We start from the raw sequence: 72089 nt of genomic DNA, 5'->3' as shown, positions 1-72089 counted from the left end.
GCTCGGTTAGTCAGGATGCAGCATCGTGTGCAGAGTCACTGAAATAGAACGGCACGTGCCGCATTATGAGGATTAATTCAAGATCATTTGCACCCAAAGCCACGAAGCACTTTCAGTGTCAGTGTGTCAGAAGTGAGACTTCCAAAACACTGAGGTGCTGCAGTCTTAAATGAAGACAGATGATCTTGAAAAGCCTTGGGATTTCTAAATTAAATCAGCCGTTTGCAATAGGCCGGTAATCTTTAACTCGTTCCTGGGAAATCCCACTGAATGCTGACTTCAGTTATGAAGAGAGTTTACAGCTGCAGTCTTTTGTGAAGTGATCATTGCTATGCCTACTCCATGTGAAGGCTATATTCTCCACAAATTTGAACTTGGAAGGGTCCCCAGAGAAGGGTTGGAAGTAGTGGCTATTTGGAGTGCACTTGAAATAGCTAGAGTTATGTGTCTAACAGCTAAAAAGTTGGGTCTATTACATTTTATCAAAAAAAAAAAAAAAAAAAGCCATGCTAAATGCAACGTACTGTACCATATATATACACTTGCCAGATGCAATCATACTTTTTCATTCAGAGTAATAACAGTGCATTATCTCAAAAGTGTCCATTTTTTGGTCTCTTCAATAATTGTTATATGTCTACACTGATTATACCATAGAGCTGCAATATGTATATAGTATTGTGTACACTGTACATATACGATATGTACATGGGCTATATGTATAGTGGGACTTTACATTGTTGCTTGTTGTATATACTGCTCATATGTATATGTGTGTGTGTGTGTGTGTGTGTGTGTGTATATATATATATATATATATATATATATATATATATATATATATATAGAGAGAGAGAGAGAGAGAGAGAGAGAGAGAGAGAGAGAGAGAGAGAGTTTGCACTTATGTCTTTACCTGTTTATAAATCTTGTATATACTCTTTATATAGCCCCGTGTTACTATCTCTTTTTTCTTCACCTGTCTTGCTGCTGCTGTGACATCCTAATTTCTCCATCTGGGGATTAATAAAGTATTATCTTATTTTATCTTGATTATTTAAGTAATACTTTATAATCATTTACTAGAAAAGACATTCAAGTAGTTGGTTTTGTACATTTCAGTTTGGAACAACTGTATAAATGGCTTCTGTGTGTATTCTTTGAGGTGCCCTGTGTAGGCTTTATCACTTCAGAATACACTGCATAAGCTGTTTATAATAAAACGATTATATGAGGATTCACACTAACAGGCTGGGCCTCGTCAATTTTCATGATCAAAATAAAGTTTAACGATAGAAACAGAGATTCTTCCTGGGCCACATAAACACTTCTAACCACAGTGGCATTTGTTCTCTAAATCAAACTGAAAGGTCCGGAGATGTTAAATATTTTAGTGGAAAGTAGCTGCAGGCAGCAATTTGAGATAGGAGTAATTATTACTTACATCTACGCAAGGCAACAAGCAACACAAGGAGCACGCTTTGGGATGGTGAGACACTTTCACTGCTCATTCTGGAGAAATAAATGTGAAGAATCCATCAGAGGTCGGTCGATAACTGACATTATTTTGCAGACAGAGAGAGAAAGAGAGAGGGAGACTAGAATTCACCGAGCAACCACAGCTCAAAAAAGACGAAAACATTTCACTGCAAACCCCTGCCAGCTTTATGGAGTCTACTATTTACAATATTCTGTATTTTCACGATAAAAAATGTTGTATCTGTCATGATTCTATCTCCCAGACTCCCCCTCTACACTGTATAATGCCTTGTTAAAGCCAGCCGTGTGTGAAATGGTGTTTTGAAATAAATGAAACCGACCAGGAAGGCCGGGGAGTGGAGGGGGTGGATATTGCCGTGTCAAACTGACAGGCAGGCAGTGAAAATGTAACAAGTGCCATCATCTTAAGGAAAAACGGGATTAAATAAAAGAGAAAAAAACCCACCCTGCACACATGTGCGTCTCCTGAGCTCATATTGACATGTTGGCGGCAGGCCATTCTTCACTGTCTCATCAAGACAAAGCATTAAGGGAGATCAGGCCGGCTGTGCATCACACAGAGGCCTCCGTTCTGCTTTGTGTGAATCTCCAACATTCCTCGAACCACGGCAAAGCCATTGAGGGGGAGCAAGCTGTCAGCTGGAGTTTGGAAATGGATATTTGGAGAAAGTTTGCAGTGAGAGGCAAGAGATGATCTCTCACCTTCATTGTGAATATGTATGAAACTTCACCAAGATGACTTTGTTGTCAATTCAGGAGACATTTATTGTTCATCAGTAAAATCACTCTTTCAGATTAAATTGTGATTAGTGTTTTAGTGAAGCTATCTGAAAGCAAACACTGGATTTGACACTCCGTTTTAGTTGTTAAATATCACACTGTTCAGAAATGTAACAGTTTCATGAATCTATACTTTCTCACAGCTTTTTCAGTGTCTCTTTGTTGTAAATGTCTCATTTCTATGAACATGCTCTTCAGCTAATATGAATAATACTAATAAAGCATTTTTCTTATGTTCTTCAGTAATACAAAAATGTTTCATATTAACATAATAACAGTATAAACAGCAGACAAGACATAGGCTTAAAAGGTCTTAAAGGAAAACAGGAGTGTTTAAAGGTATGATTTAAAGATAGAGAGTGTTGGACATTCTCTATACTATGCTATTTATACTATTTATTATTTATGCTATGTTATTCATACATATACCGTAGTATAGTATTATTTATAAGTGGAAGATCATTTTAGAGTAAGGAAGGCACAAAGCTATGTGGGACACGGGGAGCCTGGAGACTCAGGGCACAAGGCAGGGGACAAGGAGGGGGACACCCTGGACAGGGTGCCAACCCATCGTAGGACACAATCACACACTACAGACAATTTAGAGATGCCAATCAGCCTACAATGCATGTCTTTGGACTTGGGAGGAAACCAGAGTACTCAGAGGAAACACCCAAACCACGGGGAGAACATGCAAACTCCGCACACACAGGGTAGAAGTGGGAATCGAACCCTCAGCCATGGAGGTGCAAGGCAAACATGCTAACCACTAAGTCACCCAGCTACATTGTTATATTTATTTCAAATGAATTACATATATATTTTTCACATATCACAGTATTGCAAAAATACTTTTGGTACTGGTATGCAATACGGTGAATGGTCTATATTGACACACTATTTTTACAAAAAAGTATGCTGTCACTACCTAATCTGCACACACTACCTATAATATATATAGTAAGTGTTTTTTTTTGCCAGAAGACATGAAACAACGGGAGGACCTTATCAGTCGGTCTTGGCTGGAGCTATTTCAGTGTCAGTTTGGTGTGTCCTGACCCTCAAAGCCATAACCACATGCAGACACACACACACACACACACTTTCACAAATCCACTCAAACCTACACAAACAAAACCCAACATTATTCTTTTCATATACGGGAATGGTGGCCTAGCGGTAATTAGGAAGAGAAAATCATATATCATGCCTCTAACATGGTGAGCTTGTATATATTTAGGGGTCGTTAATTTTAAAAGAGCACCATTAACCTGGGGTGAGGTGGAACAGGCGAGCGAGAGAGGGCAGCTTTTATAAAACAAATGCATGCAGATGTGACCAGAGGGACACAAGGGAATGGGTGAAGGAGGAAGACTGATGTTTGCTTCTCCCGCACCGCTCTCTGACTCTCTGCCCTGATCCCTCGTTAGGTGGGAAAGTAAATCATTAAAAATCCCCCAGCTGTGGGAATCATGCAATGATGTAAACCAGTTGTTCAGACTTGAACTGCAGGGGGTATGAGCTGTAGCAATGTCACATCAAAGGTGTAATTCCTGAATTTAACACCTTAATCAAAGTGTAACATCATTCATAAACCAGATGCATTTTGTAGATCAGGTGTTGATTTTGGATTTGACTGTGATGAGCAGAAACAAGAGGAATTTGAAAGGAAATTGATTTAACATGCCTTTCATACAATAGCATCTTTATAAAAAAAAATCAGTTCTGCCAAAGATGTTCCAATAGCACAATTCGACCTCATAACCTCCCTGTCACTAGAGCAGAACTTTAACTGCTGAGCTACTACTATTAGATGCTGCATGATTTACTTCTTTAGCTCTTAAGTAGGCTACAGTGCAAATTAGTAGCTAAAGAGTAAATAGATGCTTATAGCTTTTATGGTGAGTGTGTTATGATTTACTCTAAACTGGTGGCTATAAGGTTCCTTTACCTGTTAGATACTGTACATTAGTCTTGTAGCACCAATGCAAAACTAAAGCAGCCAACATCAAACACCAAACATATGTTGGCTGATCAGCTACATTTGGGGCACAGGGAAAATTGTGTAAATTTCATCTTTGGCTGAACTTTTTCTTGTAGTCTTATTCTGAAACACAGCCTACTATTGAAAATGACTCTCGAAGTGAGCACTGCTCAGTGCCGTTTCTTGTGGAATATAAATATTTTTTTTCTGTGTCCCCACTTGGCTAGGGCATGGTTTGATTCTTCCCCAGAGCTGGAACCCTATAGCCCCAGAGGGAGGCGGCTGATTGCTGTTTGGCCTTTGCCGTCCTCAACCAGAGCCAGTGTGTCACATCTGAGAGGTTTATTTTCCTACATCAGAGAGTAGCGGAGTCATTCCTCACCCGACAAGCGCACTCAGAGAGACTGCGCTGACCCGACAACTCTAAGCGCCACACAGTCGGACGATAATTTAGGTTCTCTCTCCTACATAAGCGCTCACATCAATCTCACTCCTGCCTGAAAACGTTTCTGAGCTTCTGGAAGATGCTAATCAAATTTAGCAACTGAAGTAATCTTGGCTTTTGCAAGGAAACATTGTTTTTGTTCTGCTTCCTCTATTTCTATAAATCTCAAAAGGCTCCCCATTACACAAATAGTCCATGTGCATAGATTGTAGGAGCCATTATTTCATAACCTTGTATTGCACAAAATGACCAATAGGGATTCATGTGATAGTCATGCTTAATATGAATACAATACCTGGGTAGAGAAAAGAGAGCTCAGTCCCAAATGACTCTCTATTAGACCTACTGTATAAGATACTATATTCAGTACAAGAACCATTATTTCATTCCCTACCTAGTGTTCTTAGATAAGGAGTAGAAAACTAAATCCCAAGTGGCTCCTTATGGAAGAGTTCCCTACCAACTGTGTAGGAGCTATTATTTCAAACTCTCTGTAGTGCCCTTAGGTAGGGCATAGGGAAGTGAATTGCAAACATGACCCATATGGTGCCCTACATTGTGCCAGACTGAAAATATTTTTACACAAATACATTATAAACATTTCACAAAATCTAGTAAACCTTTGGCTAACTAATGCTTTGCTCCTGTTCAATAAGCTAGCTAGGGTTGCAATTAAGGTACAACAGCTAAAATGGCATTCTCTAACATTCTCTAACATAATAATATCATAAAATGGAACCTAAAAAAAACAGCTAGCTAAAAAAGCTAAATAGCTTTCTAGTCTGGTAGTTAGCTTTCACCACTCTCTTAAAAAAAGGTTTAAATGAGAATACGGTAATAAATAAGATGGTGTTACACTGAGAGGCTATTACTGTAGTGGCTAAACATTGCTTACATGACCTAGATAGCTAGCTAGAGAAATCAGAATGGGTCCTCAAGTGGTTTTTTTAGATAACATTAAGGGGCAATCATGCTTAGCGTCCTGTCTTTATTCCTGTCTGTAGTATAAATGTGCACAGGGGCGAGTCATGCTGATTGCTGTGGGCTTTTATGAAAGAGCAGAGTGAGGAGAATGGATGTGCTCGGCTCAAGCAGTGTGTCGTGGTGCTGCATGACCGAGCAGCCCAGAGGAGTTCAGATGGAGCTGTGTGAAGAGTGAACCATACCACCACCAACCACCCACCCCCCTCACCTGCTGTTCTCTCATACAATACACACCCTAACAAAATCATGATACACCATGATACATGCACATACTGAGACTGATAGAAACACAACTGCAAAACCAAGGTCATACACACTCAAAAACCCACAACATATGCACATACTATACACAAACACTTGGAAAACCGCAATACGCCCATATACACAATAATAAACCCTTCATACTGCACATATACACTCACACAACTATGATACACAGACTTACAAAACATTAATACTTGACTCGCTCACAAAATTACAATGCATGCACATACACATTCAAAACCACACAACCCACAATCTCTATTTTCAGCCAACATACATGGAAAGGTACAAAAGAGTATCAATCTACACCACAGCCAACAGCTCCAAACACACACACAGCGAGAGAGAGAGAGAGAGAGAGAAAGAGAAAGAGAAAGTCAATAGCGAGAATCAAGCATCGATATGTCTGCATGCATATCAGTGTTTGGTTCCTTTTTCACATAAAAGCACTGATGATACATTATGTTACTTTATGTTGCTTTATGGTGCATATTATTAATCCAATTTATTCTCACATATCCGGGTCACTGAGAAAATAACATTTTAGTGGTTTGGGACAGTGTAAATACCGGATTACAAAGAATTCTATAAAGTGGGGGGCAGTCGGGGGGGGGGGGGGGGGGGGGGCAGTACATCTCCAACCATTACAAATGTTAAGTAGCCATATATCATAAATGTTATAACAGCACTAAACATCAAATGAAGCAAATTGGAGAGGCACTCAGTTTCAACAGTACAGCATTAAATCATATTTTCAAAAATAGGCCTACATTTACATCTTAAGAGTCAATGGTTAACAGCTTAGGTTTCTTTCCGCCAATAAAATTTTACTGTACCTACTAATGATAATTACCACCCTTTCAGTCTTCTTTGAAAGTCATTTAGTTAAATTACTATTAAGAAAAAAAGGACTTTCCATCCTATTCCAAAAGAAAGAGCTTTACAGAAGGTGGGGTTCAGGTTTCTTATTATCAGTGATTCCCAAACGTCTCACTACTGGACATAAAGTGCACTATGTAGAGCATAGGAGTCATTATCTTAGCCCTATTCAGACCTTATCCAGTGAATTTAGACAGGGAGCAGGGAGCTAAGTTCCAAAAAGCTCTCTATGAAACTTATAGTGCCCTACAGATGGTATTAGAGACATTATTTAATACCCTATGTAGTGTACTTGATAAATCCCAAATAGCTCACAATGGTACATAGTGCCCTAGATATAATACAGGAGACATTAAATAATGTCATATGCAAGGTACTTGGTATTGACTGGAGAGATTAATTCTAAATAGCTACCCATAACATATATAATGCCCTACATATGGTGTAGAAACCATTGTTTTAATAACTGATAGGATACTTGGGTAGGGAATAGGGAGCTGAATTGCATATGTTTCACCATAGCACATACACAATGTATGTAGCATAAGTATCCCTATATATGGTGCATTTGGTGCCCTAGATACAGTGTAAAATCCATGCCATATGTAGTATACTTTGATAAGGAATAGGTAGACATTCGGGATTTAGACCTAGCCTGAGCAAAGAGGTCTGCCTGCCCTGTTTCAATAATCACATGTAACTTGCCCACATTGCCCCCTGCTGTCTTTGTAGAGCACTAAACCTTCACAGTCCAGCTACTGAGCTCAGATAAGACAGGACAAAGAGAACACAGAGAAATGTGGGATTTAAATAGTGAAATAAGTACACAGTAAGACACATTTTGCTAACTCTTATCATGTTTAATTCTGGAAAATAATACTGAATCATGGATGCAGATGTTACTTCATTGCAATATATATATATATATATATATATATATATATATATATATATATATATATATATATATAAGCTAAATTGTGTAGGTGCTATTTTGACATTACATGTGTTCATTCAATAATGAAATAATTTATTCCATGCTTAATTAAATCCATATTCATTTAATACTGTAGGTGTTTATTTCACCACTGTATAATAATAATAATAATAATAATAATAATAATAATAATAATAATAATAATATGAAGAAGAAGAGGAAGAATCTTTTTACAATATATTTATTTATTTATTTAACAAAATTAAACTATAGCATTCAATAAAAAGGCTTCCCTCATTAAAAATGTCCAGTTAAAAAAACCCAAAACTCACATGTTCAGGACAGGTCTTCCAATAGGATAAAGCATGATATAAAAGCATTTTTGTGTTTAACATTCAGATTATGGCTGGAGTTCTAGATCTAGTGCATTCTGGCATGCTCATACATGTAAATCTTAGGCAGCGAAACTTGTACTCTATTCTATAATACATAGAAATCCAGTGCATAAAAGTAATATTAGTGTGATGTTATTACACTTCCATACTTTGATCAGCAAGGTCATTCCATCCATTTCTAGACTTGGCTAGTGCTAGTGTGGGCCCTTGCTGAAAATTCTTTTCAGTCCAGGATCCTTGTGCTCTTAGGGGCTCCTGAATTCAGTCATCCCCCTTATTGCTTATGCCCCTGCTTATTAGTATTCTGGCTGCACAATTTTGAATGTTTACTCAAACCTGTCAGTGTTACTTTAGCAGTTGGGAATTTGCTGCAGAGATAAACTAGAAACTAGAAACGCCCCACTGCCATGTAGTTTATAGTGTTTTCCTTGACAGAGAACACAAACAGGCTTGTCACAGTGTATTTAATTGCTGCATGTCCAGCCGAATATCACTGTCACGGCTGCAAATTAACTACAAAGTGCGCAACGAGCATCAGCGAGTATCAGAGTGCCGAATAAAAGCGCTGAGCGGCAGATTGATGGACATCAGCACACAGAGCCGAGCTTCACCTGAGCTCAATACACCACACACGTGTTTGACAGCTGCTATATATCTGCTTGTTTTCATTATCAAGATGTATTATGTTTGATTGCAGTGTATTATCTTGTCTATCTAGAGCAGGGTTGTCAAAAGCACATCCTGGAAAGTCATGGCAGTCCTGCAAAGATTAATAATAACAATACATTTTATTTATAAGTAGAATGCTCTCCATAGATCAAAAACATTTACAATAAGTAGCAGAGATATACAGATATATGCATGCATGTACACATATGAGAGTGGAGTCCATCAAATCTGGGTGGAAGGAAATGGATGGAAGGCTTAATGGGTCAAGCATTGATGCATAGGTGGATGGATGGTTGGACGAATGGAAGATATGATGGATTGAAAGATGGATGGGTGGATGGATGGATGGATGGAGGGAGGGAGGGGGGGATGGAGGGATATTATTTAGGCCGGTAGAGGAAGTTGGATGGACTATAGTGATCAACTAGTTAATGTAGGGATTGTGAGCTAAGGATGGATGGATAGTGATCAGGTAAATGAGGTTTGATGGAGTTAGAGAGAATGTAGAAGAGAATGGATTGAGGGATAGTGGGCAGGTAGAGGAGGATAGAAGGAGAGATAGTGAGCAGGTAAACAAAGATAGATTGAGGGATAGTGAGCAGGTAAAGAAGTTGGATGGAGGTATAATGAGCAGGAAAAGAGGTTGGGTGGAGGGATAATGAGCGGGTAAAGAAGTTGGATGGAGGGATAATGAGCAGGTAAAGAAGGTTGGATGGAGGGATAATGAGCAGGTAAAAGAGGTTTGGTGGAGGGATAATGAGCAGGTAAAGAAGGTTGGGTGGAGGGATAATGAGCAAGTAAAAGAGGTTTGGTGGAGGGATAATAAGCAGGTAAAAGAGTTTTGGTGGAGGGATAATGAGCAGGAAAAAGAGGTTTGGTGGAGGGATAATGAGCAGGTAAAGAAGGATGGGTGGAGGGATAATGAGCAGGTAAAAGAGGTTTGGTGGAGGGATAAGGGGCAGGTAAAGAAGGTTGGGTGGAGGGATAGTGAGCAGGTAAAGAAGGTTGGATAGAGGGACAATGAGCAGGTAAAAGGGGTTGTATGGATGACATACCGCTCTAAAAACTCTGGCTAGTAATTGCAATGATAACATGTAATTACATTCGATGAATATAAAAATTAAAAGAATTTGAAAATGGTTGCCTCAGATAATTAATAAGACAGAAACATATTGTGAGCCACATTTAAAACTGGGTCCTTCTCATGATTTCCATCGTTGACATAAAATGTTGTTCGACCACTTGGATGTCACTTTTAATGATGGTGCGAGCAGCTTATACTCTTGACCTAGAAAAGTGATTTGCTAGGGCTAATTAACGTCTGAAATGAAAAAGTGGTTAGGATGCATTAATTAGGCTTCCTTCTTATCTCCTTTCATCATTAAGATTCTCCATTCGAAGCTTGTCATGTAATTGATATTGTGAAACATTATCTAGTCCATCTAAATCAAATGAAAATGGTTAATTGGCATGAGTTATTCTATTCAAGGTCCATCATTAAGAATTACATTCTTGGAAAACTCGTTATTGGTTTCTTTTTCAGGAGGAGGTAATTGGATTCTTGATGAAGAGTTTGGTTTTTATAGAAATGGTCTTTTTCAATCAGAGCTCTTTAATTGAAAGTAAATCTTTTTTTTTTTCCTTTCTGCACTACACCACAGAGGCAATGCCGAGTCTTGACATGTGTCAAACATCTTCCCTTTTGTTGTCTATGTCAGCAGATTCACAGTAGTAGCTGTTTAATATGACTGATTCTGACAGGGTCAAAATAAAACATGGCTCCATGCGTAATGCTCATGTCAAAAAGAGGACCGTTCAAATCTGACCGGATTAAATGCATGATGTCTGATAGAAATATATAGCGACACAGTTAAGCATGTACACCATTCTACAAACTGCTCATGAAAGGCATACACACACTACACCTCTCCCCGGTGCACCAGACGAGGACTCTCTGTGTGTCTGTGTCCTCGTGTCCTTGGGCTGAGAAGGATCTATTAGAGCAGACCTTCCCATCAGCCTGTTCATTAGCTCTGAGGCTAAAACAGACAATAACATGTGAGGCCAGGTGTCACTAGCCACTAAAACACATGATGAAGATGCAGAATACAAAGCAGATAGAAAAATAAAAATAAAAAAAGACCTATGCCACTAAATCATTGAGTTCAGATGAAACTCACATTCTTTCATCCTTCAGTTCAGCTAAACCTCACTAAAGTCCCTTGACAAAAAAAAAAGAAAAAAAAAGAAGAAGAAAACATGTTTCATCATTGAGCATTTCAGAGCTTTTTTTTTCCTGTTGTGTGCTTTCTATTTCAGTATAAATTAACAGAAATGATAGGGATTGACAGGGCTATTATAATGAAGAACAGAATATTTAGCAATCCATGGATGAAATATGTGGAAGAGTCTCAATCCAAAGCAGTTGGAATGGTGTGTGTGGGGGGGAGGTGGGGGGGGTTCAAGCATGGGGATCAGACAGTGTGATTTGCAGAGAGCAGCTTAGCAGGGCTTCTGTCTGATCTAACAGTGTCATACTCTATTACCAAGCTTAAGCTTGCTCCACATTTGTCTCTTTTGCTGTTGTTGCTTAAGGTCATTAATGAGCATTCAAATGTGTAGAGTACAAATTTCTACTATATATGTATAATTTTTCTGTTTGATTCCAAGCTTAGGTTACTGTCTGTAGTTTTTTTCTCTAGAGTTTTTTTTTCATTGTTAGTGTGGTTTCCTTCAGGTTCTCCAGTTTCCTCTCAATGTCAAAAAACATGCAGGTAGGTGTATGTGTACATCCAGAGTGTATTCCTGCCTCATACCTAAAGTTTTTTCTACCACACCCTGAGCAGTATAAAGCGGTTACTGAAGATTAATAAATGATTCCACCTTAAAACTACAGCCCTTATTTACTAATATATCATATACAGATTGCTGTGTGTGTGTGTGGCTGTGTTGTGGGTGATTTACAAAGAAATTATTGCATAAATGATGTCATGTGCAGTATACAGGGAGGAATAAATTAAATATATTGTGCCACAATAACTAATAGGATACTTGTGGTAATATTGAGTTAGAACAACAAGAAACTTTAGTAAAATAATTGTTTTATTTTGTCTTTGAATCTTGGAACAGGTAAATATAATACCTAACATACATACATAATCGGTGGCAAATCACACTGTCGTTGCTATATTATTGTATTTGCCTTGACCCTGTCTTGTTTTTTGTCAATTTTCAAATTGCTTTTTATTAAGGCAAACACACAAAATGGGCGTCTTATTTTGCGTACATGCACTCATCAGTAAATGCTGTCATTAAATCAGCCTGCACATTTTATGTGTGATCAGGTTTGTATGTTTTTATACACACAAACCTTTAGTAAATCGGTATGTGTTGGGGAAGAAAGTGAATCAGGCTCCAAAATGGCTGCTACTACTATTTTTTTTAGCTATGTGATGTCCTTTTGTGCATTTCATAATAAGATATGCATCGTCAGAAACCACAAGTGTGAGTGATTTAGACATAGAGACTGCACTATGCTAAATTCTTAGCTATTTAAGGGTTAAATCTCCAGGGCCTGACAGTGGCTCTCTGTCTCTTTGGCTTATAACCACTGGCTTATAACCTAAACCACCCAAACCACTGAGTTACACAGATGACGTAGGAGGCAGTCATATTTCATATTATCATAAAGTAGGGATATGAATTGGGAACACTATATGGCACATGAAATGCCCTACATACAGTGTATGAGATAGTATTTCAAATTCATCATAGTGTACTTCATAGTGTATAGAGTAAGAATATAAAGCCCAAATGACCCATTATTTGACGTATACATAGGACACCATGTAAAGTATACAGTTCAAGTAATTATATAGTTTAAATTCTTGAATCAAAAGGTGTGCATTTATTTTCTGACAGTAGTTCCGGATATAACATAATCAATAGGTTTATATTAATTCGCTAGTTTGAACATGTTACGGTTCTTAAAGCACCAGCTCATACACAGGGACCTGTATGGTGGATGATCCATATAATCAAAGGCTAACAATAACCGTCCATCCATCCATTTTCTGTACCACTTATCCTACACAGGGTCACGGGGAGCCTGGAGCCTATCCCAGGGGACTCGGGGCACAAGGCGGGGGACAACCTGAACGGGGTGCCAATCCATCACAGGACACAATTGCGCACACACTCACACACTACAGACAATTTAGAGATGCCAATCAGACTACAATGCATGTCTTTGGACTGGGACCGGAGTACCCGGAGAAAACCCCAGAAGAACGGGGAGAACATGCAAACTCCGCATACACAGGGCGGAGGCAGGAATCCAACTCTCAACCCTGGAGGTGCAAGGCAAACATGCTAGTCACTAAGCTTTCTGTTAGGAAACATTTATTTAACATTAATGGGAGGAGTCTCGGGTATCAGTGCTTTGTAACAGTAAGTAATTTTTCCTACATGTGGGAGTCTTGACAGAGGATTTTGTGCTTTCCAATTTCCACATGATAAGCATTTTTTGTCTTGCTAATTTCAAGAGAGAGAATATAGGAAAGGCTGATAAAGGAACGACTGGTTATAGCTGCTATAATGTAAGTGATAACAGTAACTAACTTGGTGATATTCCATAACATTAAATGTAACTTTGAACAATTAAAAAACATGACATTTTTAATCATAAAATTGATCTTTTTTTCATTTTATATCATCAAATTTTTAATCATTGGCAAGTCACTGAGGTATAACCACTATAATACACTTTGAGCTATCCTGATGTAAGAAAATAATCCTCTCTGTGCTGACAGCAACCCAGCGCATCCTGTGCAGTCTCTTTGTATATTGTGTAGGGACCTGAATTATATATATATATATATATATATATATATATATATATATATATATATATATATATATATATACACACACACACACACACACACACACACACATATTTATATCCTAATGAGCATATAATGCATTGTATCCAGTGTAAGACCCATTATTTCATACCCTATTTAGTGTACTTGGATAAGGAGTAGTGAGCCATTTGGGCTCTCTTTGGACCTAGGTTTAACACACCTGCTATATATCCACAATATAACCATATTCAGCATTATATATTAGACCCAGCATCACATTCTTGCACTATAATGATCACCTTGAAATATGTCTAAGAAACACTGGAGAGTAATAAGGCGTATCCCTAAATCCCAGAACACCTCAAGGGCCTTGCACGGTCGCATGTCTCTGATCCACAATCCAAGGCTCATTCTCTCAATTTCGCCAATTTACTCAATAAACAAAAAGCACATTTCACAAACCCACACAGAGATAAGACAAAAGAAGATGTGCAATGAGCACACAGTCTAACCAGAGCAACATCACTGTAATCCCATGGGCCTGTAGGACAGGAATCATCTTAATAATGTGGCGCGCTGCGGGATTATGTCAACCTGAGGGCCAAACCTCCAGCGAGGAGCTCTGAGGGTGTGTGACAGCAAAGGACCGGCAGCAGCGTGGCATCGCAGGAGGGGAGGAGGAGGCACTCATCTGGCACAGCCTGGCACCGAACCGTTTGTCTCAGAGAATGCGCCCCGAAACATCTGATGTGACACGGCTTCTGCTATTCTTAACCATGCACTCCTGTGGCGCTGCTCCACTGGCACTCTGTGTGTGTGTGTGTGTGTGTGTGTGTGTGTGTGCGTGTGTGTGTGTGTGTGGATAGGGGCAGCGAACGAGGGAGAGTGAATAGCTATAGGGGCTCATGGCTGCTGCCTGACAGAGGCACATCTGACATTCTCATGGCAAGAATGTGCTCTTAAGATCTCGCTCTCTCTAGCTCTGTTTCTTTTCTTCTTCAGCCTCTGGGTGTGTGAGACCAGATTTGCCCATCTGTGTGAGCTCTCTACCTCTTGCACAGCTGCTAATACAGAACTGCAACAACCAGAATCAGTGTATTATCATAATCAACAATTACATTTACTTTTATTCACTTTTATCCAAAGTGGTTTACAAGAGATGTAGGATTAAATCCAAATGAGAAGCATAGTCCCCCCTTGTCTGTATGGGTCTGGGTTCCTCTGGTTTCCTCCTATCTCTGAAAAACATGCAGTTGGATTGTTTATACTAAATTGCACTGTAAAAAAAAGTCATCTTTTTTGTCATCAAGTGAAAATATCTTGAATATGTCAAATTTATCTAGTATTTCTTATTATAAGATTATAATAAACCAAACATAAGATCATTAAACCTATTTTTAGACATTCTTGTTGAAACGTACTTGTTTCAAGCTTTCAAGTTTTCTTATTCTACTGGCAGATCATTTTGTTTCTTTCTAGAAATAAATGCTTAAAATGAGCAAAAGTATCTGCCAATAGAACAGAACTATTTCAAGCTTGAAATGAGGACAAATGGCTTAAAATAGGTTGTAATAATCTTATATTTGGTTTGTTGAAATGTAAGAAATACAAGATAAATTGACTATGTTCAAGGTATTTCTTTTGGCTAAGATGTTATTTTTTTGCAGTGTGGCCCTAGGTGAGCGAGAGAGAGAGAGAGAGAGAGAGAGAGAGAGAGAGAGAGAGAGAGAGAGAGAGAGAGAGTATGGTGCAAAACCTAGTGGAGGAATGCACAATGATATTAATATCCTAACTAATATATAATAATTAGGCACACCAATTCTGCATTGATGTTCAGGTGCTCTCAGAGGAATTGAGTCTTCATGTGTTGGAAGGATGTGAAAGAATCTACAAAGAGAGAACAAAGCTAATTTCAACATTGTGGAACCATATGCCCTTTAGTACTAAATATACTATAGTGATCTTTACGATATATGTAGTAGAACTTCCATTGGTTACTTTGTAGGTTAGTATAACAGACTTATATTTTAGGCGAGCAGCTACATGACCAACCCCACCACCATCATCATCCTCAGCTCTGTCGATTCACATTCCTCTCAGTTTTGGCTGCACTGCATCTAAGTGCATTAATAGCAAATGTAGCATGTAAGAGCTGGATGTTTGTGTGTGTGTGAGTTGTGTATGGGTTTGTGTATGAAGATTATGTGTGCTGACACTCGACAGACAGCTGAAGTAGCTGTAGGCCACCTGCTCACTGCAGGCAGAGTGTGCGAGAGGAACCGCAGGCCTTGTGCAGAGTGTGTGAGAAAGCCCAGAGCCAAAAGCAACACGCAACTCTTCTAAGAAACTCCGGCTCTCCTACTCCAACTCACTGCCCAACAACTGCATCACCAGTTGAAGCTAGAAAGAAGAACACTGAAGAAAACCTCCATTTTCTACATAAAAATCTAGTGCATGAAAATCAAAAACTCATTGCTTAGCAACCACACATCTGTATATCAGTTCAGCTATCAGTATATCTGGATATGTAGGAAAGACTTGCTCTCAAGCAAAGCTACAGTAGCCAATTGAGGAAGTCTGATAGGTCATGAAAACAGACTCGAGCAGTTATTGCTCTCCTTCTATGACAATGTTTCAAGTGGAAAATTTGGCAGCTGGCTTCATGTGTCCCAGAAGAAACATGTGCTTGCCTTTGGCCTGAGATATTAGTGCCAGCTGTGCAATAGGAGAGACCTAAATAACGCTCTGTGTATTGTTAATAACTAAAGTGGGAGAAAATGAAATAAACTATGATGCATAGTCATGTGGCTAAAATTTTCATGAGTCCATATACTCTTGAGAGAGTATATTACTCTCTCCCCTGTCAATCACATGGATTACTAGGGTGTCTGTGAGTTCATGTATGTGCTAAAGGTTAGATGACACACTTCTCTGAGTGGATTCAGCTGACCTATGAGGTAGCAGAAAAGATGCAGTGATTGGCTTCACATGTCTCAGAGGAAACAGATGACAGCATAAAACCGAAAGTTGGTAGACATCATGTGAAGGGACTGGAAAATGTTCAAAACTGGGAGAAAATTGGGTAAACAAATTTTTTATAGGATCTAAAACAGAGGTGGGCAATCTTATCCAGAAAGCGCCGGTGTGGGTGCAGGTTTTCATTCCAACCAAGCAGAAGCCTCACTTGATTCCACCTGTTTAATCAGTTGATATTGATTGGAATAAAGTTGGTTTGACATTGGACATTCGATATTCGCGGATATGCGGAAATTAAGGGACCATCTCTAAAGTTACATGCGACATTGTTAAACACGTTTCTAACTTCAATAGCATTTGAAGGGAATGACTTACAGTCATATAACCAACTGTAAAGTGTTCATCTAGGTGTCCGCTATAATGTACACCTCTTAGATTTTTGATATTTAACAAAATAAGCAAAATACATAATTCTCTTCAAATGCTATTGAGCTTTAAATCATGGTATATTTTGTGTATGGGCCTATTCTGTAGTGAAATTCATATTTAATTTACATATGATTTAATAGCGTATTTATTAAATATTAAAAATCTAAAAGGTATGCATCATACCTGACACCTAGATGAACACTTTGCAGTTGGTTATATGACTGTAAGTCATTCCCTTCAAATGCTATTGAAGATAGAAATGTGTTTAACAATGTCGTATGTAACTTTAGAGACGGTCCATTAATTTCCACGTATCTGCGAATATCGAACATCCAACATCAAACCAACTTTATTCCAGTTTGAGCTTGGCTTTCAATAGATTCAGGTGTGGCTTCTGCTTGGTTGGAATGAAAACCTGCACCCACACCGGCCCTTTCCGGATAAGATTGCCCACCCCGATGTAAAACTAGCTCACTGCACTTAATAGTATAAATAAAAGTATAAAAGTATATAAATGTATATACTATAAAAGTAGTTATTCAATATAGTGCAATGATCAAGTTTTGGTTCATAGAGTATATACTATATATAGACTTTAGGTATATTATTAGGTATATAACTCACAACCCACAGCTTAAAACAGAAATCCATTATATATGATGAAAGTTTAAAGAATATTTAAGCTCCTCTCCATTACATAAAATAAATACTTGACAAGAGAGTTACCGCAAGAATAACTACTATCGGCGACTGCAAAATAAGTGAGTGTGTGTGTGTGAGTGTGTGTGTGTGAGTGTGTGTGAGTGTGTATGTGAGTGTGGGAGGGTGTGGGTGTGTATGTGTGTGTGTGGTGGGGGGAGGGGGGGAGTTAGGTGCTGCACTAGAGAGCAGGGTGTTCTAACCTCCCAGCCCCATGAACATTAATGAAATCCTCTCCGTTTGGGAATTGTGCCACTATCTCTGTGCTGCCATTTGGCAGGCACATTTGCTTTAATTAAAAGAACACATTTTAGAGAAATTAAGTGCTTTCACCCCTGGGTCGGCTCTCACTCAAGCTGCAGTCTGATGACATTTAGATGATGATGATGATGATGATGATGATGATGATGATGTGTGTATGTGTGTGTGTGTTGAGGGGTGTGTTTGTATGTGTGACCTGCTGAGCTTTGACAAGTGTAAGACAACAGTAGCAATTACAATTTCATATGTCATGATTCAATCAGCAGCCAGAAAATGATTTTGTTTCAGTGAGTCAAATGTAAAATGATGCTGCACTCTGAAATTAAAACAGGGTTTAGATCATCTGCAGGAAATTGTGAAAGTAGACATTTGTTTGACTTGTACATTTGTACAGCCCTGAGACTGATGGTCCAATCACTTCATATACTTTAACAGAACACATAGTTTTTGGCAAGCAATGAACAATTCTTAAGGAACTTTGTAGAGAAACTACTGTACAGTGTACATTGCAGTATAGTAAGTAGATACGTAAGGGATAATCCATGGCTAGTTGTGCGTTAAACGATTTTAATGCACGACATGGAGGCAAAGAATCACCCGATGTGAAGCGGAGTACATTAACATCGTGCAGCGCACTCCTAGTAGTGGATTGTCCCTCTTATACCATGGTCACTTGCCAGCATTGTCAAGTAAAAGCTGATGTTTGCTGTGCAAAATTTGACTGAAAAAATAAAAATAATAGTTAACTTTCGTTAGTAATTTTACATACGGGTTGTTAGATCTAGAATTTTAAAATGGCAAATCATTAGAATGTTATTAAATGTTACATATATAAACCTTTAAGCTGCAATGCAAATTTGCAGTAGGAGTGCTATTTTCGCCTGAAAAGATCAACTTCACAGGGGCCATGGCATGGTGAATAAGGACAGGGCCGATGGCAGGCAGCTTCACGCTGTACACACTGTCATTTTTAGTAACTCTGACATTTGATCAGATATGCTCATCCTTTCTCTAACAATAACACAGATAAACAGGTCTTTGCATCCCCCCCCCCAACTGCTCAATGCACTGCCCTCTGTCTCACTCATTCAGCCTCTCATAATACTCCACACAGCAGGCAATCATCTCCATAAAGACACAACACACTCCTCTCATCTACTTCGTACGTTCCCGTTTGCCTTTCTGTCCCCTAAATTGGTTTGGAGCTGACAGGTTTTAGAGAATAGAAACACACACACATACTCAATTGCTTTTTTTAATTGCTTTTCTCTGAGAGTAACAAAGAGAGAAGGAGGGGGGATCGTTTTAAAAGTGAGTCGGACCATGTTAGCAAAAAGGATTCTCCACTGAACTGTCCCACTTATTCTGTGTTGGAAAACTTTTAATTCAAATTACCACTGTAGATTAATTTTCTGATACATAAAGCATTGTTCTGCATACTAATTTGACACGATTTCTCTATTGTGCAAGGCCGAGGCTATAATTAACGCAGGATCTTAAGCCTTTTCATTGCACATAAGCGCATAAGTGATGCAATTATGATTTCACAGACATCTCTGAAATGGTCTTTTCTATGCTTTTAATAGGCAGACTGGGGCTATTTGATTGCACTGAGCCTCTAGAAATATTGTTATGACGAAAAAGTTGGAGAACTCACTGGAATGATCTCCATTTCTGCATAAATGGCTCCTAAATATGATCTGATCATCATGTAATCTGACGTTCTTCACTAAATTTTACAGGGCCGCTCTGACCAACAGAACACAGTTTCCATTAAAATTAAGATAGGATGAGATCATCTTGATGTTGTTCCACTATATGCATTTTATTTTTGTAGTTTGAATGTACTGGCACTTTCTTTTTCTTTGTATTACAAAGACTTGTGTGTATGTCTGGATTATACTGGGGTCACCCTGAATCACTAATGGCCTAAATCTATACTGATATATACTGATATTGTCATATATACCACATAGTTGTAGTTTGTACTACACCAGTTTTTGTTATATGAGAATGCCAGTGTCCAGCCAAAGCCCCCAAGACTGATGTTTATTGTATTAGGAAATATAAGATGCATTCAAGTAGCTGCTCACTGGAAAGTCATACTCACTCATGCTAAAATTTAAAAATTTGCTAATCCAAGAGTTCAGCTTCCTTATGCAGGTACTTGTTAGTACTATACCATTCACACCACACCTGTATATTTGTACAACTGTGTACATTTATAGATTCCTGTGTCTGTGCTCATTTTTATTGTTCTTGGTGTTTCACCCATGTTATTAATCTATGAATATTTCTACTTATCCTCTTTTTTAATTGAGCTGCTAATAATGGGTCACGCTATCTTATTCATGCAGAAATAACAAACTTTCTCACGCCTCAAGAATTCACTTTCAGGGAAGCAAAATCATTGATACAGTCAGAGAACATAAGAATCTCATGGTGAGTTGCATCAGAGTTGCATTCATCTCTTGTGTAATGAAGGTATAATAAAGTAACGGTGTGAGAAACTACACCTATTTCAAGATATGAGCAATTACAGCTATTTTAATACACACTGCCCAGTAAAACATGGATTTGGCATCTGAGCACAAAGGCATGTAATAGGCGTGGAAAAATATGTCTTTGTGGGTGCTCATTAGATGTCACTCAGTCAGAAAGAATGGTTTTTAGGCTGTAGAAAAGACAACTCTTGTGTATGCGTAGGCATACAAAATGTCAAACATAATATAGACCAGAATAGGACATGTATTTAGGGGACATATCAAGGCAGACCAGGACCAGCTTAAAATGGGCTAATAAAAACATCAATTTTTTAAAAAATAAAAATAAAAAATGGGCCAAAACCTTCACACAAATCACATTTGTAATGTAACAGTCACAGCCATGACAATATATTTTCCTCAGTAATGTGTTTACCAAGTCACAAATGTTTTAAAGATGTAAGTTTTTTGTACTTCCGTGTCTCTTTTACATGTTTTCTCCATAAATTACAGTGCTTGCAGAAAACATGTCCTCTCCCAAACAACTGTACATGCATTGTCCTATTGTTAACATTGATAAGCTGCTGTACACCTGAAATATACATAATATTCTACTTTTGAATATGTCTTCTCCTCTTTTCTCCAGACAGACTCTTTTTGCAACGCTTTATAAATATAAATGCTAGAAATAGCAACCCATTCAGATTTCCATCATCACTCTAATCTACGTATAATATTAATGTAGAATTTTCACTAGCTTTTGTTAAAGGTTTATAAAAGAGAATACAGCAATGTAACCTGAACATCAGAAGCATTTTATGATGTTAGTAGCAGGTTTATTTGAACTGGACATGTGGTGGGTCTCCTCATTGCTGAGATATGGTAGGGAAGCGTCTGGTATTGCACTGCCATCTGGATGGGCAGTCTGAGAATTACAACAACAGAGAGAATATACTGTATAAAATGGATCCAATATAAGTCCTACATAATTTTCTACCCATGGTAGCATTTCCCCCTCATGACTGTCTTTAATGTGTGCTGAAAATCAGGTTTTCTCTTCAGTGTTAATTTAAATATGAACATTTTGATTTGGTCATTAACATTCTTCCATGGTGCATGGTGTCTGTGAAGGTTAGGAGCACTGTTCTGTTCAGTAGCTCATGCACAGTTGCGCACGCACACATGCACGGGGGGGGGGGGGGGGGGGGAGTTATATTATATTACATGCAAAACTGCTATTCATAATATAGTACAGTTTCTGGGCAAAGTGCCATTTACCTTTCCTCTACTTTTGCCATTTTTAAATTTCATTTAAAAAAAGCTTTTTGGGAGCATCCAACTAAATGGAGTAACTACACATCAAGTGCTATTAGATGTACAACTGCAACTGTTTGTTGTGGTCAGATAATACCAAAGACAAATTTTTTATCCTTGACACCATCAGCACATTTGCTATAAAATGGGGACTGCATTCAAGAAATACCCCCCAGCCCCAATGTAACATATGGCCAAGTCTCTCCTACCTTATTAGACATTACAAGAAGAGGTTCAGCAGTGTTAATTAATGTGTCAAATTTGCATTGTATGTCAGTGAATATTTTTTGAAGGATTGAATTGAAAAAAAAATTTTGTTCTGTTCAAAAAATATGTTTGAAAAAATATGAGTGTCCCTGTATGCTTAAACTCAAAATACTACACTTGGTGTGTGCTACTGGACTTCCAGAAGGGAGTTTAAATCCCAGCACAGCCAAAGAGCCACTGTTGTGCAAGTAACCCTCAGTTGTTTGGCTTTATACTATGACTGCATCCTGTCTCAACTGTATGTCAGATTAAAATAAGTGAATTATATGTTCTATAAGCTTTTTTGTACTTAATTTAACTTAAAATGAAAAAGCAATCATTTGAACATCAAACTATTTTACCTCCTACATCATCAGAAGCACTTTGTTTGAACAGATGATGAAACACTTTTATCTGAATCATATTGATTCTCTGAAAGTTGTGTATACTAAACAGGTGTTTGTCCTGCTAAATAGCAAACATGAACATTGGGGCTGGACCAAATAGCATTTTACATGCTTTGAATATTCGATGGTGTTTCCAGTTCATTGTCATTTCTCCAATTCTTGTTCTCAAAAGCATTCTTGAAAATAAAAATATTTACCTCTCATAATTAACCCTAATTTTAAGTATGGTTGTTACTGCAGAGCAAAATATATCCAACAGGTGGCAACTGTGTATTAATATTGTGTACTGGTGATAGTGCAAATAGTGCAAACTGGTGATAGTGCAAATAAATTAAATCAGCGAATGAAATAATACCAGGTTAATTATAATGCTATGCTTTTTGTTTTTTTGGGGGTTTTTTTTCTTTTTTTTTCTTTTTTTTTTCTTTTTTTAAACATTGGTTGTTAAAAAGGATAAGCCAACATAAAGATCAGAGAGCTGTCTATGGGAGAAAAGCAAGTCATTTTAAAGTGGAGAAAAGAAATCAATGGTGTACTGAGCAACAGACACTGAATGGGTCAGTCAAGAAAAAGAGCAGCTGATGACAGAAACCTTGTGAGAGCTGCGAAGAAAAAACACAAAAATAACAGTCAGTGACATCACCAACAACCTCCACAGGGCAGGGGTGAAGGTATCACAATCGACTGACGAAGAGCAGAAATATAGAGGACATACCACAAGATGCAAACCACTCATCAGCAGTAAGAATCTGAAAGATATACAGAGATGAGTCACAAAAGTTCTGGAACCAAGATTAACTTCTACCAAGTGAAGGCTCACTAATATTTATTGATGATGTAACTCATGATGGTAGCAGCAGAATGAATTCAGAAAATACAGGAAAAAATTGTCTGCTAATTTACAGAGAAATGCATCCAAATTAATCAGGAAGAATTTTTTCACACAGCAAGAGAATGATCCAAAGCACACTGCCGACGACACAAGACTTTCTGGGAGGAACAAACAACAACTGAAAGAGGCTGTGGTAAAAGCCTGGAAAAGCATCACAAAAGAAGAAACCATACTGGATTTTTTTTTTCACTTTGATTCAGGGATATATATCCACAGTTTCATGACTAACTTTGCTTTTAATCAACAGTTGTCATGGGGTGACATGACAGTCTTCACAGAAGTATTCTGTGTTTGTGTGAGTCTCAAACAGCTTTCACTTTGAACATATATATATATATATATAGTACATAGGGTGGTGAAACTATTAATAGAATGTCCAACATAATAAGTGTTCGAATTATTCATGCCAACCCTGATAATCAGCAACAATTATTTATTAATCAGCACAAACTCTCATTCACTGATGATGATCATAAGCAATCTACTGTAAAAAAAAAAAAAAAAAAACCCTTCCCATTTCACTCACTACCTATCCTTCTATCTTCAATTCAAATTGAGTCATACTTCTAATTAAAAAGAGGTCTTGGTCCACAATGTTCTCAATATACCGTAAGTTAACTAGGCTCAGTGATCAGCTCACATGGCTTCTCTTACCACTGGTACACTGAAATTCTCTCCTCCCAAGTCTTTCAGAAGAATAATGAATAATGGTAGCATGTGCAGACAGTCCTATCCGAGAGTGATGCTTATGCAACAGGTATGGTGTGAATTAGGGTATGGTGTGAATTAAATCTAAATCTATGGAATCCTTGGGACCAGACGAACAAAACGTATGTCCGATTTCATTTCCGCCTTTAAAATTTTCTGCCATCTTGGATTGTTTTTAAAAACCTACTTTTGCGAACTAGTACTAGGTTTTTCGTCTGATCGGGACCAAACCAGTGCCAAACGATTATATGGAGTGTTTAAACTTTCGACTTGAGGTACCTACGGTATGTGAAAACACTGGAAGTAGGTGTGGCCACTTTTACATAAATGGATATAATTCTTGAATGCAATGAGATATCTTCACCAAACTTGGCGTGGTTATGTTTGAAGACAATCTATGGCTGCCCAGAAAAGTTGGCCCAGTTTTGCCACATGGTGGCATTATAATACTGAAAAAAACTTGAAATTGCTGTAACTATGGAACCGTTGATCCAACTGACTTAATCTGAAACAAAATTTGCATACAGTGTCTTTGTCTCAGTTCCCATCACTTTCTATGACCACTGTCACGTATGTTGCAAAACATGGCCACCATTGACTAATCAAATTTCAGTAGCTATTAGACAAGGTTACCAATGGCTGATTGAAAAGAAACTTGATGGACCTGTTTGACTCTTGGTCTAAGAGGTTTGTGCAAAGTTGTTGTTTTTTTAATTGGCCATTAGGTGGCACTCTTAGATCTCTTAGATCTTCCATCCTAGCTCACGATCTTAAATGTAATGATAAATTTTCACCAAACTTGGGGTACATATGTAAGGTCTCTATCTGAGGCGACTTCTCAAAAATGGAGAAGTTTGGCCACTTGGTGGTGCTATAATAGTAAAAAAAAAACTTGAAAATGGCTATGTAAATGGTGGGTAAATGATTGTATATTATTCACTGTTTCAGACATACAGATATTCTTTGTATCATACATTAGACCTCATCATTCTGAACAACTTTGCCTCTAGGACCACTGCTGTCAATCAAATCATTCGTTAAATATTTCAGATTACTTTAAAAACCTATTTTTTTCGAACTAGTCCTAGGTTTTTCGTTCAACAAAATCTTATGTAGATCGGGCAGTAGTTATCTCTATAACAGTTAAAAAGGTGAAAAATTACTATACACCTATGGTAAATTCCCTAACATTATTATTATAACCACTAGATGGAAGCAGAGGACTACTCCTTGGGTCATTCCGCTCAATAATATAGAACCCAGGTTTTTCTTTTGAAATCATATTTAGACATTTTAAAAAATCGTTATAAAAACATTACCAATCACATTTTGTCAAATTTTATCACTTCATTTGTTCATTTGTGATATCAGGGTTTGCAATTATATCACATTATGATTACAGTGAGATTGGGAAAGGATGTTATAAAGGGGACACCTGAAGTAAGCATTTTCTTACCCATAATTTATTCCAAGTATCTATATTAACAACAAAATGTGTGTGAAATGTGAAAATGGTACTATAAAGGGGAAACCTGGAATAAGCATTTTGTTTCTTGTCATTCCTTGTAGGATTAAAAGTAATACGTTTTAATGTCTTTAAGGGTCCTAAATGGCTTGAACCCCAATAATAGTCACTTGCAGCTATTTTCATATTTATTATTATTGTTGTTGTTATTATTATTATTATTATTATTATTATTATTATTATTATTATTATTATTGTCATCACATAAATGTTTTTGTTGCTGTTCAGGAGTCCGGAATCGAAGGCCAACGTAGAACATCTTTGGGGGGGGGGGGGGGGGGGGGTCAGCCTGGCAGACAAACCTACCCTGCTGTTCACCCACTACTATATGCATGTAAAGGGGGTAACCGCAGCTTCAGGGCCCCTGCCCTGGTCAATGTGGCGACCTCGGAGCTCCCGCCTGAGGTCAACCTGGTGACCACAAAGCTCCAGCTGGAGACCTACGGGGAGGTCTCAGCTCCGGAGCTCCAGCCCGAGGTCAATGAGGAGACCTCGGTCCCAGCCCGAGGTCAGCGAGGCAACCTCAGGGTCCCAGCCCCAGGTCAGCGAGGCGACCTTGGGGTCCCAGCCCGAGGTCAACGTGGCAACCTTGGGGCCCCAGCCTGAGGTCAACAAGGCGACCTCGGGGCCCCAGCCCAAGGTCAACGTGGCAACCTTGGAGCTCCCACCTGAGGTCAACCTGGTTACCACAAAGCTCCGGCTGGAGATCTAATGGGAGGTCTCAGCTCCGGAGCTCCAGACCGAGGTCAACGCGGTGACCCCAGAGCTCCCATCTGAGGTCAATATGGTGACATCAGAGCTCCGGCTGGAGACCTATGGGGAGGTCTCAGGCCCCAGCCTGAGGTCAATGAGGCGACCTCGGGGTCCCAGCCAGAGGTCAACAAGGTGACCTTGGGGTCCCCGCCTGAGGAAGCTGTCCTGTCCTGCCGAGGAAGCTGTCCCGCTGTCCTGTCTGGCAGAGGACATCTTTCTGTGTCCCAGCCCCGCAGAGGAGGTCTCTCCACATTCCAGCCCCGCAGAAGACGTCTCTCTGAGCTCCAGCCCCACTGAGGACATCGCCCCGAGCACCAGCCCCGCGGTGGACGTCACCTTGTGACCCAGCCTGGCTGGAGGCGGTGCTCCGCCTGTCTGCTGCCCGGCGTAGGCCGCTCAGTTTCCTGGTGCAGCGAAGGACAGGTTATCCAGGGGACCAGGACCTCCATTGGAGGGGTGTGTTCTTTGGCAGCCCGGGAGGAGCGCCTTTGGTGGGGGATTCTGTCACGATCTCGCCGGCAGATGGCGCTGCAGCGGCGATGTGCAGGGAGAACCGGAGGGCGGGCACATGCACGAACCAGAGTGAGCACATGCTTGCAAGTTGCCTAGGAACCATGGAGACTTTGTTTACAATGGACATGTGCATTTGTTTCTGTTTTGTCTCCGCCTTGTTTAGTTACTGGATATGCGAGGGCGCATCCCAATTGTTACCTTTGTTAACATTCAAGGTAATTACATTTGTTATTTAAACCCCTCACGTTGCTGCACACGGCGCACAGTATTATATGTTGATTAGTTCTAGTTCTAGTTAAATGATAGATGAGTAAATGTTTAAATGTGTAATAGTGCTAAGCGGTAGCATTTCCATGCCATGCTCTAGTTTCATGTTTCATGCCTCGGTTCAAGTTTTATGTTTAGACCTTGTTTCCCGTTTTCTTGTACGTTGGCTTTAGTTGTAAATAAAGACGTTGACCTGCACTTGCTTCCTGTTCAAGTCCGTTGAGAGTCTGTACGTAACAATAAACATATGCCAGAAATCTGTGTGATCCGTAAGCAGATGCATTTTCCCTGATCCTTCATTTAATCACACCAGCACTATTGTAATCTATTGTCTCTGTGTTGGTTTGTTAGTTCCACATCATGGCTTAACACTCTACAGTCTGAGGCCTTTCAGACACGTTTGAAGTAGTCTGACATGCCTTTACATTTTAATATATTTCACCTATCTAAAAAACATTCATCCAAAAATGCTACATATGCTTATATTTACTACAAATTCACCAACAGTAATTTGAGAGCAGTAAGAATGTCATGAATATAGGTTTTGTTTAAATCAACTGTAAATTTACACTTTTCAAAAACCTATTTTCAGTGGTGTTTGGGATACTGTTATAAACACATTATAAACATTTTTGACAGGACTTTTGAGCTCTGAACCTTGTAAACATAGATGTTGCCTACACATAGGTGATTAAATCATGCAGAAATGTCATGTGGTCTGACTACAAAAGTTGTAGAACTTTGAAGTGACACTATTTTTTTTTCAAAGCCAGTGGCTTACACAATGAATATTGATGTGATAGGTGTCAACATCTGTAATAGTTCCCCTCCCCACTGTCAAAGGTAATGGCAATCCCTATTGTCAAAGGTAATTGTCCATCTGGGATGTCATTGTGTCTCCCACACCCCACACCCATCCGGTCAGTGTGAATTGTAAGGAAAGAAGAGACAATAAAATCCTTTTTACAGTTTATTGAAAATACTGTGTTCAACCCCAAACATGCAATGGAATACTATAAAATAAGATGAATAAAAGAACAACGAATTATCAGTCCTGATCAGGATGCCAATCTTCAAAACAGTTACTGTCTTGTTGATGGCAAAGGAAGACAAGACATGCTTTGCACTTCCATGGGGTTTTTGTTAGGGAGCAAAGACTATGAATGAAAAACTTTATATATAGCTTATGGGTAATTAGTTGGCCTGTCTGGTTGCTATGATAAGTTTTTCTAATGTGTTACGTAGACAGAGAACTTTTAGCAATGCAAGCTGCTTTACATATGCTTATTTATAAAAGTGATAGATATGGTATGCATACTTGACGGAGGCAAAATAATTCACTCAACTCTGAACATGTATGTACTATGAAAGGCTTTAGAAATGTTTAGCTGCAGCTTGCATGCATCATGAATTGCAGTGCTAAGCATGTAATCATAATCATTCCATGACAAAAGCTAGTCAACAAAACTTACTCATCACAAATATCCTCTGCCGGATCAAGTCAAAGTTTGAAATGGCAACGTTCGTCCTCACTGTCCTAATTTTTGGGTAAAATGACTTCCAGGTGCTGTGTTTCCCCGGAGAAGTGCCTGCTTTTCGGGTAACATGTGCTCTTGCTCTTGTTTAATGTGTTCTCACACATTTTGTTACCTCTTAATTACCCAATAACGACCGCCTATTTACCATAATGTTATCATATGAATAGTTCTCGTTGCTAATGGGTGGGACATCAAGAGCTGTTTTCTGACTCAGAGACTGAAACGTGCATGCTGTTCATTTTATTCTCCTCATAATGCTCTAAAAATATGTGTAGTTTCGATCTATATACATTTGGAAAGTAGACTGTTCAAGGTTTCTGGGGATGTCAGTTTTATGTTTGTAGGACAAAAACTGTTTGTAACACAAAAAAATGTGCGAACATTCCATTTTCTCCTGCAGGTGGGAGAGCCGACCCCTAAGGGTTAACTGTAGCTGACTATGAATGCAGTATTTATGCATGATTAATAACGTATGATTATAATAATTTGGCAGTGATATGTTTGGATTGAACCAAGATTTGAGGGGGGGGGGGGGGGGGGGGGGGAAGCCAATAAGTTTCCTGGATAAGCTTCCCCAAAGCACTTATTTTAAAGAAGGCACGTGGGAGTTCTTTGCAGTTCATTTGTACACTGTGGGCTCTTCATCCTCATTAAGTAGACATGTGCGAATGATTGCTTCAGTCACAGCATATGGGTCGCAGTTAGCTGAGGGACGGCGATCCTCAAAATAGCCTTCAGAGAACTCATTGATGTTGGAGGTCTCATGATGGCCAGTGAGACGTCTGACGTTGTCAAGCCCCCCTTTTGGGTCGTAGGCACGAATGTGGTAGTGGTGCCTCTTGCCCAGCCGCTCAATAGCCTCCTCAACATGCCTGCAGAGAAACAGTTTTAAAAAATTGAATTGTATCCTGAGGAATCGAAAAATAATTCAGTCCCCGTCACTCTGTATGTCTAATCAAGAGTCAAGGTGACAGGTCTATTTAAAAAATAATTATAAATAAATAAGAAAGGAAAAAAATGTCCAGGTTACGCATATAACCCTGTTCCCTGAGAAAGGAACGAGATGTTGCATTTAGCATAAGACTATGGGAGCACCCCTTGCACGTGAGCAGCATCTGAAACTTGTGTAAAATCACGCCTATTTATAGGCCTGCCATGATCAAGGGAAGTGACATGGCAATTAAGCGCGGTGCGTGATATATTTATGGCACCTGTGAACCACGCCGTCAGCCTCTATTATCTGAAGTGATGACACAATTCACAAGCCTACACTGGTATGACAAAGCTACGGAACATCTCGTTCCCTTCTCAGGGAACAGGTTTACATTCGAAACCCAGACGTTCCCTTTCAAGGAAACTCCAAGTTGCGTTTAGCATAACACTATGGGAACGAGAATACCCATACCAGCTCCGGCTGGAGACCTATGGGGAGGTCTCAGGCCCCAGCCTGAGGTCAATGAGGCGACCTCGGGGTCCCAGCCAGAGGTCAACAAGGTGACCTTGGGGTCCCCGCCTGAGGAAGCTGTCCTGTCCTGCCGAGGAAGCTGTCCCGCTGTCCTGTCTGGCAGAGGACATCTTTCTGTGTCCCAGCCCCGCAGAGGAGGTCTCTCCACATTCCAGCCCCGCAGAAGACGTCTCTCTGAGCTCCAGCCCCACTGAGGACATCGCCCCGAGCACCAGCCCCGCGGTGGACGTCACCTTGTGACCCAGCCTGGCTGGAGGCGGTGCTCCGCCTGTCTGCTGCCCGGCGTAGGCCGCTCAGTTTCCTGGTGCAGCGAAGGACAGGTTATCCAGGGGACCAGGACCTCCATTGGAGGGGTGTGTTCTTTGGCAGCCCGGGAGGAGCGCCTTTGGTGGGGGATTCTGTCACGATCTCGCCGGCAGATGGCGCTGCAGCGGCGATGTGCAGGGAGAACCGGAGGGCGGGCACATGCACGAACCAGAGTGAGCACATGCTTGCAAGTTGCCTAGGAACCATGGAGACTTTGTTTACAATGGACATGTGCATTTGTTTCTGTTTTGTCTCCGCCTTGTTTAGTTACTGGATATGCGAGGGCGCATCCCAATTGTTACCTTTGTTAACATTCAAGGTAATTACATTTGTTATTTAAACCCCTCACGTTGCTGCACACGGCGCACAGTATTATATGTTGATTAGTTCTAGTTCTAGTTAAATGATAGATGAGTAAATGTTTAAATGTGTAATAGTGCTAAGCGGTAGCATTTCCATGCCATGCTCTAGTTTCATGTTTCATGCCTCGGTTCAAGTTTTATGTTTAGACCTTGTTTCCCGTTTTCTTGTACGTTGGCTTTAGTTGTAAATAAAGACGTTGACCTGCACTTGCTTCCTGTTCAAGTCCGTTGAGAGTCTGTACGTAACAATAAACATATGCCAGAAATCTGTGTGATCCGTAAGCAGATGCATTTTCCCTGATCCTTCATTTAATCACACCAGCACTATTGTAATCTATTGTCTCTGTGTTGGTTTGTTAGTTCCACATCATGGCTTAACACTCTACAGTCTGAGGCCTTTCAGACACGTTTGAAGTAGTCTGACATGCCTTTACATTTTAATATATTTCACCTATCTAAAAAACATTCATCCAAAAATGCTACATATGCTTATATTTACTACAAATTCACCAACAGTAATTTGAGAGCAGTAAGAATGTCATGAATATAGGTTTTGTTTAAATCAACTGTAAATTTACACTTTTCAAAAACCTATTTTCAGTGGTGTTTGGGATACTGTTATAAACACATTATAAACATTTTTGACAGGACTTTTGAGCTCTGAACCTTGTAAACATAGATGTTGCCTACACATAGGTGATTAAATCATGCAGAAATGTCATGTGGTCTGACTACAAAAGTTGTAGAACTTTGAAGTGACACTATTTTTTTTTCAAAGCCAGTGGCTTACACAATGAATATTGATGTGATAGGTGTCAACATCTGTAATAGTTCCCCTCCCCACTGTCAAAGGTAATGGCAATCCCTATTGTCAAAGGTAATTGTCCATCTGGGATGTCATTGTGTCTCCCACACCCCACACCCATCCGGTCAGTGTGAATTGTAAGGAAAGAAGAGACAATAAAATCCTTTTTACAGTTTATTGAAAATACTGTGTTCAACCCCAAACATGCAATGGAATACTATAAAATAAGATGAATAAAAGAACAACGAATTATCAGTCCTGATCAGGATGCCAATCTTCAAAACAGTTACTGTCTTGTTGATGGCAAAGGAAGACAAGACATGCTTTGCACTTCCATGGGGTTTTTGTTAGGGAGCAAAGACTATGAATGAAAAACTTTATATATAGCTTATGGGTAATTAGTTGGCCTGTCTGGTTGCTATGATAAGTTTTTCTAATGTGTTACGTAGACAGAGAACTTTTAGCAATGCAAGCTGCTTTACATATGCTTATTTATAAAAGTGATAGATATGGTATGCATACTTGACGGAGGCAAAATAATTCACTCAACTCTGAACATGTATGTACTATGAAAGGCTTTAGAAATGTTTAGCTGCAGCTTGCATGCATCATGAATTGCAGTGCTAAGCATGTAATCATAATCATTCCATGACAAAAGCTAGTCAACAAAACTTACTCATCACAAATATCCTCTGCCGGATCAAGTCAAAGTTTGAAATGGCAACGTTCGTCCTCACTGTCCTAATTTTTGGGTAAAATGACTTCCAGGTGCTGTGTTTCCCCGGAGAAGTGCCTGCTTTTCGGGTAACATGTGCTCTTGCTCTTGTTTAATGTGTTCTCACACATTTTGTTACCTCTTAATTACCCAATAACGACCGCCTATTTACCATAATGTTATCATATGAATAGTTCTCGTTGCTAATGGGTGGGACATCAAGAGCTGTTTTCTGACTCAGAGACTGAAACGTGCATGCTGTTCATTTTATTCTCCTCATAATGCTCTAAAAATATGTGTAGTTTCGATCTATATACATTTGGAAAGTAGACTGTTCAAGGTTTCTGGGGATGTCAGTTTTATGTTTGTAGGACAAAAACTGTTTGTAACACAAAAAAATGTGCGAACATTCCATTTTCTCCTGCAGGTGGGAGAGCCGACCCCTAAGGGTTAACTGTAGCTGACTATGAATGCAGTATTTATGCATGATTAATAACGTATGATTATAATAATTTGGCAGTGATATGTTTGGATTGAACCAAGATTTGAGGGGGGGGGGGGGGGGGGGAAGCCAATAAGTTTCCTGGATAAGCTTCCCCAAAGCACTTATTTTAAAGAAGGCACGTGGGAGTTCTTTGCAGTTCATTTGTACACTGTGGGCTCTTCATCCTCATTAAGTAGACATGTGCGAATGATTGCTTCAGTCACAGCATATGGGTCGCAGTTAGCTGAGGGACGGCGATCCTCAAAATAGCCTTCAGAGAAGTCATTGATGTTGGAGGTCTCATGATGGCCAGTGAGACGTCTGACGTTGTCAAGCCCCCCTTTTGGGTCGTAGGCACAAATGTGGTAGTGGTGCCTCTTGCCCAGCCGCTCAATAGCCTCCTCAACATGCCTGCAGAGAAACAGTTTTAAAAAATTGAATTGTATCCTGAGGAATCGAAAAATAATTCAGTCCCCGTCACTCTGTATGTCTAATCAAGAGTCAAGGTGACAGGTCTATTTAAAAAATAATTATAAATAAATAAGAAAGGAAAAAAATGTCCAGGTTACGCATATAACCCTGTTCCCTGAGAAGGGAACGAGATGTTGCATTTAGCATAAGACTATGGGAGCACCCCTTGCACGTGAGCAGCATCTGAAACTTGTGTAAAATCACGCCTATTTATAGGCCTGCCATGATCAAGGGAAGTGACATGGCAATTAAGCGCGGTGCGTGATATATTTATGGCACCTGTGAACCACGCCGTCAGCCTCTATTATCTGAAGTGATGACACAATTCACAAGCCTACACTGGTATGACAAAGCTACGGAACATCTCGTTCCCTTCTCAGGGAACAGGTTTACATTCGAAACCCAGACGTTCCCTTTCAAGGAAACTCCAAGTTGCGTTTAGCATAACACTATGGGAACGAGAATACCCATACCAGCTCCGGCTGGAGACCTATGGGGAGGTCTCAGGCCCCAGCCTGAGGTCAATGAGGCGACCTCGGGGTCCCAGCCAGAGGTCAACAAGGTGACCTTGGGGTCCCCGCCTGAGGAAGCTGTCCTGTCCTGCCGAGGAAGCTGTCCCGCTGTCCTGTCTGGCAGAGGACATCTTTCTGTGTCCCAGCCCCGCAGAGGAGGTCTCTCCACATTCCAGCCCCGCAGAAGACGTCTCTCTGAGCTCCAGCCCCACTGAGGACATCGCCCCGAGCACCAGCCCCGCGGTGGACGTCACCTTGTGACCCAGCCTGGCTGGAGGCGGTGCTCCGCCTGTCTGCTGCCCAGCGTAGGCCGCTCAGTTTCCTGGTGCAGCGAAGGACAGGTTATCCAGGGGACCAGGACCTCCATTGGAGGGGTGTGTTCTTTGGCAGCCCGGGAGGAGCGCCTTTGGTGGGGGATTCTGTCACGATCTCGCCGGCAGATGGCGCTGCAGCGGCGATGTGCAGGGAGAACCGGAGGGCGGGCACATGCACGAACCAGAGTGAGCACATGCTTGCAAGTTGCCTAGGAACCATGGAGACTTTGTTTACAATGGACATGTGCATTTGTTTCTGTTTTGTCTCCGCCTTGTTTAGTTACTGGATATGCGAGGGCGCATCCCAATTGTTACCTTTGTTAACATTCAAGGTAATTACATTTGTTATTTAAACCCCTCACGTTGCTGCACACGGCGCACAGTATTATATGTTGATTAGTTCTAGTTCTAGTTAAATGATAGATGAGTAAATGTTTAAATGTGTAATAGTGCTAAGCGGTAGCATTTCCATGCCATGCTCTAGTTTCATGTTTCATGCCTCGGTTCAAGTTTTATGTTTAGACCTTGTTTCCCGTTTTCTTGTACGTTGGCTTTAGTTGTAAATAAAGACGTTGACCTGCACTTGCTTCCTGTTCAAGTCCGTTGAGAGTCTGTACGTAACAATAAACATATGCCAGAAATCTGTGTGATCCGTAAGCAGATGCATTTTCCCTGATCCTTCATTTAATCACACCAGCACTATTGTAATCTATTGTCTCTGTGTTGGTTTGTTAGTTCCACATCATGGCTTAACACTCTACAGTCTGAGGCCTTTCAGACACGTTTGAAGTAGTCTGACATGCCTTTACATTTTAATATATTTCACCTATCTAAAAAACATTCATCCAAAAATGCTACATATGCTTATATTTACTACAAATTCACCAACAGTAATTTGAGAGCAGTAAGAATGTCATGAATATAGGTTTTGTTTAAATCAACTGTAAATTTACACTTTTCAAAAACCTATTTTCAGTGGTGTTTGGGATACTGTTATAAACACATTATAAACATTTTTGACAGGACTTTTGAGCTCTGAACCTTGTAAACATAGATGTTGCCTACACATAGGTGATTAAATCATGCAGAAATGTCATGTGGTCTGACTACAAAAGTTGTAGAACTTTGAAGTGACACTATTTTTTTTTCAAAGCCAGTGGCTTACACAATGAATATTGATGTGATAGGTGTCAACATCTGTAATAGTTCCCCTCCCCACTGTCAAAGGTAATGGCAATCCCTATTGTCAAAGGTAATTGTCCATCTGGGATGTCATTGTGTCTCCCACACCCCACACCCATCCGGTCAGTGTGAATTGTAAGGAAAGAAGAGACAATAAAATCCTTTTTACAGTTTATTGAAAATACTGTGTTCAACCCCAAACATGCAATGGAATACTATAAAATAAGATGAATAAAAGAACAACGAATTATCAGTCCTGATCAGGATGCCAATCTTCAAAACAGTTACTGTCTTGTTGATGGCAAAGGAAGACAAGACATGCTTTGCACTTCCATGGGGTTTTTGTTAGGGAGCAAAGACTATGAATGAAAAACTTTATATATAGCTTATGGGTAATTAGTTGGCCTGTCTGGTTGCTATGATAAGTTTTTCTAATGTGTTACGTAGACAGAGAACTTTTAGCAATGCAAGCTGCTTTACATATGCTTATTTATAAAAGTGATAGATATGGTATGCATACTTGACGGAGGCAAAATAATTCACTCAACTCTGAACATGTATGTACTATGAAAGGCTTTAGAAATGTTTAGCTGCAGCTTGCATGCATCATGAATTGCAGTGCTAAGCATGTAATCATAATCATTCCATGACAAAAGCTAGTCAACAAAACTTACTCATCACAAATATCCTCTGCCGGATCAAGTCAAAGTTTGAAATGGCAACGTTCGTCCTCACTGTCCTAATTTTTGGGTAAAATGACTTCCAGGTGCTGTGTTTCCCCGGAGAAGTGCCTGCTTTTCGGGTAACATGTGCTCTTGCTCTTGTTTAATGTGTTCTCACACATTTTGTTACCTCTTAATTACCCAATAACGACCGCCTATTTACCATAATGTTATCATATGAATAGTTCTCGTTGCTAATGGGTGGGACATCAAGAGCTGTTTTCTGACTCAGAGACTGAAACGTGCATGCTGTTCATTTTATTCTCCTCATAATGCTCTAAAAATATGTGTAGTTTCGATCTATATACATTTGGAAAGTAGACTGTTCAAGGTTTCTGGGGATGTCAGTTTTATGTTTGTAGGACAAAAACTGTTTGTAACACAAAAAAATGTGCGAACATTCCATTTTCTCCTGCAGGTGGGAGAGCCGACCCCTAAGGGTTAACTGTAGCTGACTATGAATGCAGTATTTATGCATGATTAATAACGTATGATTATAATAATTTGGCAGTGATATGTTTGGATTGAACCAAGATTTGAGGGGGGGGGGGGGGGGAGGAGGAAAGCCAATAAGTTTCCTGGATAAGCTTCCCCAAAGCACTTATTTTAAAGAAGGCACGTGGGAGTTCTTTGCAGTTCATTTGTACACTGTGGGCTCTTCATCCTCATTAAGTAGACATGTGCGAATGATTGCTTCAGTCACAGCATATGGGTCGCAGTTAGCTGAGGGACGGCGATCCTCAAAATAGCCTTCAGAGAACTCATTGATGTTGGAGGTCTCATGATGGCCAGTGAGACGTCTGACGTTGTCAAGCCCCCCTTTTGGGTCGTAGGCACGAATGTGGTAGTGGTGCCTCTTGCCCAGCCGCTCAATAGCCTCCTCAACATGCCTGCAGAGAAACAGTTTTAAAAAATTGAATTGTATCCTGAGGAATCGAAAAATAATTCAGTCCCCGTCATTCTGTATGTCTAATCAAGAGTCAAGGTGACAGGTCTATTTAAAAAATAATTATGAATAAATAAGAAAGGAAAAAAATGTCCAGGTTACGCATATAACCCTGTTCCCTGAGAAGGGAACGAGATGTTGCATTTAGCATAAGACTATGGGAGCACCCCTTGCACGTGAGCAGCATCTGAAACTTGTGTAAAATCACGCCTATTTATAGGCCTGCCATGATCAAGGGAAGTGACATGGCAATTAAGCGCGGTGCGTGATATATTTATGGCACCTGTGAACCACGCCGTCAGCCTCTATTATCTGAAGTGATGACACAATTCACAAGCCTACACTGGTATGACAAAGCTACGGAACATCTCGTTCCCTTCTCAGGGAACAGGTTTACATTCGAAACCCAGACGTTCCCTTTCAAGGAAACTCCAAGTTGCGTTTAGCATAACACTATGGGAACGAGAATACCCATACCAGCTCCGGCTGGAGACCTATGGGGAGGTCTCAGGCCCCAGCCTGAGGTCAATGAGGCGACCTCGGGGTCCCAGCCAGAGGTCAACAAGGTGACCTTGGGGTCCCCGCCTGAGGAAGCTGTCCTGTCCTGCCGAGGAAGCTGTCCCGCTGTCCTGTCTGGCAGAGGACATCTTTCTGTGTCCCAGCCCCGCAGAGGAGGTCTCTCCACATTCCAGCCCCGCAGAAGACGTCTCTCTGAGCTCCAGCCCCACTGAGGACATCGCCCCGAGCACCAGCCCCGCGGTGGACGTCACCTTGTGACCCAGCCTGGCTGGAGGCGGTGCTCCGCCTGTCTGCTGCCCGGCGTAGGCCGCTCAGTTTCCTGGTGCAGCGAAGGACAGGTTATCCAGGGGACCAGGACCTCCATTGGAGGGGTGTGTTCTTTGGCAGCCCGGGAGGAGCGCCTTTGGTGGGGGATTCTGTCACGATCTCGCCGGCAGATGGCGCTGCAGCGGCGATGTGCAGGGAGAACCGGAGGGCGGGCACATGCACGAACCAGAGTGAGCACATGCTTGCAAGTTGCCTAGGAACCATGGAGACTTTGTTTACAATGGACATGTGCATTTGTTTCTGTTTTGTCTCCGCCTTGTTTAGTTACTGGATATGCGAGGGCGCATCCCAATTGTTACCTTTGTTAACATTCAAGGTAATTACATTTGTTATTTAAACCCCTCACGTTGCTGCACACGGCGCACAGTATTATATGTTGATTAGTTCTAGTTCTAGTTAAATGATAGATGAGTAAATGTTTAAATGTGTAATAGTGCTAAGCGGTAGCATTTCCATGCCATGCTCTAGTTTCATGTTTCATGCCTCGGTTCAAGTTTTATGTTTAGACCTTGTTTCCCGTTTTCTTGTACGTTGGCTTTAGTTGTAAATAAAGACGTTGACCTGCACTTGCTTCCTGTTCAAGTCCGTTGAGAGTCTGTACGTAACAATAAACATATGCCAGAAATCTGTGTGATCCGTAAGCAGATGCATTTTCCCTGATCCTTCATTTAATCACACCAGCACTATTGTAATCTATTGTCTCTGTGTTGGTTTGTTAGTTCCACATCATGGCTTAACACTCTACAGTCTGAGGCCTTTCAGACACGTTTGAAGTAGTCTGACATGCCTTTACATTTTAATATATTTCACCTATCTAAAAAACATTCATCCAAAAATGCTACATATGCTTATATTTACTACAAATTCACCAACAGTAATTTGAGAGCAGTAAGAATGTCATGAATATAGGTTTTGTTTAAATCAACTGTAAATTTACACTTTTCAAAAACCTATTTTCAGTGGTGTTTGGGATACTGTTATAAACACATTATAAACATTTTTGACAGGACTTTTGAGCTCTGAACCTTGTAAACATAGATGTTGCCTACACATAGGTGATTAAATCATGCAGAAATGTCATGTGGTCTGACTACAAAAGTTGTAGAACTTTGAAGTGACACTATTTTTTTTTCAAAGCCAGTGGCTTACACAATGAATATTGATGTGATAGGTGTCAACATCTGTAATAGTTCCCCTCCCCACTGTCAAAGGTAATGGCAATCCCTATTGTCAAAGGTAATTGTCCATCTGGGATGTCATTGTGTCTCCCACACCCCACACCCATCCGGTCAGTGTGAATTGTAAGGAAAGAAGAGACAATAAAATCCTTTTTACAGTTTATTGAAAATACTGTGTTCAACCCCAAACATGCAATGGAATACTATAAAATAAGATGAATAAAAGAACAACGAATTATCAGTCCTGATCAGGATGCCAATCTTCAAAACAGTTACTGTCTTGTTGATGGCAAAGGAAGACAAGACATGCTTTGCACTTCCATGGGGTTTTTGTTAGGGAGCAAAGACTATGAATGAAAAACTTTATATATAGCTTATGGGTAATTAGTTGGCCTGTCTGGTTGCTATGATAAGTTTTTCTAATGTGTTACGTAGACAGAGAACTTTTAGCAATGCAAGCTGCTTTACATATGCTTATTTATAAAAGTGATAGATATGGTATGCATACTTGACGGAGGCAAAATAATTCACTCAACTCTGAACATGTATGTACTATGAAAGGCTTTAGAAATGTTTAGCTGCAGCTTGCATGCATCATGAATTGCAGTGCTAAGCATGTAATCATAATCATTCCATGACAAAAGCTAGTCAACAAAACTTACTCATCACAAATATCCTCTGCCGGATCAAGTCAAAGTTTGAAATGGCAACGTTCGTCCTCACTGTCCTAATTTTTGGGTAAAATGACTTCCAGGTGCTGTGTTTCCCCGGAGAAGTGCCTGCTTTTCGGGTAACATGTGCTCTTGCTCTTGTTTAATGTGTTCTCACACATTTTGTTACCTCTTAATTACCCAATAACGACCGCCTATTTACCATAATGTTATCATATGAATAGTTCTCGTTGCTAATGGGTGGGACATCAAGAGCTGTTTTCTGACTCAGAGACTGAAACGTGCATGCTGTTCATTTTATTCTCCTCATAATGCTCTAAAAATATGTGTAGTTTCGATCTATATACATTTGGAAAGTAGACTGTTCAAGGTTTCTGGGGATGTCAGTTTTATGTTTGTAGGACAAAAACTGTTTGTAACACAAAAAAATGTGCGAACATTCCATTTTCTCCTGCAGGTGGGAGAGCCGACCCCTAAGGGTTAACTGTAGCTGACTATGAATGCAGTATTTATGCATGATTAATAACGTATGATTATAATAATTTGGCAGTGATATGTTTGGATTGAACCAAGATTTGAGGGGGGGGGGGGGGGGGAGGAGGAAAGCCAATAAGTTTCCTGGATAAGCTTCCCCAAAGCACTTATTTTAAAGAAGGCACGTGGGAGTTCTTTGCAGTTCATTTGTACACTGTGGGCTCTTCATCCTCATTAAGTAGACATGTGCGAATGATTGCTTCAGTCACAGCATATGGGTCGCAGTTAGCTGAGGGACGGCGATCCTCAAAATAGCCTTCAGAGAACTCATTGATGTTGGAGGTCTCATGATGGCCAGTGAGACGTCTGACGTTGTCAAGCCCCCCTTTTGGGTCGTAGGCACGAATGTGGTAGTGGTGCCTCTTGCCCAGCCGCTCAATAGCCTCCTCAACATGCCTGCAGAGAAACAGTTTTAAAAAATTGAATTGTATCCTGAGGAATCGAAAAATAATTCAGTCCCCGTCATTCTGTATGTCTAATCAAGAGTCAAGGTGACAGGTCTATTTAAAAAATAATTATGAATAAATAAGAAAGGAAAAAAATGTCCAGGTTACGCATATAACCCTGTTTCCTTGAGAAGGGAACGAGATGTTGCATTTAGCATAAGACTATGGGAGCACCCCTTGCACGTGAGCAGCATCTGAAACTTGTGTAAAATCACGCCTATTTATAGGCCTGCCATGATCAAGGGAAGTGACATGGCAATTAAGCGCGGTGCGTGATATATTTATGGCACCTGTGAACCATGCCGTCAGCCTCTATTATCTGAAGTGATGACACAATTCACAAGCCTACACTGGTATGACAAAGCTACGGAACATCTCGTTCCCTTCTCAGGGAACAGGTTTACATTCGAAACCCAGACGTTCCCTTTCAAGGAAACTCCAAGTTGCGTTTAGCATAACACTATGGGAACGAGAATACCCACTCAGACATACCAAGCGTACGGCCTGTTCAAAAAGACCCAAGCCTGAGGGTCACTGCAAGACACTCGAGCCCGGGGCGGAATGAATATCCAGGCTGTAATATCGAATGAATGTGTGTGACGTAGACCACCCTGCAGCAGCACACACATCCTGTAAGGATACCCTGTTGGACAAAGCCTTCGAGGAGGCAACCCCCTAGGGGAATGAGCCCTTATGCCCATAGGCGTAGCGAGGCGTAGCGAGACTACGCACCACATAAACGATAGAGATTGCTTCCACTATCCAATTAGAGATGCGCTGCTTTGACACAGCATTACTCTACTGTCGCCGCCAAGCAGACCAGCAGCTGCTCCGACTTACACCACTGGCCGGAGTGGTGGACGCAAGTACAGATAGCCCTTACTGGACACAGCAGGTGCATTCTCTCTTGTTGTGGCATGAGGAACAGAGTAGGGCAGAAAGCGTGCAACATCACAGGCTGGACAGCAGATGTAGGTACTTTAGGAATATAATCTGGCCTAGGATACAGGAAGGCCTTGGCTAATCCAGGGGTAAAGACAAGGCAGGAAGTGGCAACAGACAGAGCTTGTACATCTACTACTCACTTGAGAGATGTCAGGGCTAGCAGAAGACCTACCTTTAGAGTCAGAAGCTTCTAAGAGGCTGACTCTAAGGGCTCAAATGGGGCACCTGATAGACCTTTCAGGACCACAGAAGGTCCCAGGAAGGTATGCGCGTCCTGCAGATGGGCTTCAGCCACCTGCCACTACACATAAACCTCGAAGTTAGAAGATGTTACCCCACAGAGGCTCCATCAACAGGGGCGTGGCTGGCCGAAATGGTGGCCATGTAAGCCCTGATTGTAGAAGGAGTCCACCCCGCTAAGAAACATCCTTGTAAGAACTCCAGGACTGTAGCTATTGTGCAGTTCACTGGGTCTAGCTGGCGTTCCTCACACCACAAGACAAAAAGTCGCCACTTGAGTGCATACAATTTCCTCGTGGATGGTGCTCTACGGTCCAACATGGTCTCTACAACCTCAGTTGTGAGACCAGAATCCATGAGCTGGTGCCCCTCAGGGGCCAGACCCAAAGTTTCCATAGTTCTGGCCGAGGGTGATAAATCAGCCCTCCGGCTTGAGACAGTAGATCCACTCTAAGGATTCAAATGGGGCACCTGACAGATTTTCTAGGACCACAGAAAGGTCCCAGGAAGGTATGCGTGGCCTGCAGAGGGGCCTTAGCCACCTGACACCATGCATAAACCTCGAAGTTAGAGGATGCCGCCCCACAGAGGCTCCATCAACAGGGGTGTGGCTGGCTGAAATGGCGGCCACGTAAACCCTGATTGTACAAGGAGCCCACCCCGCTGAGAAACGTTCTTGTAAGAACTCCAGGACTGTAGCTATTGCGCAGTTCACTGGGTCTACAGTGGATCCCTGTGGATGGGAATCTCCCAAGGAGTGTCATCTAGCAGGGATATTATCTCTCAGAACCATATTCGAGATGGCCAATAAGGTGCTACTAACAGCAGACATAGACTGTCTTGGTGAACTCTCGCTAGAACTTGTAGGAGCAGAGCGATCGGGGAAAGCGTACAGATGTGACCTCGGCCACATGTGCACCATAGCGTCCAGCCCTAATTGTGCGGGAGGAGTGAGGGCGAACCACAGCGGGCCATGTGTTGTCTCCTCAGACGCAAACACATGCAGACCTGCTTGGCCAAACCTCCGCCATATGGACTCCACCACTTGTGGATGGAGCCACCAATCCCTGGGCCTCAGCCCCTGCCTCAACAGGATATCTGCCCCCACATTCCAGTTGCCCAGAATGTACATTGCACTCACTGACAACTTTCCTTCTGCCCAGAGAAGAATTAGTTGCACCTGTCTGAACAGGGGGCGCAGACATAATCCTCCCTGGTGGTCAATATATGAGACCACCGGTGTGTTGTCTGTAAACACATGGTGACCTCTCAATTGAGGAAGAAGGAATTTCAGTGCTAGAAATATGGCCCACATTTCTAGGCAATTTATATGCCATTCCAGTTGAGGGCCGCTGCCGAGACCATGAACTGGACAGCTGTCAAAGACCGTGCCCCAGCCCATGAGGGAGGTGTCTGTCATTACAATCTTGCACCAAGGAGACACCCCTAGAGTGTGACCCAAGGCTAGAGACCGGGGATACTCAAGTTCTCAGAGCACATAGGCATTGCCGCGTGACATTGATTACTCTCAGAGGTTTCATCCTTGGATGAAACCCCCAACATCTCAGCCACCACTGAATTGTCTCCTTTGCAATAGGCCCAATGGTATGACGTTGGCTGCCCATAAGCTCCAATAGTCTCCCATAGACACTGGAGGGGATGCCAAGATCCAGCTTTATCTTGCTCAGTGTTGATAGGATTGACCCTACGCATGTTGGGGATAGAAACGCCCTCATCATAGTAGAATCCTTATAACCCCTAGAAAAGTTGTCTACTGCACTGTAGAAAGCATACTTTTCTGAGGTTCAACCTTAGGCCCAAGCTCTTCATGTGGGCGAGAACAACAATCCGATGTTGAACCGCCAGTTCCCTGGATCATGCTAGAATTAACCACTCGTCCAGGTAGTTTAGTACACGGATGCCCTGGAGTCACAATGGAGCCAGAATGACATCCATGCAATTTGTGAAGGTGTGAGGGGATAAAGCTAGCAATATTTCTATGTGGAAATATGCACCTTTTAGATCTATCGTCATAAAGCAGTCCTCAAACTAAATCTGTGGAACGATAAGTTTGGACTCAGCATCTTGAACCTGTATGACCGAAGAGTACAGTTCAGATGACGCATATCTAAAATTGGCCGCATACTCATCTATTTTTTGTGGGCCAGAAAATAAAGGCTGTAAAAACCTCCCAAAACATGTTCTATGGCCCCTTTGTCCAAGAGGGATCTTACTTCCTGCGCTAACATCAGGCTCTGGTCTGTGCTGACTACTGCGGTGAGCACACCTCTGATCCTGGGGGGTCGAGCTCGAAACTGGACCCGGTAACCCTTTTCTATGGTAGACAGAACCCTTGGAGACACATTTGGCAGTGGTTTCCATGCTGCCAGACGGTCTTTTAGTGACATTAACTATTCCACATTGTATTGGAGCATCAGATTTTCGTTGCACTGTGACAGCTTGCTGACCAGAGAACACTGAAAACTTGGGACAGCCTTGGCAAGGGGAGGCCCTACAGTAGCACTGGGGGCTATCTGCCCTAACAACCTCATGTCCCCTGATACGTCTCTCCACGGATCCTCAGGACCGCTCTTCTTTGTCTGCTTGGCTTTTATGGCCATTCTCAGATCAGGCCTAGTAGCAGGCCGCGACTGTGGCCACCCGGTTCCCCTGGCTGTCTGTGGGGGTTGGCGGGCTGCCATACTTGCCTTCTGGGTCTCCCTCACACTAGTGCTGGGCCGGGCTCTACTCGTGGATGCCCAGGCGAACTCGACACAACAGGGAAGGAACTGGCTGAATGCCGCCATATGTCGAGCTCACTCATCAGGTGTGCTTGGTAGGCCTGCAACACTGTCATTGTCTGCAGTGACCCACAAGCAAGACTACTACTGCATAGGCCTTGCCCACCAATGCCACGGTGGCCTTACACGGTGGCTTGGATGGCAAAGCCGGCCCCCCTAAATTACCTGCCGTCGATGGAGAGAGGTAGCTCGTAAGCGCCTCCTCCACCTTCAGCATAGCTAAATAGCCATGCCGTTCATTCCCCACAACGACCGAATAATCCAACATCGTGGGGTTATAAATATGGCTTATGCATGGTTTTCCCCCAGAAGCCTGATATTTTGTCATGCACTTCTGGAATAAAAGGGAGTTTTCTGCAGAGTGAGGGATTTACTTTTACTGAGGAGAAAAAAGCTTATCCAGCCTTAGTAATCACTTCAAGCAGCTCTTTATATGCTGCTCTCAGTTTTTAGTACACCATTCTGGCTCCTCGGAGTCAGAGAGAAATGATTACTATTATTATTGTGTGTGTGGTTTTTTCTCTTTTTTTTCCCCTTTTGGCTTTCCATAGTGGAAGGAGGAGTCGTGACGTAAGCTCCAAAATCCAGCGGAGAGCCGGACCCAGAAGACAGAGCAAGAGAGAGCAGATACCCCGGACTGGAGACGGGTAGCTGCTTCGGCAGCAGCCGGCCAAGATCCACGATTCTCTGAAACCCAACTCGCTTCGACTTCCGAGAAGAGAGCAAGTCGTGAATGGGGCATGCCTAAAGTAAGACGTTACAATGCGCCCTCACAGGCTCCAGCCCTAGACACTTCACACAGAAAGTGTGCACTACTCCCCATGATGAAACACGAGCACACACGTAACACACTTCCTGAATTCTCTCACTCATTTTTCTCTCGCTCATTCCTTTTTATTCTTCTCTTTTTTTAAAGGGATAGAAAAGTCCAGAGATTTTGAGAAAAGATGGAGAGGAAATGAAACGTCTTTTTGTTTCTTTACACAAACAACCGACATGCAGTCTCGCTGAAGATAATAAGGCGCCATATATATATCATGCGACGTGCTTAATTACCACATCACCTGATCATGGCAGGCATGATTTTACACAAGCTTCAGATGCCAGTCACGCACGAGGGGTGCTCCCATAGTGTTATGCTAAACGCAACGTGGAGTTCCCTATGAAAGGAACACCTCAAAGCGAAAAACAAAACAAAACGTTGACATTAAATTTATGTAAAACTTATTACATGGAGTTGAGATATAAAATCACTTACACCATGCTACACAATACGTCTAATTAAGAGCATTACCTGAGGCCTCCCTCCTCCCGCATGTTTTTCGTACTGAAGTTTGTATGGCAGCCAGCACCATTCCAGTTGCCTGTAATGAGTTTGGGGTCAAAGGAGGCCACAACACCAAAGCCTTCACACACCCTGTGCAGGATAAAACGAGCTATCCACAGGTGATCTCCCATGCTGATGCCTTCACAAGGACAGACTTGAAATTCCCACTGAGAACAAAGGCAGAGATGTTTGGTGTTACAGTAATTATACTCCAATACCCCTATACGCCCCCCCCCCCCCCCCCCCCCCCCCCCCAAAAAAAAAAAAAGCTAAAGAGCTCTTCATAAACCAGTTTTGAAGGCTTACCTGGACAGGCATGACTTCTGCATTGGTGCCACAAATCATAACCCCAGCATACAGACAGGCTCTATAATGAGCCTCAACAATGTCCCTGCCACAGGCCTTATCTGCTCCCACACCACAGTAATAAGGACCTGTTTAAACACAGCATCTTTTAATTAAGACCTGAACAACAGCCATTCCTGCATTCATCCAAATTGAGTAAGGGCAGAGAGCAGGACTGAATTCAAATCCATAGAGCAGTACACAAAGACCTTCACCTTGTGGTCCTGGGAAACCATTTGAGGGCCCGCGAAATGGATGACCATCTATAGCAAGAAGTGTGTACTTCTGCTCCATTCCAAACCATGGATGCTGGTCCTCCACCATGCTCATGATCTTGTCACACATCTGACGAAGATTAGTTACTAAGAGGGAAAAAAAAGGAAATAAAAAGTTCAAAAAGTCCAGCATTATCCACAAACACTCCTTCATAAATTACACCAGATTTGACACTTTAACAGCAAATATTTAATTATACCAAATTTATACCTGCAGGTTTCCTGTTGTATTTGAGAACCTCACAAAGAACCAGCTTGTTGGGGTCCTTCCTGAATGGGTCTCTAAAGATAGCCTTTGGTATGAGGTACATGTCACTGTTCGACCTCTCAACCGGGAATATACTGGTGCCACCAAAATTCCACTCTGGGAGATCTGCAGAAACCCACAAATCATAAATACAGAGTCAAATCAGAGCAATGAGACTTTGACATAGAGCATATAACCAACATTTATGGTCACACAATGACCTATGCATCCAAAGAATGGCTTGAAGCAAAAGTACCACCAAAATTGATTGTTGGATACCAACAATTGTTGGAAACAGTACCTTCAATAGTCTTGGGTTCCGAGTCCAGAGTCCTGGTCTTGCATCGGAGTCCCTCTCCGGTCCCATCAATCCAGATGTACATGGCCTGCACTTTGTCTCCCTGTGGCAGGTCCATGTACCACTGTGTCACAGCTGTATTCAGCTTTGAACTGGAAGTGGCCATTTTTGCTTTGGGCTATAAGAAACCTAGGGAGACGCACATCATTTCAAACCATATTAAATTCATTTAAATGCTTAAAATCCTGCCTCAATGGAAGTACCTCCATCTGCTCCTATACTCTCCAAGTTAATACACATAGTGGGTACATTCGAGTTTGTCAAACTACGAGACTCACTGTGATGGAAAATTACCAATACACATTTTACCTCTATTAGCACAATCAACTGAAGAAAAAAACAAAACAAAACAGAAGCCCTCAGAATTTGTAATGGTTTTAATGGTTATAAATTATATTGATTTTAATGGAAACTTTAATAGTACCGTCGGTCTCCAATAGTAACTTGTTGCCTTTTATTGGTGAAATGTTATGTCTAGTGGATACCATTAACGACCAGTAATGGTAATGGTTTCAATGGTTAACTGTAGGTTTGTAATGGTATTTGTAGTGGAAACCATTAGAATTTATGGTGGGGCGGGGGGGGGGGGGGGGGGGGGGTTCAGCAGGGAGGTAATTTATCTTTTAGGGCGAGAGTACATTTAGTAATTAACTAAACTGTATTTTCAACTGCTTTCATTTATTGACTTCATTAACAAAATTCCAACTTCATTTTAACAGCTGACTAAGGTGGGAAAGTCTTCTTGTGCTTTGTAAGCCAAGTGTGGCAGAGTAAGTGATTTGGCTATTCTATTGGCTCTGCTCAGGGTATGGCTTCGGCAGACCAATAAGGTGGGAGTTATCTGACTATTTAAGGACCCTTATTTTGGTAGGCGCATAGGTGTCTTGGTGATTCAGAGTTCCTCGCGCCCCTGGCATTTACGGTTCCCATTTCTCTTCAGGTAAATTCAGGCTTTGCTAACGGTGTAATGAGGCCAACATCTCAAGGCTAATTTGTTTATTTATAGTCTTAGAGCGGCACTGGTGGCGCGTGCATTGTGGCGAGTTGGCGGGGGAGATCGCGCCAGAGATCGCGCCAGAGATCGCGTTCAGTGATCACAACATTTGGCTGTATAATATGTATATGTATGTCGAGCTGCGGTACCTGTGAGTAAGAATACAACTTCACGTCTGGTGTTTGTTTAACCCAATGGTAAGTACACCTCTCCCTTCTTCACATTGGGACTTGGTAGATTTAGGTTGACACACCGATCTTTGTGTTAAGGTGAGAGTGGGGAGTTGAGCATCTAAATCTTCTCTAAGACAAATCCCTAGTCGAAGACGCTAAATGCAACGCCGCTGCTGTTTTGCTTTACTTCAGTGTTTTGCTTCACCTGATCTGTTTTGCTTTATGGTTTTATTTATTGTTTTGCTTGATCGGTTTCTTGTTTTGCTTCATCTGAATTGTTTTGCTTTACTTACTGTTTTGCTTCAACTCATTTTTGTTTCACCTGATTTGTTTTGCTTTACCTTGACTTTAGTTTTGGATGTATGTTTGGTTTATGTTCTGCAACCACATATAGTATGAGCAGCTAAGTTGTAAATTAGAGTTTTCCAGCCTCAAACCTGTTTCAGGTTTGTTTTTCCACACATCCACCTTACTATTGAGAGAGTGTATGTTGGGCCTTATTGTCTCCATGCTATATTTTTCATTTGTACTGTCTACCATAATTCTGGTTCTGCATAGGTGCTGTTAACTGCCTCCATTTCATGTGGTGGTGTCAGTGAGTTTGGGTGATCTAGCCAACACCCCATGGTGTCTGTAACTTGTTTCTCTTTGTTTATTGTTTAGTGTTTGTGTAATTTTGGGTTAACCGGTGTTCCCTTGCAAAGGGAACTTCGACGTTACGTTTAGCATAACACTATGGGTGCCTCTTGCGCGTGACTGGCATCTGAGCTTGTGTAATATCATGCCTATTTATAGGCCTGCCATGATCAGGTGATGTGGCAATTAAGCACGTCGCATGATATAAATATCACACCTGTAAACCACGCCATCAGCCTTTATTATCTTCAACGAAAGACTGTATGTCAGTTGTTTGTGTAAAGAAACAAAAAGACACTTTATTTCCTCACTATCTTTTCTCAATCTCAGAACTTTTCTATCCCTTTAAAAAAAAAAGTGAACGAAAAAAAAAGGAATGAGTGAGAGAGAAATATATGAGTGAGAGAATTCAGGAAGTGTGTTACGGCTTGCTCCCGTTTCATCACAGGGAATAGTGCACACTTTCTGGGTGAAGTGTCTAGGGGTGTAGCACGCGATGGCAGCCTCGAGAGGCCGTGCATTCTAATGCCTACATTAAGCAGCTCGGCTCGCGACTCACGCTCTTCTCGGGAGCCGAAGTGAGTTGAGTTTCAGAGCCTCGCGGATCTGGGCTGTTCACTGCCGAGGTGTTCAGGTTCAGGGGATCTCTTATGGATCCGGAAGAGGAGCCAGAGACGAGCGCTGCTCTATCTCTTGCTCTGTATTCTGGGTTCTGCTCTCCGTGACTCCTCCTTCCGCTATGGAAAGCCAAAAAGGGAAAGAAAAAAAAACGCACACAAAAATAATAGTAATAATTTCTCTCTGACTCCGAGGAGCCAGAAGGATGTGCTAAAAACTGAGAGCATATAAAGAGCTGCTTGAAGTGATTACTAAGGCTGGATGAGCCTTTTTCTCCCCAGTGAAAGTAAATCCCTCACACTGCAGAAACTCTCCTTTCTTCCAGAAGTGCATGACAAAATATCAGGCTTCTGGGGGAAAATCACGCATAAGCCATATTTATAACCCCATGATGTTGGATTATTCGGCCATTGTGGGGAATGAACGGCATGGCTATTTAGCTATGCTGAAGGTGGAGGAGGCTCTTGCCTTGGTGCCAGACGGCCAAGGACACACAGTGTTTCCTAGTAGCTTCATGGGCCATCTATTGGCCTCTCGGCCAAGTGAAATATTGGCAGTAGACTTTACGGTGTTGGACCCAACTCGTTCAGGGTTGGAGAATGTGCTGGTTATGATGGACATTTTTACCAAGTACACTTTACCGGTGCCTACATGGGATCAGCGGGCAGAAACAGTGGCCCAAGTTTTGGTGGTGGAATGGTTTTATAAAGTTCGGTGTTCCTGGTGGTATCCATTCTGACCAGGGCCGTAACTTTGAGTCCTCCCTGGTACAGCAGCTTTGTGCTCTGTATAGTGCTGAAAAGTCTCGCACTACCCCTTACCATCCAGCGGGTAATGGTCAGTGTGAGCAGTTTAATAGGACTCTGCATAACCTTCTACGTGCCCTAGCTGTGTGCCGGAAGGCTGATTGGGCCTTATGTCTCCCACAGGTGCCGTTTTGCTACAATACCACCCCTCATCAGGCGACTGGTGAATCTCCATATTTTCTAGTGTCCAGGCAGGAGTCACAACTTCCAGTGGACTTCCTTTTGGGTCCAGTCCAGGAGGTAGGGGTTGGTGGTGTGCACGAGTGGATGAGGGAACATCAGGCTAGGCTACAGCTAGCTTTTGAGAGGGCACGGGAATGACTGGAAGCTGCTGCTGGTCGCCGGAAGGCAAAACATGACACCCATGTCCATGATGCACCACTGAAGGAGGGCCAGTTATTTACACAAGTATGGCATTAGAGGATGTCATAAAATTCAAGACCTGTGGAACCCAGTGGTGTACCAGGTTGTGAAGGCACCCAAGACAGGTGGTGTAGTATATACCATTGCACCTGTGGATGACATGGGCAAGGTTAAGTGCGTTCATCGCTCTGCTTTGAAGACCCAGATCCGGAAGGATAGTCCAGTTCCTGCCTCAACACATCCCCCTGTTTTCAGGGAAGAGGTACCATTGGTAGAAGTATCAGAGGATGTTAATCTGCTGATGTTGGTACCGGAGACTGCTCCGGTAAGTCAGGGGCCAGCTCCTCAGGTTCCTGTTTTTCGGGGCTCTGTTCCATCACAGAGTAAGCCGGTAAGTGTTGATGAGGGGGCCACAGTCTCTGGGGGGCCTTGGGGCTCCTGGTTTGGTATCTTGCATACCATCAGAGCATGATAGTTTGCCGGCAGGCCAGACATGTACGGATGACATCCCCTTAAGGGCAGGCCACTGCAGGTCACCATTCAAATCTGTACCATCTACCACGGGCCATAAGAGCAGTCACTGCACCAGGCCCTACATCTAATAGAACGGTTTGGTTTAGGCCATGGGACGTAAGCCTGAAATAGTCCAAGGGCATGGACATGTCATGCCATAGCATGTGTCAGTGTGTGTTCATTTAGACTCCTCCAGGCGCGCCTAAACTCTCTGTGGTAAACCACACTTTGTAGCTCATAGCAACACAGAACTAAGAGTAAAGTTAATAGAAGTAATTGTAGAACAGGCTGAAAGGGCTGATGGAGATCTGAAGACATAATAATTATATTCCTGAGATACATGGAAATCCAACACGGGCCCTATATTGTGTTTGTTTGAGGCAGCTGGCATTGTGGCCGTGAAACCAGCTAACATTGCGCTATGTAATCTTTGCGATAGCCAGTTATTTGTTAAAGATGCAAACACTGCAATGTTATAAACGACCTCCTAATGGGCAACCATGCATCGCCATTCAGCCCGTGTCCTGTCAGCAAAATGTAACCTAATGTCACAAATAATTACTGAAATGTTAATGCTTTTAGTCATTCTTTTTGGCCTGCCATCATATCAGTGAATTTAAGCTAATGCTTGCATACAGAGTATAAGGTGTGTGTGTGTGTGTGTGTGTGTGTGTGTGTGTGTGTGTGTGTGTGTGTGTGCAGGCACTTGAAGCCTCTACTCTTTTTTTAAGTCATTGTCAGACAGTGTTTGATAAAAATACCCCCCCTCTCTATTTTTTTGCCAGTATCAGCCAAAGGAGGATGTCCTCCAGGAGTTTTTAATGAAAATTTTTTTTTAACCACACCATGGTATCGACTTTTTTATCGAGTATTGTGTACTTTTGGTGGTATTGGTATCGACTACTAGATTTTTGGTATCGTGACATCCCTAATATAAATAACCATTTAGTTCAGCTGAACATTCGACAGATGCTACAAACTGAAAGCGTCTGCTCCATTCAGCATAAGCTACAGAGTCACAGCCCAGAATAATAATGAATCCACTTTTAAAGATCACGAATATAGTCATACTATATACATATAGTAACTTGCAATCCTAAAGCCTGACAAGTGAAGCGCCATGCCCAGAGACACGCACACCAAAAGAAACACAAGGGAGAGAAAACACTGCAAACATAGGGAAGGGAATGCACGTGCATGCACACAGCTGACATTGAGCCATGTTTTCATTTAACAGATCTTGTAGACACATTTTTAGTTAAGTCAGCTATTTAAAATTGTGTTTATTTATATTTACTGTGTGTTTTGTTATAAACCGCACTCTGAACTTCACTACAACTTTCAATAAAATGAATACTGAAGATAAAATGAATGTGTTAATGTATCTCTGTAAATGCAGCAACAATGGAGCTACACTAGATTGAAAGACTGGAGAAACTGTGAAAGGGTGGCAGCCACAAGAGCCTGACCAAAACATACTCATCTGATCCAAGTACAAATTGCCTATGTGGCATAATGTGTACTTTATACAGCTTTACATGGTTTAGGGAGCTCTGAACAAATGCTGGACTAGCTTCTCTGATCACAAGGGCTACCAGGTCTAGTTCATCCTGATTGTGCCCCTGAGGCTGTTGTACCTGTGGAACTGCAGGATCTGATGCTGGCAGTCACAGCTGCAATATTTTCTCCTCACACACAGCAACCCCCGTTGGCATAAAACTGTAGGCCATGTCAGACTGTTTGACAAGGACACGCCATCTGGCATTGCATTAAGGTGTCCAAATATGTGCTCAACTTTTACACGGATGGCACGGTTCAATTTCCTTGGTGTTTGTGTTTATATTTGTACCAGTCTTTTGGAAGCTGTACAGATTACTGTTTTCTGTCAGAGCCTGAATCATGTCTTCCGACACAAATCTCTGGAAATACACCAGTGGTGTGTGGAAGGAAACAGCACCACCGGTGACGTCTGGACCAGAGTAATCAGTATTAGGACTGATGAAATTGTTTTTCAGCCAGCGACACCAGTCCCGGGTCAAGGCTGTTTAGTTGGTTGGCTCAATGTCATCAGCAGCAGCAGTGGCTGTCTGATTCTCCATGTCCACTTCATTGACATTTTCAACAACCTCATCATCACTTGAATCACTGGTGTCTGATTCAATCTCAACTTCTCTGTGCTCTCTTACTCAACATTCTAAAAGGAATATACAAACCCCCAGACCTTTTACATCTCTACATTACAGAACATTCGCACCTGTCCCTGAACAACTATCCTCCAAAGCATTCCACAAACAGTGTCTGCCTGTGTCAAAGCCCAGATTAAAAAAAAACATTTAAGTATATTTTACTGATTACATACAGGAACAATTTCAAATCCTGGTACTGAAAGAACTTAAATTATTGCAAACAGAAATAACTGATTCATTTTGAATTATTCAAATCTGGTGTAAACTGAAAATTTATTAGAAATTAGAAAAGGCAATAATTAGAAAAGGCAAATCATCAAATACATTATATTTCTGTAAATATTTATCCTATATCTGAACATTTAAGAAGTGCAATGTCTCCATGTAATGTGCAAGGTGCACATGCTCTTGACTACCATTCTCACACAAAATTGTAGTCTCAACAAAGACATAAGCTGTAAATCTAATGTGATGCACGCATTCCAGGATAACTTAGTATTTACATGAACTAGATATTCGACAATCTCAAAAAAAAAAAAAAAAAAAAAAAAAAAGATTTTTCAGGGATTTTTTCAGCCCAATGTAACAAGGAGATTCCAGGTTCTCAGGTCGTATGTGTTCATGGCTTTATGGCCAGACCTATATACACGTTACCTATCCAATGGCATTGCGAGGCTAAACAATAGGACCCAATGGCTATGTAAATGTGGTGTTTAAAAAATGTATAATAATAATAATAATAATAATAATAATAATAATAATACATTTTACAAAAAGGCATTTGCAGATGCATTTTTGCGAATGCTAAAGATGATGTTGTAATTTTACAACCACGGTTCTTACAAGGTTAATAGAAACGCAGACCACTCGCATTTGTTTTGTCGACATTCTTAAAATATCGCTTCTATTTTGCGCAAAACTGTAATGAAAACAGTGCCATGATGATGGAGGAACTCCGCACAGAGCAGTCTCACCTCCACGAGCTGAACAAATCTCTTATAACCACTTAAACATCCTCAACACCATATTATACCCATTTAAAACACGTAAATAACTTTACCTAGACAATAACAAGAGGATTTATTCCAAATCAAGTAGATCAAACTAAAATTAAGACACTAATAAAAAAAAGACAAATTATGTGTTTTTAACCACAACAAAAGGCTGATAATGTTCCCGAAGATCCACAGTGCACTTTCAATACTATAAATTATTCTTATGTCTTAAAATACTTCTCCAACTGACCTAATGCATGACAAGAATGATGCAACATACAGCAGAAACTGCAAAGACTTAGCACTTAGGTTATAAAACAATCATTTTAAAAATAAAACTTCTTTAAAAGAAACCCTTAATCAGTCACATTTAAGATCACATTAAACTCTGCTATTATCTAATATTAAACTACTAACTGAAAACACACACCTGATTTAAATGTGCCACAACAAAACGCACCAAAATACTATAATAACTCATAATTAAACTAATAAGCGAAAACTACACATTATACGTTTTAACTACTAAAACTTATTTACCTTTCAACGGGAATAAATAATCAGTAGGTGACCGGTTGTGTGTCCAGCTGTTTTTAGAAGAAAGTACAAACTGTTTTCCTCTAATTCTTTATACCGGCAAACTCAGCCGTCACAAGAACTTTTAAAGGAAGAGATTAAACTCCTACTTTCTGATTGGATAATGGAGAGACATGTGACTAAGTAGGGCGACGAAATATTGAAATAAAAGGCTTAATTGGATGATCGTGGTAAGGTTGTCATGGTGACGGAGTGGAAATAGAGCGATATCATTGGAAGGATGTTCATTCCATGTAGAATGGGAAGTGTAAAGAACAGTGAGAAATTATTGGATTTTTGGCTTGCTTCTAAGGAGCTGCATAATATTTCAACTGATATTATACCTTCACCTATTTTTCTGATCATAAATGTATTACTTTTCGAATCTCTCTTTCAACTACTGTTAATTTGTATACAACTCCCTCCTATTGGAAGCTTAATAACTCAATTCTTGCCTATGATGGAGTAAAAACAAAAGCGTTGACATTATCACAAATTGTTTGGAACAAAGCAAAGGAGGACGATAACTACTGCTGTAACTGGGATTAGCTCAATATGAAATATTTAGCTTGGAAATACATACAGTCAAACCTTGGATTGCGAGCATAATTCGTTCCGGAAACGTGCTCGTAATCCAAAGCACTCGTATATCAAAGCGAATTTAGCCATAAGAAATAATGGAAACTCAGATGATTCGTTCCAAAATCCAAAAATGTTCATATACATAATAATGATTAACAAAAAATACCATTTTATATTTTTATTATTTGAATTTAATATAAAGTAATCGAATGTATTAATTATTGTGTATGGCGACTTTCACTGTTACTAATGGAATCACTGCTGTCTGTTGGCTCGCCGGAATCTTTTTCTTTTTGTACGACGTTAACAAGGAACCTATCCAGTGACACTTGCTTTTGCCTCCTTTTAAGGATTTCGCGGAAATGTGACATTGCATTGTCGTTAAACAGATTCATCGCTCGCACTGCTACGTCTTACTCGGGTGGTGCTTTTCTACAACATTTTGCACCGTTTCCCACATTTTACACACCTCCCTAATCTCATTTGAAGTGAGGGATTTCTCCGCCTTTTTCTCCTCCTCCTCCTCCATAACCTCTAGCTGTTGCTCGTGATGCAGATCCATCAGTTCGTCGGTGGTCAGCTCCTGGCCATGTTCCTCCACCAGCTCTTGAATGTCGTCTTCATTCACCTCCAGTCCCAAGAACACAATTTCATCGACAACTGACTACTCGCAACTCAGCTACTCGCATACCTCGTTTGTGCTTCTCGATGATTTCCTTAACTTCCACCGTAATCATCTCCTTTTTCTTATCGCCATCGCCTTCTTCATGGGGGTCATTGTCGCAGTACAGTTACTACACAGTCACAACAGTTACAACACTATAGTAAACAGAATACGCTCACACGGATGTTGACTATACAAGTTAAGCACGCTGACTGAGACCGAGCATGTGGGAGAAGAACCATCGGCTCAGTAGTGATCACGTGACGCTCGGCAGACAAAGCAGCGTATACGTACTACAGGTACTCGTATTGCAAGACCTCGCACGTATATCAAGTTAAAATTTATTAAAACTTTTTGCTCGTCTTGCAAAACACTCGCAAACCAAGTTACTCGCAATCCAAGGCTTGACTGTAGTTTGTAAACATTTATTTTCAATTCAGTGGTGACTTGGCTAAAAAGACCAGTCTAAAGTCAAATGAGAGTAATGTTATTAGTATAATTAGTTGGTTTTTTTTTAGCTAAAACATGTGGAAGATATTACTGATTTTGAAAGAGCTGAATTTGCTGAACAACAACACCAATGAGATAAAATATATACATATAAAGCTGAATGAGCTTATATCCGAGGCAGGTGAGAAAGCAGTTTTTTTTTTTGTTTTGTTTTGTTTTTTTGTTTTTTTTTTGGGGGGGGGGGGGGGTGGGGGGGGTTTAGAAAAACAACAAGCCATAAAAAGTAATATTGGACAACCCATGATTGATGGAATAGTAACCGAAGATCAAAAAATCATTGGAAAATTCTGTGAAAAATTTTACAGTGAGTTCTATATGTCTACATTTTGCAGCTTTTAGTGATGCTCCTATTACCCTGAAAGAGATTGTAGAAGTGATCAATTCATTTAAAAATTTTTGAACCTCCAGGCACTGATGGGCTCACTTCAGAGTTTTATAAATTATTTAACATAAAAACATATAAATTATTTTTTCTATTGTAGGTTTTTAAGGAAAGCATGCCAAGGAATAATTACTCTAATTCCCAAGCCAAATAAAGATCCCCTTCTTGTAGACAATTGGTGCCCAATCACTTTATTAAATAATGACTACAAAATGATAGCTTTAGTTCTGGCCAAAAGACTAAAATGCGTTCTGAACTCCATTATTGATGAAACACAGTCAGGATTTCTACCAAACAGACATATATCAAACAACATGCGCTTAATATTAGATGCATTAGATTATTCATATTTACTCCAAAAACAAAGTTTTATTTTATTTTTAGACACACTAGAACATGAGTTCTTGTTTCAAGCCCTACATAGAATTGGCTTTTCCACTTTTGTAATATGGTCAAAATGTTGAATATGAGTAGTAGCAGCTCCATTACGTTAAGTAACGGTACCTCTCCCTGATTCTTCTTAAACTGTGGCGTTGGACAGGGATCTCCAGTCTCTCCCTATCTTTTTTTATTGTGACACAGTTTCTTAGTTCACACATCAAAGCAAGTCATCTAAAATGCATTTATATTGGCAATAAAGAGATAATTATTAGTCAGTGAATGATTCTGCTCTGTTCTTAGAAGATTCTCTGTAAATACCAGCAGCCCTATGTGCTCTTCATCTCTTCAAAAAAAACAGTATGATTTCTTCAACTTGTGGTATTGCAGTTAAAAACTGTTACATATTTTGGTATACAAATAACCAAAGATAACCCTAGCTGCACTGCAAATTTTAACCCTTTTGTTACAAAAACAATGAAAAGGTTTAATTGCTGGCTGCAGAGAGACCTTCCTTTGAAAGGCAGAGGTTTACTTGTTAAAGCAGAGGGTCTCTCTAACCTAACTTATGCCGCTCAGTCACTGTACGTTGACAAGCCCACATGTAAAGTAATCAATGGAATCTTCATTAAATTTTTATGGAAAAACAAATCCCATTATTTGAAAGAGTCAGTGATACTAAATACTCACAAAAAGGGTGGCTTATACTTAATTGATTTTAGCTCACTAAATAACTATCTAAAATAAACTGGCTTAATCGATTCCTTAAAAATCCCACCTCAATTTGGAATCTTTTCCCTCAGCTTGCCTTCTCACAACTTGGTGGCGCAAAGTTTGTTCTTATGTGTAACTATGATATTCAAAAACTCCCTGTCAAGCTATCTAACTTCCACCAAGAAGTTCTTTTGGCACGGACTCTCATTTACAAGCATAACGTCTCTCCTCATCTGTGTTACAATAGGAATATTTTATTTTAAAATAAATCTTTTTTCTATAATCATTGGTTCAGCAATGGAATAGTTCATGTCAGACAGCTCTTTAATAATGAAGGTTAGCTTTTTAGGTATACAGAATTTCTTTCAGAATATAATATACCAGTAACTCCTAAAGAGTTTGCCACAGTTATGGATGTTATTCCATTTGGCATACACATGCTTTTCAAAAATAATACTGTCTCTTTAGATTCATTTCAAATATGTTTCACTAAAAAAAGGAAGAAATCATAAAGTAAGAGCTCTATTCTTTGAGAACACTGCCTCTGCCCCTCCTGCTATCTCATATTGGAATGGACTCTTTGATCATTTAAATAGGAAAAATTTATTGTCCATGCAACAAAGATTTTTCCTCACAAACAAAGTAAAAGAAATATCTTTTAAATTAATTCATAACATTTACCCTGTCAAAAATTTCTTAAAGAAAAAATCCAGATCTGATTTTGACACTCATTGCTCTTTTTGTCAGAATTACACTGAAACTCCCCTTCACTTGTTTTGCTCGTTCAGTTAGGGATGTCATGATACCAAAAATCTAGTAGTCGGTACCGATACCACCAAAAGTACACGATACTCGATACCAAAGTCAATACTACGGTGTGGTTAAATTATTTTTTTTAAATTAAACATTTTTAAATAAAATTAAAAACTCTCCTGGTGGACATCCTCCTCTGGCTAATACTGGCAAAAAGAGAGAGGGGGGCATATTTTAGTTATCAAACAATGTCTGACACTGTGGAGGCTACAAGCACTAACGTGCACTCCTAAACGCGCGCGCACACGCGCGCACACACACACACACACACACACACACACACACACACACACACACACACACACACAAACAAACACACCCCTTATACTCTGAATGCAAGCATTAGTTTAAATTCACTGATATGGGGGCAGGCCAAAAACATTTATTAAAACCATTAACATTTCAATAATTATTAGTGACATTAGGCTACATTTAGCTGACAAGACACGGGCTGGATGGCGATGCATGGTGGCCCATTAGGAGGTAATTTACAACATTGCAATGTGTTAGCGTCATTAACAAATGACTGGCTATCTCAAACACTACATGGATCATAACGTTAGCTGGTTTCACGACCACAATGATTGTGAAGCTGCCTCAAACAAACATAATATAGGACCTGTCTTTCATGTGCTACGTCAAATTCAAGGTGTTTCCTCGCTTTCTTTGAAATGAACGATAGCATCGGTTGCACACCGGCTTCAGAGCATCAATTATATGTTTGTTGTCATCCACCTCGAATGCGAAGAATTTCTATATTTAACTCTTACTACTTTTCTTTTCAATGAGGCGGAGATAAACTTCTGTAGTTTTTCCCATGTGCTTGTAAGAGTTCTTCTTCTTCTTCTTTTGTGGACCATCTAAAACACTTACGCATATTTGCTGCCCCCATCAGTTCTGGAAGAACTGCAACTTTGGTACCTTCATTACCAATGGTACATACACTACTGCAGAAAAACAAGTACCCTCACGTTTTAAGAATGTTGGTACTGACTTGGTACCAAAGTATCGGTTCCCGTGACATCCCTAGTGCAGTTATACTTTACAGCATTGGAAAGATGTTTGTTGAAGCTGATCTAAATGCCTGCTTTATAATAAACCTAATTCTTTTCCTATGTAGATTTTATATTCATAAATTTAAGTTTTCAAATTGTAAACAGATTTTTTTGGTATTCTTACAAGAGATAAAACATTATTTGGTTACAATTACAAAAAATCACTCAGAACATGTACAACTTGCACAGCCTACAAACTTTTTACTGTAATTCATGTGTAATTTTCTTTTAATTTGGGTAATGCCATCTTTCTTAATCTTTTATTTATTTTGGTTACTGTCTAGTTCTACCTGTCATGTCACTTCCCACACCCACTCACACACATACACAAAACAAACACACACACACCCACACATACACACAACCCTTCTCCAGAATTCTAATCACACACACCTGTTGCCAATCTCGCACTCACTCACTCCATGCTATAAAAGACACTTTTTGAACAGCGTGACTTTGCGTAGTATTGAGTGTTATGACCATACCAAGAATTTGCATCTTGTTTTGTGGTTTGAGTCATAGTCATTGGTCTAGTTTCTTGCCTTGCCTAGTTTATGCCTGTTTGTAGATAGCCTGAGCCTTTGCCTGTTTTTTGGACCACACTATTGTCTCATGATTTGGATTTGTCTGTCTGTCTCTACTTATTAAAAGCTCTTTTCTGCACTTGCATCTGTCCTAAACTTCATTACGAGGAATACGTGACACTACCTCTGTTTTGAGCTATGGTGTTTGTGGTTTCTTTAAATATTTACATTAAATAAAGCATTTTAAAATAAATAAATAAAGAGAAATTATTGAATAACCCATAGACATACATAGACGCCACATTGGCTGCCAGATTTTAGGTCAACGTCGCCTCCGTATTGGTCAATAGCATTTGAAGGGAATGATGTTCAGTCACACAACCAACTATAAAGTGTTAATCTAGGTGTCAGGTATGATGCACAACTTTTAGAATTTTTGATATTTAACCCTACAATGCATGAACCAAAAAAAACTTCATGAATGCATAAAGGGGGTCAAAATGACCCGTACTGGATTGAATGGTTTTCTTCAAAAAATAGATGTCCTATTAATGAAATTATATATATCACACACACACACACACACACACATATATATATATATATATATATATATATATATATATATATATATATATATATATATATATATATACACACAGTATTTCACAAAAGTGAGTACACCCCTCACATTTTTGTAAATATTTGGTTATATCTTTTCATCTAGGTGTCCAGTATTTTTGCCATGAGATGCCATGTTGTATTTCCAGTGACCAGTATAAGGGAGTGTGAGAGCGATGTCACTAAATTTAACACACCTGCTCCCCATTCAAACCTGAGACCTTGTAACACTAACAAGTCACATGACACCGGGGAGGGAAAATGGCTAATTGGGCCCAATTTACTCACTTTTGTTGCCAGCGGTTAGTTACGGTTACACAGACATTAATGGCTGTGTGTTTAGTTATTTTGAGGGGACAGCAAATTTACACGGTCATACAAGCTGTACACTCACTACTTTACATTGTAGCAAAGTGTCATTTCTTCAGTGTTGTCACATGAAAAGATATACTCAAATATTTACAAAAAATGTGAGGGGTGTACTCACTTTTGTGAGATACTGTATATATCTGTATATATACATACTGTATATATATGTGTGTGTGTGTGTGTATACACACACACATATATATATATATATATATATATATATATATATATATATATATATATATATATATATATATATACACATAATATATATAATTTCATTAATAGGACATCTATTTTTTGAAGAAAACCATTCAATCCAGTACGGGTCATTTTGACCCCCTTTATACATTCGTGAAGGTTTTTTGGTTCATGCATTGTAGGGTTAAATATCAAAATTTAAAAGTTGTGCCTCATACCTGACACCTAGATTAACACTTTACAGTTGGTCTTGTGACTGTAAGTCATTCCCTTCAAATGCTATTGAGCTTTAAATTATGGTATATTTTGTGTATGGGCCCATTCTACAGTGAAATTCGTGTCTATTTTAAATGTGATTTAATAGCTTATTTTGATAAATATCAAAAATCTGGGTGTGCCTCATACCTGACACCCATAAGAACACTGTATAGTTGGTTATATGACTGTAAGTAATTCCCTTCAAATGCTATTGAAGTTAGAAACGTGTTTAACAATGTTGTATGTAACTTTAGAGACGGTCCCTTAATTTCTGCATATCTGCGAATATCGAATGTCCAACGTCAAACCAACTTTATTCCAGTCAAGTGAGTCCCCCGTGCTGTACAGTAAGTATGGAGTTAAATTTGTGCCAAGTAAATATACCATTTCGCAAACAAACACAATCTGCTTTGGAAAGGAAAACTCAACTCTCAAACAAACAGAAAGGGATTTTCTCACAAATGCAGCTTAGCAACTTCCTCTTCCATACGAACAGATGACTCTATCGGTCAATTTACATTAGTCACTTGGGAGAAGCAATACAACCCACATTACATTACACCACAATAGAGGTTGTATATCTGAAACCGCTCCCTATCTCCTATATAGTGCACTATATAGAGTGTCGGCCATTTTGTAATGGTGTCCAAATTCTGAGTGAACAACTTAATTCCCTACATTCGTTCACTCGTTTATGCCCACAATGCACTCTGATTTTGAGTGTACATCGGCACTTTTTCCCATAATCCAATGCGAGACGGCGATAGAACACAAAAGAAAAGTAAACATGGCGGATGGGAAGATCGAGGGCAACTTTTACCAATCTAAGTGTAACTTTTTAATAAATAAAATCCATCGTATCGAGATATTTTGTAGATAAATTATATATATTATTGATTGATTGGCACAGTATTTATTTTCAGCCACTTAGCGATTTAACTACCAACTATACACATCAAAAGATAATTTGGTGGATTGTTCAGATTTACATTACATTTATTAATTTAGCAGACGCTTTTATCCAAAGCGACTGACAAATTACATTTATTAGTTAACACATTCATAGTGCAGTATTCATATACATATTAGAAAAGAATGTATTGACGACTTTTTAATTCAGTTGAGGACGGATGGGGGAAATATATATATATATATATATATATATATATATATATATATATATATATATATATATATATATATATATATATATATATAGTTGCATTTGTTTCTTACAAGAGTTGGAAGGATCTAGTCATCAGTTATTTAGTTAACAGCTGGATGCATTGTGTCTAATGTCTTCTTACCGATAGATGGCATCTTCGAGCTAACAAAGCACGCCTTAAAGTCGTTATTCTTTCTGAAATACACCTTTTTCTTCTCAGGAAAAAAATGAAGTTTCGTCAAAAACAGAACTAGTTAGATGGGGTACATTTTTACGCCAGGTTTATCTCAGGAGCCAGTTTCAGACAGGGAAACCCCCTCGAAAATTAAACCCGGTGAAAATAGTTGTTTTCTTTTCTTTTTCTTTTTAAATAAATAAATAAAATGTGACAGAGAGTAGTATTTATATTCTTTATTTTAAAATATATTTATTAAATGTAATAAATAAGCCTAATAGTAAATAAACACAACAAGCAGTTTTTGTTCTCTTTATCAACTAATACAATAAACGTGACAAATGAACAGTGAGAAAATGAACTTTACTGTTTTACGATACAATAACAACAATAATGTCCGCAACACAGTGCTCTCTGACACAATTTCAGCGTCCGGATTCACTCATTTTCCTTCACTTCTTCCCCATATAGTGGACTCAAATGCCATTTGCTATATGGGGAATAGTGAACGAGCGAAAGAGCGAGTGGTTTCAGACACAACATGTCGCTCCTTAGAAAACCATCCGTGTGAGAAAAGTTAACTAGCCAACTAACTACAGTAAAATTCACAATATGTCAGTCGTTCAGCTGAAACGATGAGCTTGTCATAAATGTAGGTTTGCGGAAAAACGGCAGTATATATGAAAAGCTCAATTATCGGCGATTTAGTTTATCATATAAACTGAGACTTATTACTGTTGCCCGGACCAATATGGCGGCGACGTTGACCGACAATCCAGCAGCAAATGCGGCGTCTTTGTATGTCTATGGGTTATCTAATCATTTCTCACTATTTACACTTCCCATTCTACGGGAATGAACATCCTTCCAATGATATCGCTCTATTTCCACTCCGTCACCATGACAACCTTACCACGCTCATCCAATGAAACCTTCTCGTGTTGCCATTTCATCGCCCTACTTAGTCACATGTCTCTCCACTATCCAATCAGAAAGTAGCAGTTTAATTTCTTCCTCGAAAAGTTCTTGCGACGGCTGAGTTTGCCGGTATAAAGAATGAGAGAAAAGGAGTTTGTACTTTCTTATTAAAACAGCTGGACACACAACCGGTCACCTACTGATTATTTATTCCCGTTGAAAGGTAAATAAGTTTTAGTAGTTAAAACGTATAATGTGTAGTTTTCGCTTATTAGTTTAATTATGAGTTAATAGTATTTTGGTGCGTTTTGATGTCGCACATGTCTCTTATTTAAATCAGGTGTGTGTTTTCAGTTAATAGTTTAATATTAGATAATAGCAGAGTTTAATGTGATCTTAAATGTTACTGATTTAATTGTTTCTATTAAAAGAAGTTTTAACTTTTAAATGATTGATTTATGACCAAGTGTTTGCCGTTTCTGCTGTATGTTGCATCATTCTTGTCAGGCGGTAGGTCAGTTGGAGAAGTATTTTAAGATAATAATCATATTTATAGCAGTAAAAGTACACGGTGGCTCTTCGGGAATATTATCAGCCGTTTGTTGTGGTTAAAAACACATAATTTTGTCTTTATTCGATTAGTATCCAAATTTATTTAGTTTAATCCACTTGGTTTGGAATAAATCCTATTGTTTTTGTCTAGGTAAAGTTATATTAAATGCGTATAATATGGTGTCGATGTTTCAGTGGTTATAAGAGCTTTGTCCAGCTCGTGGAGTTAACTCTCTGGAGGTAACTCTTCTCCATCATGGCGGTGTCTTTGTGTTCATGGCGCTTTAGCGACTGAGCTTCTCTTTGTTGCCTTCTTTCTTGCTTGGTTTACGAAGCACAAGACTTTCCCACCTTAATCAGCTGTTAAAATTAAGTTGGAATTTGTTAATGAAGTTAATAAACGAAAGCAGTTGCCAGTACAGTTTAGTTGATTACACAATGTGCTCTGGCCCTAAAAGATAAATCACCTCCCGGCTGGCAAAAAATACCATAGATTCTAATGGTTTCCACTACAAATGCCATTACAATCAGCTAACCATTGAAACCATTACCATTACTGGTCGTTTATGGTATCCACTAGACATAACATTTCATCAATAAAAGGCAACAAGTTACTAGTAGAGGCCCACACAGTACTACTAAAGTTTCCATTAAAACCAATATAATTTATAACCATTAAAACCATTACAAATTCTATGAGGTTTTCTGGGTTTTTTTTTTTTCTTCTTCAGAAGGGCTGTTGATTGTGTTGATAGAGGTAAAATGTTTATTGGTAATGTTCCATCACAGTAGGTCTTTTAGTTTGACTGAAACTGGAATGTACCAACTATGTGTATTAACTTGGACAGTATAGGAGCAGATGGAGGTACTTCCAGTGAGGCAGGATTTCAAGTATTTAAATGAATTTAATATGGTTTGAAATTATGTGCATCTCCCTAGGTTTCTTATAGCCCAAAGCGAAAATGGCCATTTCCTCCAGTTCAAAGCTGAATAAAGCTATGACTCAGATGTACATGGGCCTGCCACAGGGAGACAAAGTGCAGGCCATGTACATCTGGATTGATGGGACCGGAGAGGGACTCCGCTGCAAGACCAGGACTCTGGACTCTGAACCCAAGACTATTGAAGGTACTGTTTAGTTTGCATCCAACAATCAATGCTGGTGGCAGTTTTGCTTCAAGACATTCTTTGCATGCATAGGTAATTGTGTGACCCATCGATGTTGGTTAAATGCTCTACGTCAAGTCTGATTGCTCTGATTTGTTTCTGTATTTATGGTTTGTGGGTTTCTGCAGATCTCCCAGAGTGGAATTTTGATGGATCCAGTACATACCAGGCTGAGGGCTCAAACAGTGACATGTACCTCATACCAAAGGCTATCTTTAGAGACCCATTCAGGAAGGACCCCAACAAGCTGGTTCTTTGTGAGGTTCTCAAATACAACAGGAAACCTGCAGGTATAAATTTGGTATAATTAAATATTTGCTGGTACAGTGTCAAATCTGGTGTAATTTATGAAGGAGTGTTTGTGGATAATGCTTGATTTTTGACCTTTTTATTTTTTGGGGTTTTTTTTTTTTTTTTTTCCCTCTTAGAAACGAACCTTCGTCAGATGTGTGACAAGATAATGAGCATGGTGGAGGACCAGCATCCATGGTTTGGAATGGAGCAAGAATACACACTACTTGCCATAGATGGTCATCCTTTTGGCTGGCCCTCAAATGGTTTCCCAGGACCACAAGGTGAAGGTCTTTGTGTACTGCTCTATGGATTTGAATTCAGTCCTGCTCTCTGCCCTTACTCAATTTGGATGAATGCAGGAATGGCTGTTGTTCAGGTCTTAATTAAAAGATGCTGTGTTTAAACAGGTCCTTATTACTGTGGTGTGGGAGCAGATAAGGCCTATGGCAGGGACATTGTTGAGGCCCATTATAGAGCCTGTCTGTATGCTGGGGTTATGATTTGTGGCACCAATGCAGAAGTCATGCCTGCACAGGTAAGCCTTCAAAACTGGTTTATGAAGAGCTGTTTAGATTATTTTATTTTGGGCAGAGTATTGGAGTATAATTATTTTAACACCAAACATCTCTGCTTTTGTTCACAGTGGGAATTCCAAGTGGGTCCTTGTGAAGGCATCAGCATGGGAGATCACCTGTGGATAGCTCGTTTTATCCTGCACAGGGTGTGTGAAGACTTTGGTGTTGTGGCCTCCTTTGACCCCAAACCTGTTACAGGCAACTGGAATGGTGCTGGCTGCCATACAAACTTCAGCACCAAGAACATGCGAGAGAAGGGAGGCCTCAGGTATGATGGAAGTGCAGTTGATGTGTGTAGTAGTGGGTCTATTGGACTTAACGATGGCCCTTTTAATCTTGATTATTGTACTTAGTGCTCTTAATTAGACGTATTATGTTGCATGGTACAAGTGATTTTATATCTAAACTCAACATAAGTTTTATATAAACTTAATGTCAACATTGTATATTTTTGTTGCTTGTAGGTGTGGTGGTTTTTTATAAAGTCCTGTCACCTTGACTCTCGATTAGACATTCAGAATGACTTGGACTGAATAATTTTTTTAATCCTCAGGATCACAAATCAGGTTTTTTTCTTTTCTTTTTTCTTTTTTTTTTTAAAACTGTTTCTCTGCAGGCATATTGAGGACGCTATTGAGCGGCTGGGCAAGAGGCACCACTACCACATTCGTGTCTACGACCCAAAAGGGGGGCTTGACAATGCCAGACGTCTCACTGGCCGCCATGAGACCTCCAACATCAATGAGTTCTCGGCTGGCGTGGCTAACCGTGGTGCTAGTATCCGAATCCCACGAACTGTGGGCCAGGAAAAGCAAGGCTATTTTGAGGATCGCCGTCCCTCAGCTAACTGCGACCCATATGCTGTGACTGAAGCAATCATTCGCACATGTCTACTTAATGAGGAAGGAGAAGAGCCCACAGAGTACAAATGAACTGCAAAGAACTCCCATGTGCCTTCTTTAAAATAAGTGGTTTGGGGAATAGAAACTCTTATCTTTTAGTACTGTCTTTTTACTGGAATCTTGTGTATAGTTGACTGGTCAGTCAGATACAAGAGTTGAGGTGGATCTTATCCTGGAAACTCGTTAGCTTTCCTTCCTTATCCCCCCCTCCTGAAATCTTGGTTAAGTGCCAACATATCACCTGCCAAACTGTTATGGTCTTTATTCTGGATGCTGGTTGTCTAGTGAGTATGGAAGAATGATGGGTAGAAGGTTCCCGTTCCATTCACATAATGTGAAATAGGTTTTTCTGTGACCCTCCGTATTGAGCATTAACGTTTGTTTGTTGTTTTTTGTTTTTTTAATAACTGCCCAAAAGGTTTTATGTTCCTTTTTATAAACCGGTTTTGTTCTTATCCAGATTTGGGTACAGATAACTGATTTGATTTTTTTTTTTCAAGTTTACTTTATTGTTCAAAATCCATATGTACATCTGTTAATGGTTTTGGTGTTATTCATGGTGTATAATTTTATAACTGATTTTACTTGTTCTATTACAGGTGCATTAAAAATGTATTTTCAAAGACATTTGTGCACTTTTTCCTTGTATAATATCACAATTGTATTGTTACAGTTTACACCCAATTCAGCTAAAAAAATTTTTTTTTAAATTCCAACTTGGCATTTAAAAGTATGCAATCACCATATGTTGTGGTATGCTGAGGTTAATCGTTAAGAAATGGAGGGTGGTAAAATATCTGCCAAATTAATCATGCAAATTGCATGCATTAATTCCTTTTGTTTTTCAAAGCACAAGTACTGATCTTTTTTAAAAAGAAAAAACCACAGCATGTCTTTGATCTATAACCTGGTAATACAGACGTTCTAACGGACTTAAATGACAACCTCCCGATCCTTAGTTCCTCCACTTTTTGTGACACTTTTCTTCCCTTTTTTTAAACTATTACTTCTGGCACTGTGTGCTGGTGGCTCATAGCCTGAAGTCTGATCCTGGATTTGAATTAATGTCTGTATGCAATATTTCCTCCTGTATCCATGTGTGGCAAACTTGCTGCTTTAAATTGCCCCAAGGTGTGGGAGAAGGGTGTGTGGTGTACCATCTGATGCATTGGTAGCCCATTCAGGATGTATTTCTTCCTTGTACCGAGTGTTTGTATTATAAATTCTGCAACCCTGTCTGGGAATTAAATTGAGATTATTTGCATGCTGTTAAATAGATTGAGAATTTCACACCAACTTTTGCTTAAAAAGTTTATCTGCTTTTCTTGGAGGTGAAAACTGAAAAACAGAACTTTATAATCCAATGTTTTCAACAGTGAGTACTGTCCTGACTGATCTCATTTAAGAACTCCAAAGCCTTGGTGTTAAAATACTCATTCACAGAAACCTTTAGCTGAAAGACCCAAGTAGTACAAGGAGGTACAACACTTAACAACTTAAGTCTGTACTTAGAAAAGAACCTAGAGATGGATCTGTCTCGAGGATTTTTTTTTTGGTCCTTTTTTGCCAATCATACATAAATACAGCATTCAGAGCTGGCTATCGTTAAGCCATGATGAGAAACTAACAAACCAACACAGACAATGAATTACAATAATGCTGGTGTGATTAAATAAAGGAAGCATCAGGGAAAATGCAACTGCTTAGGGATCACACAGATTTCTGGCATATGTTTAAGTCTCAATTGCCATGGTTACAAAAGACCCTGCAAATATCTCCAAGGCAGCTACATACCTCAGTTTTTAGGGGGGAAAAGTGTGAAGTGGAGGTGTAAAGACTAGGTTAGTTACGGGGTATGTCTCAGAATAGCAATCACAGTCCAACCACCAATTAAAAGCCCAAACTGTCTGCCCTAAACTGTCTAACTGTGACTTCTTGGCCATTTTGAAAATTTTAAAGCTCACTTCTGCTACAAAAAGCAGCCTGCAACCTGCTAAAAGTATGAAGTGTTCTTATGGTGGTCTATTAGGATAATAACAGTGCACTAAAGCTTGCTGAGTTTCCCAATGTGAACACACTAGCACTACATGCACAAAAAATACAGGACATGTCATTTGAGACATATCCTGACTTGGATGTTGTTAACTGAATGTTAATTTATTCAAAAACTCTACATAAATCTCTAATACACATGTTCCCCACACAGCATACAGCCCACATCAAGGCAATATTCTGCTAGAAATTGTTATTCACTGAAAGTAACAAGCTGTTGTAGTTTTAGCTCAGTCATTGGGTTGTTTCTGTTTGGGGGACCAGAAAACATAAAGGCCTTTTTTTGCCAAACTCTGTCCAAACCTTTGGAGGTAATAATAAATGACTTGATTACAGGATACAAAGGCAGATCAATAATATTCTGTCTTCCTATATATAAAAACATACCAATGCCAAAAAAATTAAGTTATAAATGCGGTGTAACATCATGATCATTTGCTGGAACAACTGCAACTGAGAAGTTGTTACTGGTGATTATTAGGTCTTTTGACTTAACAAATGAAAGTGTTAATAATGCCTAAATAATAATAATGCCTAAATAATGCCTACTTTTTTCTTCTGATTTTGTAACATCAAGTGCGAAGTGTAACCACATATGACATCAGAAAATGCCTTGAAAAAGGAAAATAAAGGAAAGACATGGTTTTAGACCGAGCATACTATATATGGGTATAATGATTGGTGTAAAAGGCACAAAGGCCCCTACTAAGAGCCCCAAAGTAGCCACATATCTCATTTTTTAGGAAAAATGTGGAAGTGTGAACATTTGAGGAAAGGTTTACTTTGACACAGGAAAGACACTTTTTATGTAGACAGTGATAGTTATGGACTTGAATACCTGCAAAAAATATATATATATTTTTTTTTTATAAAATCATAATTTGTGTGTATCTGTGGTTTAGTGGCCATTTTGAAAATTTCAAAGAGAGCACTTTTATGAAAAACAGGCAGCAATCTTTGACTGCAAAAAGTATTGAATATTTCACACATCACGTTTGGTGGTCTATCTGGATACTAACAGTGCACTACATCTTGCTGAGTTTCCCAGCAAACACACTAGCACTACATGCACCAAAAAGTACAGGGTGTATGCAATTTGAGACATATCTCAACTTGGATATGTTTAATTAAACCTTTATTTAACACAGATACATTGATTGAGATATAAATATTTAACACATTCACTCTTGTTCCATACGCAGTATACAACCCATTTCAAGGCAATAGTCAGCTATAAATTACTATTCACTGAAAGTAACAGGCTGCCGAAATTTTAGCTTTGTCATCAGGTGCAACTCCATGTAAATCTTTGTAAGTAAAAATAAGTGGCATGGTTATAGGATATAAAAACAGATTTTAAAAATCCTTTGGAGTTAGGAATGCAGTGTAACAACACAATACTTTGCTGAAACAACTGCAGCTGAAAAGATGTTACTGATGATAATTAGGTCTTATGACATTTGTAACATGAAAGGCAAAATCTGTAGTCACATATCAGAAGAGAAACTGATAAGACATACTTTTAGGCAGGACACGTTTGTGACCTTTCAAAACAGAATCCAAATAGAAAGTGAATGCATTCTATTTTTGCAGTTCTAAGATGTTTTCTTTTCTTTATGAAAATAACTTGCATATCAGTTTGACTGAGCCTCTGAACAAAATCAAGCCCAGATAAAAACCAAGATAAAAAAAAGTATCTGTAGACAATGGGATAAGACATCACTTCAGTGGATCATCTGTATGTGATTATTTGTTGAAAAACTTAATATTGTTTTATAAGAGTAAAATGTAATCTTATAATAATAATAGCAATTTTAAACAGTTACATAATTAGATAATAGTGGACACACATAATGCAAATTCTGCAATTTCCATGTTAAGCAACCTCAAGCTTTATCACCATATCTATGAGGCTACAAGTCATTTTACAAACTGAATATATTACATTTTCAGGTGGTTTTTGTTATGTGAGGAAACTCCCCTTTGACTCCCAGTCTAAATCGAGCCTGTAAAAGTTTCTTCCTGTTCTCATGTTGTGACCAGCAGGGAGTTTGTAGAGCTTTTTTTTTTTTTTTTTTTTTAAAGTCCCAGCACGGTATTTATTCATTCTGTTCCCGAAGGTTCCTGGAAATTTTTATAGTTTCCCGCACG

General features: G+C 40.1%; 2 protein-coding genes across 4 annotated transcripts; one reads left to right on the top strand and one right to left on the bottom strand.

Moving 5' to 3' along the window:
* Window positions 1-36601: 36601 nt before the first annotated feature.
* LOC108271536 (glutamine synthetase) lies at window positions 36602-56686 on the bottom strand. Of its 3 annotated transcripts, XM_053683744.1 has the most exons (8): window positions 55032-55324; window positions 47151-47336; window positions 46814-46975; window positions 46543-46689; window positions 46289-46416; window positions 45950-46149; window positions 40462-40619; window positions 36602-36867 (listed from the first exon to the last, which is right to left on the bottom strand). In XM_053683744.1, exons 2-8 carry the CDS (start codon window positions 47311-47313, stop codon window positions 36686-36688), a joined length of 1140 nt encoding a protein of 379 aa, XP_053539719.1. In that variant the 5' UTR covers window positions 47314-47336; window positions 55032-55324; the 3' UTR covers window positions 36602-36685. The 3 variants fall into 3 exon arrangements, with proteins under 3 accessions (XP_053539719.1, XP_017334662.2, XP_017334661.2); XM_017479173.3 differs by lacking the exons at window positions 36602-36867; window positions 55032-55324 and adding an exon at window positions 56119-56686 and having other exon boundaries at window positions 40283-40619; XM_017479172.3 differs by lacking the exon at window positions 36602-36867 and having other exon boundaries at window positions 40283-40619; window positions 55032-55318.
* A 7779-nt stretch (window positions 56687-64465) lies between these two features.
* On the top strand, window positions 64466-68511 carry glulb (glutamate-ammonia ligase (glutamine synthase) b). Its single transcript, XM_017480452.3, has 7 exons — window positions 64466-64619; window positions 65888-66076; window positions 66244-66405; window positions 66544-66690; window positions 66817-66944; window positions 67053-67252; window positions 67601-68511. The coding sequence occupies exons 2-7, from the start codon at window positions 65911-65913 to the stop codon at window positions 67914-67916; spliced, it is 1119 nt and encodes a 372-aa protein (XP_017335941.1). The 5' UTR covers window positions 64466-64619; window positions 65888-65910; the 3' UTR covers window positions 67917-68511.
* The last annotated feature ends 3578 nt before the right edge of the window (window positions 68512-72089 follow it).

The sequence above is a fragment of the Ictalurus punctatus genome, chromosome 11 (assembly GCF_001660625.3).
Source record: "Ictalurus punctatus breed USDA103 chromosome 11, Coco_2.0, whole genome shotgun sequence".
Lineage (NCBI taxonomy): Eukaryota > Metazoa > Chordata > Actinopteri > Siluriformes > Ictaluridae > Ictalurus > Ictalurus punctatus.
This window is presented reverse-complemented; position numbering and strand designations above follow the sequence as displayed.

What these genes read in the sequence shown, in the direction of transcription:
- LOC108271536 (XM_053683744.1), bottom strand. Translation starts at nt 47,313, where the DNA reads ATGGCCACTTCCAGTTCAAAGCTGAATACAGCTGTGACACAGTGGTAC. An exon ending in TGGTTTCCCAGGACCACAAG is followed by an intron (nt 46,417 to 46,542) that starts GTGAAGGTCTTT and finishes GTGTTTAAACAG; the next exon opens with GTCCTTATTACTGTGGTGTG. An exon ending in AGGCTATTTTGAGGATCGCC is followed by an intron (nt 36,868 to 40,461) that starts GTCCCTCAGCTA and finishes ACGACCCAAAAG; the next exon opens with GGGGGCTTGACAACGTCAGA.
- glulb (XM_017480452.3), top strand. Translation starts at nt 65,911, where the DNA reads ATGGCCATTTCCTCCAGTTCAAAGCTGAATAAAGCTATGACTCAGATG. An exon ending in ATACAACAGGAAACCTGCAG is followed by an intron (nt 66,406 to 66,543) that starts GTATAAATTTGG and finishes TTTCCCTCTTAG; the next exon opens with AAACGAACCTTCGTCAGATG. An exon ending in TGGTTTCCCAGGACCACAAG is followed by an intron (nt 66,691 to 66,816) that starts GTGAAGGTCTTT and finishes GTGTTTAAACAG; the next exon opens with GTCCTTATTACTGTGGTGTG.